General features: G+C 39.4%; 1 pseudogene; it reads left to right on the top strand.

Annotated features, from left to right (window-relative positions):
- Nucleotides 1-22,088: 22,088 nt before the first annotated feature.
- LOC103352054 (PR domain zinc finger protein 2-like) lies at nucleotides 22,089-46,763 on the top strand (annotated as a pseudogene).
- Nucleotides 46,764-72,089: the final 25,326 nt, after the last annotated feature.

The following is a 72,089-nucleotide window of genomic DNA, read 5'->3' as shown; positions in this document are numbered from 1 at the left end:
CTAACCTTCTTGAGAACTACCACGCAGACACACTGACATACACACACACACGCACATACATACAAACACCCCTTTGTCTTTAACTATCACTAAGCACTTACAGTAAGATTTTTATGAATAATCTACATTATTTAGTGTGTGTTATACCTAAACATATCTATTACACTACACTGATGGTATTTTTTGCCCATACACCAAATCTTGTTGAATATTCTTGGCACCAAGCTATATTGAGAAGTTTAATTCACAGCAAGCAATATTTAACATTTGTTCAGTAGCTGGTATATGAAGCTGGCAAGTTCCTCTTCTCCACTACACTGCCAAATTCCTTTTTTTGTGAGCCAAGATCATTTTCACACTTACTTTATTAATGCTGTTGCTTGTCCTCCTTTATTTATCATCTCAACCCTCCAACTCACTATGTCTCTGTAGAATCTGGGATTACACAGAAATCACCTATTGCCCCATCCCTATGCCAGTATGCCTCATGGCCTCCAAGACCTATTCATTACTAAGCTCATCTTGCCAGAGGCAAAGGCTCTTTCTCCACTGACCCCCACTATCAACACTCAAAAAACCCCTTCCCAATTAAACCTTAATTTCTCTTTGTCTTTGGATTTGTTTTAGAAAATGAGATACATTTCCAGCCTCAACGGGAAGCCTTTACCTTCCAATCAATGGAAAGACACTCACATGCACACACAAAATCTCCATAAGTCCATGGAGAAGCTCTTGGCTGGCCAGGTGTTCTCCATTTATGACTGAACCAAAAACAGAAATGGCTACAATCTCATAGTATCTTGAGGCTGGAGGAGAATTTAACTGTCCCCTACCCTCCCCACACCCAAACAAAGTTTGAATTCCCTTTGCTCTCAGTAGAGTGAGAACTACAGATAGAGTAGAGGGATTCCATGGCATTTTACATTTGGTCAATTGAATTTTTCATTTCCAGTTTTTCATTCTGGCTACTCTTTAGAATCTCTATTTCTTGGGTGTGCTTTTCATTCAGATCTTGAATCTGTTTCTGATTGCTTCTATGTAATCAATAAATTTAATATATCACATTAACAAACTGAAGAACAAAAACCATATGATTATTTCTATAGATGCAAGAAAACATTTGATAAAATACAACATCCTTTCATGATGAAAACCTTAAGCAAATTGGGTATAGAAGGAACATTCCTCAATAAAATTGAGGCAATTTATGACAAACCCAAGGCCAGAATCTTATTGAATGGGGAAAAGTTGGAAGCATTCCCCCTAAGGTCTGGAACCAGACAGGGATGCCACTCTCCCCATTGCTATTCAATATACTCCTGAAAGTTTTAGCCAGAGCCATTAGATAAGAAAAAGACATCAAAGGCATACAAATCATTAAGAAGGAAGTTAAACTATCACTATTTTCAGATGACATAATTCTATATATAGAAGAACCAAAGACTCCACAAATAGACTATTGGAACTCATAAAAGAGTTTGATAAAGTGTCAGTGTATAAAAGTAACATACAAAAATCAATACCTTTGTATACACAATGTCATGGCTGAGAAAGAAGTTCTAAGATCAATCCCATTCACAAAATATTAAATACCATGGAATAAATGTAACCAACAAAGTCAAAGATCTCCACAATGAGAATTACAAAACATTAAAAAAAGTAGAAGAGGACACAAAAAATGAAAAAAAAAAACTTCTATGTTCAGATTGAAGAGTCAATATGATCAAAATGTCCATACTGTCCAAAGCAATTTACAGATTCAATGCAATCCCCATCAAAATACCAATGATATTCTCCTGCAGTCTAGAAAAAATAATACTAAACTTAATATGGAAACACAAGAGATCAGTAATAGCTAAAGCAATCTTTTACAACAAAAACAAGGCCAGAGGCATCACAATATCTGATTTCAAGAAATGCTACAGGGCAGTTATAATCAAAACATCCTGGTACTGGCATAAAAACAGATAGATAGACCAATGGAATGGAATAGAGATACCAGAAAAAAAATCCATACATCTAAAACCAACTTGTCTTAGATAAAGGACCTAAAATCAATCTCTGGAGCAAGGACAGTCTCTTCTCAAATGGTTCTGAGAAAACTGGATCTCCACATGCAGAAGAATGAAATAATACCCTTCCCTTACACCTTATACAAAAATCTACTCAAAATCGATCAAGGGCCTAAATTTACTATGACCCAACACCACCAAATTACTAGATAACATTGGGGAAACTCTGAAAAACATTGGAATAGGCAAAGACTTCTTTAAAAAGACCCCAGAATCACAGGCAATCAACGACAAATTTTCAAATGGAATTACATCAAATTGAAAAGCTTCTTCACTGCAAAAGAAACACTCAGCAAAGTGTAGAGGCAACCAACAGAATGGGAGAAAATATTTGCAAACTATACAACTGATAAAGGATTAATATACAGAATCTATAAAGAGCTCAAGAAACTGAACAACAACAAAACAAACAATTCAGTTAAGAAATGGGGAAAGGACTTAAACAGGCATTTTTCAAGTAGGAAATCCAAATGGCCAACAGACACATGAAAAAATGTTCAGGATCACTAGCCATTAGGGAAATGCAATCAAAACAACAATGAGGCTTCACATTTCCCCATTAGAATGGCTTTCATATGCAAATCAACAAACAACGAATGCTGATGAGAATGTGAGGGAAAAGGGACTCTAATCCACTGTTGGTGGGAATGTAAACTGGTATAGCCACTGTGGAAGACAGTATGGGGATACCTCAGAAACCTGAATATATATTGCTTCTCAGACTTTTGGCTAATATCAAGTGCAGAAATCTGAATATATACCTATCATATGATCCAGCCATCCCACTCCTGGGAATTTACCCAAACAAAATGAATTCAGCGTATTTAAAAGTGATCTCTATCCCCATGTTCATTTCAGCTCAATTCACAATAGCTAAGAAATAAAATAAAACCAGATGTCCATCGACTGAAGACTGGATAAATAAATTATGGTATATATACACAATGGAATATTACACAGCAGTTAAAAGATGAAATCCTGTTTTTTTTGCCGCAAAATATATTTCAACTAAAAACTATTATACTTAGTGAAATAAGCCAGTTCCCTAAAGACAAATACCAAATAGTTTCCCTGATCTGTGGTAACTAACAGAGTACCTAAAAGGTAATCTATAGGATTGAAATTGACATTTTAAGATTCTATGATTGTTTACACCCCTTGTCCTGACTGTTGAGGAGCAGTGTTTTTTTCTTTATAGTACTTGTTGAACTCTTTACTTAGTGTAGGAGTAATCTTGTAAGTAAAAAGTTAACTGAAAACAGATCATTGTAAAAATTGAGAATGAGAACATGAAAGGGAAGAGGAAGGGTGGGTAGGAGGACTAGAGTGGGGAGTATCATTATGTTCCTGAACCATTATACAGGAAATATATGAAATTTGAATGCATTAACTGCTTTAAAAGTTAATTGATTATACTACCTAATTTACTTTTGAACATTTGTAGATTTTCTGTACTAAAAGTTTTTATTTTATTTTATTTTTTTTTTTATTTTTGACAGGCAGAGTGGACAGTGAGAGAGAGAGACATAGAGAGAAAGGTCTTCCTTTGCCGTTGGTTCACCCTCCAATGGCCGCCGCTGCAGCCGGCGCACCGCACTGATCCGATGGCAGGAGCCAGGATCCAGGTGCTTTTCCTGGTCTCCCATGGGGTGCAGGGCCCAAGCACCTGGGCCATCCTCCACTGCACTCCCTGGCCATAGCAGAGAGCTGGCCTGGAAGAGGGGCCACCGGGACAGAATCCGGCGCCCCAACAGGGACTAGAACCCGGTGTGCCGGCGCCGCAAGGTGGAGGATTAGCCTATTGAGCCACGGCGCCGGCCTTGTACTAAAAGTTTTAAAAACAACCATATTTTCCCTAATATTCTCAGCTATCAATTATGCAAAAAAAGAAGTGAAGGTCTACAAGAGATTATGGAGGACTCAGAAAGATGGTAAAGGATTAGGTTTGTCAGTGTTTCTCTCTTAGATTCCAAGATGTTGAGGTACTTTAAGATGGTGCTTGGCAAATGTTCAGAGACTACTAGCTCTCCATAACTTCACCAATAACACAATATCCAATTTGTAGCCAAATACATGTCAGTTCAAATAATAATTACATTTCTCAATATATTTTGAAGAGATTTAAGGTTCTATTATAAAATTGTGGCCAATTTGATGTGAACAGAAGTGATGTTTGCAACTTCCAGTTTCTACCCTTAAAGAAAAAAGCACCTCTTCTTCCACTATTGCCCAATCTCATTGGCAGGAATAGGAACAAAGCTGTGAGCATAATACATCCCTAGGAAATCTCAGAACACACACTAAAAAGTAGCCTGGTCCCAGGACAAAATCACAGAGCAAGACCACTAAAACAGTTCCTTCTTTATGTGTGAGACACCTGAACTTCACTCCTTTTAAAGCCGCTTTCATTTTGGATGTCTTGCTTTTAGCCAAACCAATACAATCCACTAAGTGAGGAATTAGATTGCAAAGTAACTAGAACATAGAAATTTTAATGCAAAATGTAAGTTTTTAGAGAAAAATTCCTCTGGATCAGAAAATTCCAGTGCAGATTAATTAGAATATCTCCTAAAGAAAAACAAAGAGCCTGCAAGTATGGTATCAAAAACAAAGCATCAAAATAGCAAATTCATTGAATGTGTCAACATACAGGCTTAATTTAATATATAACAATGTACATATTATAGGCAAATCACAGATTTGGGAAATATATCTGCAACAAACATGAAAAAGAAACTCATGACATCATTTATAAAGAGTTTTACAAATTTTTAATGAGGAAATAGCTCAATATAACATGGGTAAAAATACAAAGTCATTTTAGAGCAAAACAAATGTAATGGGAAAAGGCAAGATGGCAGAGTAAGCAGGGAGCTTGCTGCTCAAGTCTTAGAAGATAGGTTTAAAAAAGTGGAGGGAATGTAGTCTCAGGGAAGAGTTAGGGAGAAAACAGCAGAGGAAACTCTACACAAATTAGAGGAACACAGTGGACCTATGGGGAGGGTAAAGACATGCATAACTTAGGGCCCCACCAGCCAAGAGCCTCCTCACTGGCATTGGAGAGCAAACTCAGACCAGATTGCAGTAGTCCAAGCTACTGGCAAAAAAGCTGCAGGGAGAGCCTAGAGGGAACTCAGCTTGGAGCCCTGTGGGGAATAGTGTACCCACCAAACTAGAGGAGGAAAAACAAAGGGGGAGGACACGTTTTCACTCTCCCCAATCATCCTTCAAAGACAAAGTTGACAGAGAGCAGGTGCCATTTTGGATATACGTAACAACCCCACCAGCTTGTGTCCATGCCCAGTAACCAGCCAAGTGGAAACTTCTGAGTCTGGTGGGGAGAATATACAGGGGGCTTGGTGCTCATGACTGAAGTAGGCCTGTGGGCCAGGACTGTGAAAACACTGAGGCTGTGTGGGAATACTCAAGGTTGGAGGCTCCACACAATCAGGGCTCCCTGGTTACCTGAAAAGAGATAGCTGTGGAATCTGAGCATATACTGAGGACTGCACAGATCCTCTGTGTCATCCTTGTGGCAAAACAGATGAATAATATATTCACTGGGGCTAGTACCCAGGCACTGGACTCCCTCAAGAGAGGAGCTCAGCTGAGTTTATGCCAAAAGACAAGAAGAAACCTCCTGTTTGATTAAAATAAAAGGATGTATACCATACCAAACCTGGATGTGTCACCTTAGACATGCCCTTCACCTTGGAGCACTGAACAGAACTCCCTGGCTACTCCCACCACATGTTTCTAGGTATTCCCTGAAGGCAGACACTCCACTAATCCAATCAGACATCATCCAAAGATAGGAAGAAACCAACGAGGATCTCCATGAATGCCAAATAATGCACCAATTCAAGAAACAAGAATAAGGAAGACAACCTGACATCCCCCAAAGAACATAACACTTCAATACTAGATTGGAAAGATGATGAGATTGAAGAAATGCCAGAAATAGTACTCAAAAAATTTATCATAGGATTACTTGGAAGCAATCAGAAGCAAATGAAGGAACTAATGAAATCCATAACGACATGAATGAAAATTTCTCCCACAAAATTGAGATCTTAAAGAGAAATCAAAATGAAATGTTAAAATTAATGAAGAATTCAATAGAACAAATAATACACTGGAGAGCCTTAACAACAGAATCAGTGAAGCAGAAGAAATAATATCTGACTTAGAAGACAAAGCACAGTCTGACCAAACACAAGAAGAAGAAATTAGAAAAATAAAAAACACTGGGAATCTACAGGATACTATCAAACAACCCAACATAAGGGTTCAAGGAGTTCTTGAAGATGTAGAAAGAGGAAAAGGCCTTTTTAGTGAATTAATAAAAGAAAATTTCCCTAATTTTGAGAAAGAAATGGGCATCCAAGTACAGGAAACACACAGAACTCCTAATAGTCATGACCAGAAAAGATCTTCACCACAACACATGATAAAACAATATGGCAGTAGCTATAAAATTAAAAATATACATGCCCTTCTACTCAGCAATCCTAATTCTCAGGAAAGATGATATAGATATAAAAATACCAATACAATGTGATATACTATACAAGAATGTTTATTGCAACGCTTTTTGTGGAAAAATTTTTAACACATTGATGTCCATCAATATGTAAATGGTAGAATAAATATAGGTAGATATACCTTGATACTATGAAATAGTATGCATATGAGAGTAAGAGCATGAGCTCTAAACCAGTTGACATGTATAGATTTCTACATGATATTGAAGAGTAAGAAAGGCAATAAGTTATATGTATATAAGTCTACGTTTTAACCAGGAACTGCTCCCTCACATACAATTCTAAGAATATAATATATCCTTCCCCTCCCTCCCTTCCTTCCTGTCTTCCTTCCTTCTTTCCTTCCTTCCTGTCTTCCTTCCTTCTTTCCTTCCTTCCTTCCTTCCTTCCCTCCCTCCTTCTCTTGCTCCCTCCCTCCCTTCCCCCTTAGTTTTTGAGGTAATATATTCTTAAATAGTAAAGGGCTTAATGCTCTACCAAATAGAGAGCAGATAGGGAGCAGTTCCAAGATGGCAGAATAGGGAGGCAGCTTACTGATCTAGTCCAGGAGAAGATAATAAAAAAAGTGGAAGATAGTGTAGTCTCAGGGAAGAGTAAGGGAAAAACAGCAGAGGACACTCTTCTGAAATTAGAGGGACACGGTGGACATATGTGGAGGGCGTGGGTGTCAATGGCTCTGGAATCCAATAGCTGAGATCCTCCACAACAGCTGGAGAGTGAGGTGAGACAAAACCGCAGCAACCCAAGACACTGGCAAAGAAGCAACAGGAACAGCCTGGAGGGAATGAGGCTTGAAGACTCGTAGGGGAAAGTACACCAGCCAAACTAGATGAGAGAAAAAAGAAAGGATGGTACAGACATGTTTCTTTCTCTCCGATCACCTCACAAAGGTGTACAAACCAATAGAGTAGGCACCATTTTGGACATATGTTACGGCTGTGCCAGCTTGTGTCTGCACCCAGCAATCAGCCAAGCAAAGAGAATCCTTACTATGGTGTGGAGAAATAACAGGATAATAGAGCCTTGTGACTGTGTGAAGCTTCTGAACCGGGACTGTGAAAAAAAAAACTGTGGATGTGTGGGAGAACTTTCAGTGTGGCTGAAACTTTGAGTAGTCTCTGTAGGAGATGCCAAAAGCTTGGGTGGTCCTGGTTACTCGGTGAGAGATATTTCTGGGGAATCTGAACTTACACTGAGGACTGCACAGAGCCTTTGTGTGGTATTTGAGACAGAGCAGACGAAGACTACCCACTGGGACTAGCGCTCAGGCACTGGTCTCCATCCAGGAGAAGAGCTCAGCTGAACAGAATTACTTCCTTCAGATTAAAAAAGAGAGAGAAAATAAAAATTTTTATTTCTTTAACTTTTATTTAATAAATATAAATTTCCAAAGTACAACTTAGATTATAGCGACATTTTCCCCCCATAACCTCCCTCCCACCAGCAACCATCCCATCTTCCACTCCCTCTCCCATCCCATTCTTCATAAAGATTCATTTTCAATCATCTTTATATACAGAAGATCAATGTGGTCTATACTAAGATTTCACGAGTTTGCACCCACACAGAAACACAAAGTATAAAGTACTGTTTGAGTACTAGTTATACTGTTAATTTGCATACTACAACACATTAAGGACAGAGATCCTACATGGGGAGTAGGTGCACAGTGACTCCCACTGTTGATTTAAAAATTGACATTCTTATTCATGAAGTCAGTAGTCACCCGAGGCTCTTGTCATGAGCTACCAAGGCTATGGAAGACTCTTGAGTTCATGAACTCCAACCGTATTTAGACAAGGCCGTAAGGAATGTGGAAGTTCTCTCCTCCCTACAGAGAAAGGCACCTCCTTCTTTGATGGCCCATTCTTTCCACTGGGATCTCACTCACAGAGATCTTTCATTTAGGTCATTTTTTTGCCACAGGGTCTTGGCTTTCCATGCCTGAGAAAATATCATGGGCTTCTTAGCCAGATCAGAATGCTTTAAGAGCTGATTCTGAGGCCAAATTGCTATTTGGGGTATCTGCCATTCTACAAGCATGCTGTGTATCCAGCTTCCCATGTTGGATCGTTCTCTCCTTTTTAATTCTATCAGTTAGTATTAGCAGACAATAGTCTTGTTTATGTGATCCCTTTGACTCTTAGACCTATCAGTGTGATCAATTGTAACTGAAATTGATCACTTGGACTAGTGAGATGGTATCAGTACATGCCACCTTGATGGGATTGTATTGGAATACCCTGGCACATTTCTAACTCCACCATTTGGGGCAAGTCCAATTGAGCATGTCCCAAATTGTACATCTCCTCCCTCTCTAGTTCTAGTACCATTGGTTGAACTCTGTAGTTAACACAAAATTATTCTTAGGTGTTTATATTTTAACTGAAAAGTGATCACTGTTAAGAATTTGGAAAACATTATGCTGAGTGAAATAAGCCAATCCCAAAGGGACAAATACCATATGTTCTCCCTGATCAGTGACAACTAACTGAGCACCAAAAAGGAAACCTGTTAAAGTGAAATGAACACTAGGAGAAACGGTGATTTGATCAGCCCTTGCCCTGACTGTTGATGAGCAACTTAATATGTTATCCCTCTTAGTATTTTTGTTTGTTTGTTCAACTTAATACTTTTGGTTGAATACTGTAATCAATACCCAATTCTTCTTAAGTGCTGAAACTTAACTGAAAAGTGATTGCTATTAAATATAAGAGTGGTAATAAGAGAGGGAAGAGATGTGCAATTTCGGACATGCTCAAGCTGACTTACCTCAAATGGTAGAGTTAGAAACATACCAGGGGATTCCAATTCAATCCCATCAAGGTGGCATGTACCAATGCCATCTCACTAGTCCCAGTGATCAATTTCAGTTCACAATTGATCATAATGATAAGACTAAGAACCAAAGGGATCACATAAACAAGACTAGTGTCTGCAAATATAACCGATAGAATCAAAAAGGGAGAGAATGATCCAACATGGGAAGTGAGATACACAGCAGACTCATAGAATGGCAGATGTCCTAAACAGCACTCTGGCCTCATAGTCAGCCCTTAAGGCATGTGGATCCAGCTGAAAATACCCTGAGAGTATTTCAGGCATGGAAAGCCAAGACACTCTGGGGAAAAAAAAAAACTAAATGAAAGATCTCTGCGAGTGAGATCCCAGTGGAAAGAACGGGTCATCAAAGAAGGAGGTACCTTTCTCTGAAGGGAGGAGAGAACTTCCACTTTGACCATGGCCTTGTCTAAATATGATCAGAGTCAGTGAACTCAGGGGGCTTCCATAGCCTTGGCAGCTCATGACAAGAGCCTAGGATGATTACTGAGGCCATAAACAAGAGTGTCAATTTGTTAAGTCAACAACAGGAGTCACTGTGCACTTACTCCTCATGTAGGATCTCTGTCCTTAATGTGCTGTACATTGTGATTTAATGCTATAACTAGTACTCAAACAGTATTTTTCACTTTATGTTTCTGTGTGGGAGCAAACTGTTGAAATCTTTACTTAATGTATGCTAAACTGATCTGCTGTATATAAAGAGAATTGAAAATGAATCTTGATGTGAATGGAAGGGGAGAGGGAGTGGGAAAGGGGAGGGTTGCGGGTGGGAGGGACGTTATTGGGGGGAAGCCATTGTAATCCATAAGCTGTACTTTGGAAATTTATATTCACTAAATAAAAGTTAAAAAAATAAATTAAATTAAATGCCCATCAACAGTAGACTGGATAAAGAAATTATGGGATATGTACTCTATGGAATACTATACAGCACTCAAAAACAATGAAATCTGGTCATTTGCAACAAAATGGAGGAATCTGGAAAACATCATGCTGAGTGAAATAAGCCAGTCCCAAAGGGACAAATATCATATGTTCTCCCTGATTGGTGACAAGTAATGGGGCACCTAAAAGGAAACCTGTTGAAGTGAAATGGACACTATGAGAAACAATTACTTGATCAGCCCTTGTCCCTTCGAGGAACGGCTTACTATTTTATTCTTTTTAGTATTTTCTCTCTCCACTTAATACCATAGGTTGAATTCTTTAATTAACAATCTATTGGGAGTTCTGTATGCTTACTGTAGTTGGATGTCTTTCTTTCTCCAAACCTGGAAAGTTTTCTGCTAGTATTCACTAAAAAGACCTTCTTATCGTTTCTTTCTCTCCATGCCATCAGGAACTCCTAGAACCCGAATGTTGCATTTTTAATAGTATGCTCTAGATTCCCAAAAATATTCTTTAGATTTTAATTTCTTCTTCTTTTCTTTGGTTTGACTGTATACTTTCCTGTGCTCTGTCTCTTCTAAGTCCGATATTCTCTCTTCTGTATCACTGATTCTGTTTTTAAGGCTGTTAACCTCATTTTTTATTTGTTCTATTGAATTCTTTATTTCATTTTGATTCCTCCTTAAGATTTCATTTTCATCAGAGAGATTTTCTTTCATGTTCTGCATTGATTTCAGTAGTTTGTGCATTTGCTTTTGATTACTTTTAAGTATTCTTATCATCAATTTTTTTAGTTCCATTTCTTGCATTTCTTCCATCTCGTCATCTTCATAATCTTGTATTGAAGTGTCATGTTCTTTTGGGACTGTCATGTTGTCTTCCTTATTCTTGTTTCTTGTATTGTTGCGTTTTTTGTTCAGCATTTGTGGAGATACTCGTTGGTTTCTTCTTTTTTTTTCTGCTGTGGTCGCTTTTATCATTGTACCATGACTCTGTAGATAAGTGGAATGTCTGCTTTCAGTGAATCTCTAGAGGCTTGTTGTGGGTGTGACCAGAGAGCTCTGTTCAGTTCTTCAGGGTTAAGGGTGTGCCTAAGGTGACATACCCAGATTTGGCATGGTGAATCTTCCCTCTCTTTTTTTTAATCAGAAGGGAAGTAATTCTGCTGAGCTGAGCTCTTCTGGATGGCAGTCAGTGCCTCTGTGCAAGCCCCAATGGGTACAATATTCGTCTGCTCTGTCCCAAGGACCACACAAAGGATCTGTGCAGTCCTCAGTGTAAGTTCTGATTCCCCAGCACTGTCTCTCACCGGTTAGGCAGGACTGCCCGAGCTTGAAGCATCTCCCTCGAGACTACTCAAAATCTCAGCCACACCGTAAGGTCTCCCATACACCCTGAGTTTTTTTTTCACAGTCCCAGTTCAGAAGCTTCAAACAGTTACAAGTTTTTAGCCACCTGTTATCTCTCCCCAGCAGAGTCAGGAGTCTCCACTCAGCTGATTGCTGGGTGCAGCCTGGAGCTGGCACAGCTGTAACGTATGTCCAAAATGGTGCCTGTTCTATCAGATTGTATGGCTTTGTAAGGTGATTGGAAAGAGAGAAGCATTTCTGTACCATCCCTTTTATTTTTTCTCTCCTCTGGTGTACGTTCCCCCACAAGGCTTCAAGCCTTGTTCCCTCTAGGCTCTTCCTGCAGTTTTTTTTTCCAGTGTCTCAGGCTACTGCAGTCTTGTCTCACCTCACTTTCCAGTACTGGTGCATAGGTTCTCATCTATTCGAGTCCTGAGCTGTGGGTGCCCATGCCCTCTATGTAGATCCACCATGTCCCTCTAATTAAAGAAGAGTTTCCTCTGCCTTTTTCCCTAACTCTTCCTGAGACTACACTATCTCCACTTTTATTAAACTATCTTCTACTGGACTGGATCAGTAAGCTCCCTCCCTATTCTGCCATCATCTCCTTATTGGTATTAACTGAAGGCTGCACTTCATTTGGATTTCCTTGGATTTTAACTTAACTCCTTTTTCTAGTATAGGATCCCACAAAGAATACCTTATGTTTAGCTTTCATGTCTCCTTGGACCCCTGTTGGTTATAGCAATTTATCAAACTTTGCTTGTTTTTTAAGACCTTGACAGTTTTTAAGAATATTGGTCATATATTTTAAGAATATCTGTCTACTGGGATTAGTCTGATGTTTTTCCAATTATTAAACTGGGGTTATGGTTTTTTGGGGAAAAGACCACAGAGAAAAAGTGCCATTCCTATCACATCACATCAAGTGCATGTACCATCAACATCACTTAGCATGATCAATATTGACCTTGATTACCTGACTGAGGTAATATTTGTCAGGCTTCCTCACTTTAAAGCTACATTTTCTTCATTTTCCATAGCATTTGAAAAGAATCTACTATGTGTGGCACACACTTAAGAAGTAGAGAATTATGCTCTATCTCCTTGAGGCAGAAATTTTACATAAACTATTTGAAATTTTTCTGTGCAGGAGTTATATTTCTACTTTCAAATTTATTTCTTTACTCAATTGTATGTGAGTATGAATTCATAGACATTTACTTTATATTTTGGTTTATAATCTAATACTACATTATTTACTTTGCTGCTTAAATTGTTTTGAGTTTTAGCCAATAGAAATGCTTCTGGTTGGTTCCAGAGCCCCTTTGACACACTGTCATCATTGTGGGTCTATTTTTTTATTTTTAAGCAACTTACTTTCTGACACTACAAGATACTCCAGGATCTTCTTAGATACTTCTTGCTTCCATCCTAGAATCATCCATTTCTCTTAGGACCTCTAGTTCCTTTATAATAGAGTGGTATTAGAAACTAAGTACTAGGCACTAGTTGTGCTCATTGCTACTGGGATGTTGTTGCTTCTAGGCCTTCTCAGCTGACAGATCAAGGAAACATATCTGCATATCTCATACACACACACAAACACACACATACATACTTCAAAAAAGTCAGTTGGAGGATAGTGTTAATAATGTTATTGTGCAAAACTCTTTTGAAATATATGCATAGTTTTTTTCACAACATGCATTTTCCATGAACTTTATGAATATCCCTCATATATATAAATATGCCTACATGTGGCCATCTATATTAATGTAAATATGAGTTAATATTGGTTCCTCAATTTGTTTTAGGATTTATTTATCTATTTGGAAGTCAGAATTACAGAGAGAAAGAGGGAGAGACAGAGAGAAAGATATTCCATTCACTGGTTTACATTGCAGATGCCCACATTGGCTATGACTGTGCCGGGCTGAAGCCAGGAGATTCATCTGGGTCTCCCACGTTGTGCAGGGACCTAAGCACTAGGGCCAGACACATTAGCAGGGAGATGGATCAGAAGTGGAGTAGCCAGGACTTGAACCAGTGCCCATATGGGATGCTGGCACTGCAAATGGTGGCTTAACCTGCTGCACCCCAGCACTGACTTCTTCAATTCTAACCCTTACCGTATGGGTCACTTTAGCCTTATCTCCTCTATTATCTATATACTCCCATTCTTGTGATGAGAAATCTGGTTCCCACCATCTGATATTCATTGACTTAGTTGTTCAACTCCAGTATACATGTGTAGTAGTTTCAATTGCTAACCTGTACCTCCTTGGGAAACAAGTTTGCCAACTAGAATGTGCTTTAGTGTTTTATCTAAAGATACATTATCATCTATAAAGCCATCTATATTTTTTTGCTATAGTTTCTAAAATTGCTCTACTTTGAATTTTATACTTAGATATATGGTTTATTTTGAGTACATTTCTGTTAAAGTACAGTATCTGTCTAAGTTTATTTTTTACACATGGCTATTAAGTATTTCAGTATCACTTACTGAAAAAGCTATCTTTTCTTCATTAAATTTCCTTTGCTACTTTATAAAATATCAGTTCATTATATTTCCACAGGGTCACCTCCAAGCTTTCTGCTTTATTCGCTGAGTTTATTGTCTATTCTTTCACCAACACCAAGATGTCTTGATTACTGTAACTTTACAGTAATTCTTGAAATAAATCTTCTAAATTTGTTTTGTTCTTCAGTATTGTGTCGGCTATTTCCAAGTCTTCTGCATTTTCATATGAACTTTAAAATTAGTGTCTTCATGTATAAGATATTTTGCTGGGATTTTTCTTGGGATTCTGTTGTATCTATAGATCCATTGGTTAGAACTGGCACCTTGATTTCCGGCAAGATGGCAGAATAGGAAAGGAGCACACTGATATTCCAGGAAGAGACAGTTTAATAAAAGTGGAGATACTGCAGGTTCAAGGAAGAGTTGGGGAAGAAACAGCAGAGGAAACTCTTCCGGAACTAGTGATTCACGGTGGACCTGCGTGGAGGGAGTGGGAGCCCACGACTCAGGACAAGAGTGGTGGAATCTATGCACCAGTGCTGGAACGTGAGATGAGCCTAACCTCAATAGCCCAAGACACCGGCAGGAAAGCAGAAGGAGGAGCCTAGAGGGAATGAGGCTTGAAGCCCCATGGGGGTAAGTTCACCAGACTAACTAGAGGAGAGAGGAAAAAAAAAGGGACTAGTATGAACACGACTTTCTCTCTCTCCGCTCACCTATCAAAGGCGAGCAAGACAAAGAGGAGGCGCCATTTTGATCATATGTAAAAGCTGCATGACCTCAGGGCTGTGTCCGCCCACAGCCAAACAGAAAAACCTGACTCTGGGGCGGGGGTGGGGGTGAAATAACAGGAGATTAGGACCTAGTGAATGTGTGGAGCTAATGAACTGAGACTAAAAAAAGAGACGGTGGGCAAGAGAACTCATGGAGCTCAAGTGAGTACTCCTCAGAGATGCCACAATTGGGTAAACTTGGCAACACAATGAGAGACTGCAGGATAATTTGAGCCCACACTGAGGGCAGAACAGATTCCCTGTGTGGTCCTTGGAAAGGAGCAGGCGAATGTTATACCCACAAGAGCCAGAGATTGTAAGCTGACTAACTTCACTTCTGCTCAACTGTAAGGAATTACTTCCCTTCTGAATCGCAAAACAGAGAGAGAGAGAGAGAGAGAGAGAGAGAGAGATTTACCACACCTAACCTGGGAATGTCACCTTTGGCACACCCTTAACCCTGAGGAACCAAACAGAGCTCTCTGGCCACACCCATCTCAAGCCTCTAAGGCTCCATCAAAAGCAGACAGTCCACTTAATACAGTCAAAGTAGAAAGAGAAAAAAAAAAACAGCACAGCGAGGGAAGAAGAATCCAAAGCATATCTCCACAATGCCAAGCAACAAACGCAGAAACAGAGTAAACAAGACAAGGAAGACATTATGATGCCCCCAAATGAAAAAGACACCCCAAGCCAAGATTATGAAGATGATGAGATGGAAGAACTGCAAGATACAGATTTCAAAAAATTTATAAGAACATTTAGAAGTTTTCAAAAACAAATGCTTGATCTATATAAATCCTTATTGGACAGGATAGAAAATCTCTTTCATGAAAATGAAATCTTAAAGAGGAATCAAAATGAAATGCAGAAACTAGTAAAACAGGAAAGTGTGATAGAAAGAGAAGTCAAAATGAAATGAAGAACTCAACAGATCAAATGAAAAACACATTAGAGAGCCTTAAAAACAGGGTCAGTGAAGCAGAAGAGAGAATATTGGACTTAGAATACAGAGAACAGGAAAGGATACAGTCAAACCAAAGAAAAGAAGAAGAAATTAGAAATCTAAAGAATTTTGTTGGGAATCTACAGGATACTATTAAAAAAATCAACATTCGGGTTCTAGAAGTTCCTAAAGGTATGGAGAGGGGAAAGGATTAGAAGGCCTTTTTAGTGAGATATTAGCAGAAAATTTCCCAGGTTTGGAGAAGGACAGAGAAATCCTAGTACAGGAAGCTCATAGAACCCCTAATAAACGTGATCAAAAAAGATCCTCACCACGACACGTCGTAATCAAACTCACCACAGTGAAACACAAAGTAAAGATTCTAAAATGTGCAAGAGAGAAACGTCAGATTACTCTCAGAGGATCTCCAATTAGACTCACAGCTGACTTCTCATCAGAAACCCTATAGGCTAGGAGGGAATGGCGAGATATAGCCCAGGTACTAAGAGAGAAAAACTGCCAGCCCAGAATATTATATCCTGCAAAGCTATCATTTGTGAATGAAGGTGAAATAAAGACCTTTCATAGAAAACAGAAATTGAAAGAGTTTGTCGCCATTGTCCAGCCCTGCAAAAGATGCTTAAAGATGTGTTAGACACAGAAATATGGAAAGACAGTCATCAATATGAAATAAGGTAAAGGAAGGAAACCTCACAGCAAAAGATCACAGGAAGTTCAAAGCATATATTAGAAAATATCTTTGGCAAATGGCAGGGCAAAGTTACTACTTATCAATACTCACATTGAACGTTAATGGTCTCAACTGTTCAGTTAAAAGACACAGACTGGCTGAAGGGATTAAGGAACAAAACCCATCTATTTGCTGCTTACAAGAAACACATCTTTCCAACAAAGATCCATACAGACTGGAAAAAGATGTACTGAGCCAACAGAAATGAAAAAAGAGTGGGCGTAGCCATCTTAATATCAGACAACATAAATTTTACCACAAAAACTGTTAAGAGAGACAAAGAGGGGCTCTACATAATGATTAAGGGATCAATTCAACAGGAAGATATAACTTTTATCAATGTATATGCACCTATTTACAGGGCACTGGTTTATTTAAAAGATTTGTTAAGGTACATAAAAGGAGACTTATACTCCAACACAATAGTACTGGGGGACTTTAATACTTCACTCTCAGAAATAGACAGGTCAACTGTACAGAAGATTAACAAGGATAGAGTAGATTTAAACGACACTATAGCCCAAATGGATCTAACAGATATCTACAGAACTTTTCATCCTACACATAAAGAATTGACATTCTTCTCAGCAGTACATGGGACATACTCTAGGATTGACCACATACTAGGCCATAAAGCAAGTCTCAGCAAATTCAAAAGAATTAGAATCATACAATGCAGCTTCTCAGAATATAGGGAAATGAAGTTGGAAATTACCAACTCAGGTGTCCCTAGAGCATATGCAAACATGTGGAGATTGAACAACATGCTCCTGAATGATCAATGGGTAATAGAAGAAATCAAAAGAGAAATCAAAAACTTTCTGGAAGTAAATGAGGTAACAACACAACATACCAAAACTTATGGGATTCAGCAAAACAAGTGTTAAGAAGAAAGTTTATAGCAATGGATGGCTACATCAAGAAATTGGAAAGGCACCAAATAAATGAGCTTTCAATTCATCTCAAGGATCTAGAAATACTACAGCAAACCAGACTCAAATCTAGTAGGAGAAGAGAAATAATTAAAATCAGAGAAGAAATCAACAGGATTGAATCAAAAAAAAAAAAACCATTACAAAAAAATCAGCCAAACAAGGAGCTGGTTTTTTGAAAAAATAAACAGAATTGATACCCCATTGGTCCAACTAACTAAAAAAAAGAAGAGAAAAACCCAAATCAATAAAATCAGAGAAGAAAAGGAAATGTAACAGAACACCACAGAAATAAAAAGAATCATCAGAAATTATTACAAGGACTTGTATGCCAGCAAACAGGGAAATCTATCAGAAATGGATAGATTCCTGGACACAAGCAACCTACCTAAATTGAAACAGGAATTTGAAAACCTAAACAGACCCATAATTGAGACAGACATTGAAACAGTAATAAAGGCCCTCCCAACAAAGAAAAGCCCAGGACCAGATGGATTCACTGCTGAATTCTACCAGACATTTAAAGAAGAACTCACTCCAATTCTTCTCAAACTATTCAGAGCAATCAAAAAAGAGGGAATCCTCCCAAATTCTTTCTATGAAGCCAGCATCACCTTAATCCCTAAGCCAGAGAAAGATGCAGCATTGAAAGAAAATTACAGACCAATATCGCTGATGAACATAGACGCAAAAATCCTCAATAAAATTCTGGCCAATAGAATACAACAACACACCAGAAAAATCTTCCACCCAGACCAGGTGAGATTTATCCCTGGTATGCAGGGATGGTTCAGTGTTCACAAATCAATCAATGTGATACACCATATTAACAGATTGCAGAAGAAACCCATATGATTATCTCAATAGAGGCCGAGAAGGCATTTGATAAAGTACAACACACTTTCATGATGAAACTCTAAGCAAACTGGGTATGGAAGGAACATTCCTCAATACAATCAAAGCAATTAATGAAAAACCCATGGCCAGCATCCTATTGAATGGGGAAAATCTGGTACCAGACAGGGATGCCCACTCTCACCACTGCTATTCAATATAGTTCTGGAAGTCTTAGCCAGAGCCACCAGGCAAGAAAAAGAAATTAAAAGGATACAAATTGGGAAGGAAGAAGTCAAACTATCCCTCTTTGCAGATGACATGATTCTTTATTTAGGGGACCCAAAGAACTCTACTAAGAGACTATTGGAACTCATAGAAGAGTTCGGCAAAGTAGCAGGATATAAAATCAATGCACAAAAATCAACAGCCTTTGTATACACAGGCAATGCCATGGCTGAGGAAGAACTTCTAAGATCAATCCCATTCACAATAGCTACAAAAACAATCAAATACCTTGAAATAAACTTAACCAAGGGCGTTAAGGATCTCTACAATGAAAATTACAAAATCTTAAAGAAAGAAATAGAAGAGGATACCAAAAAATGGAAAAATCTTCCATGCTCATGATTTGCAAGAATCAACATAATCAAAATGTCCATTCACCCTAAAGCAATTTATAGATTCAATGCGATAACAATCAAGATACCAAAGACATTCTTCACAGATCTAGAAAAAATGATGCTGAAATTCCTATGGAGATGCAAGAGACCTCGAATAGCTAAAGCAATCTTGTACAACAAAAACAAAGCCAGAGGCATCACCATACCAGATTTCAGGACACACTACAGGGCAATTATAATCAAAATAGCATGGTACTGGTACAGAAACAGATGGATAGACCAATGGAACAGAACAGAAACACCAGAAATCAACCCAAACATCTACAGCCAACTTATATTTGATCAAGGATCTAAAACCAATTCCTGGAGCAAGGACAGTCTGTTCAATAAATGGTGCTGGGAAAACTGGATTTCCATTTGAAGGAGCATGGAGCAAGACCCGGCTTTACACCTTACAGAAAAATCCACTCAACATGGATTAAAGACCTAAATCTATGACCTGACAGCATCAAATTATTAGAGAACATTGGAGAAACACTGCAAGATATAGGAACCGGCAAAGACTTCTTGGAAAACACCCCAGAAGCACAGGCAGTCAAAGCCAAAATCAACTATTGGGATTGCCTCAAATTGAGAAGTTTCTGTACTGCAAAAGAAACAGCCAGGAAAGTGAAGAGGCAACCGACAGAATGGGAAAAAATATTTGCAAACTATGCAACAGATAAAGGATTAATAACCAGAATCTACAATGAGATCAAGAAACTCCACAACATCAAAACAAACAACCTGCTTTAGAGATGGGCCAAGGACCTCAGTAGACATTTTTCAAAAGAGAAAATCCAAATGGCTAACAGACACATGAAAAAATGTTCAAGATCACTAGCAATCAGGGAAATGCAAATCAAAACTACAATGAGGTTTTCCTTTCCCCGTTTAGAATGGCTCACATTCAGAAATCTACCAACAATAGATGCTGGCAAGGATGTGGGAAAAAGGGACACTAACCCACTGTTGGTGGGAATGCAAACTGGTAAAGCCACTATGGAACTCAGTTTGGAGATTCCTCAGAAACCTGAATATAACCCTACCATTCAACCCAGCCATCCCACTACTTGGAATTTACTCAAAGGAAATTAAATTGGCCAACATAAATGTGGTCTGCACCTTCATGTTTATTGCAGCTCTTTTCACAATTGCTAAGACCTGGAATCAACCCAAATGCCCGTCAACAGCAGACTGGATAAAGAAATTATGGGACATGTACTCCATAGAATACTATACAGCAGTAAAAAACAATGAAACCTGGTCATTTGCAACAAAATGGAGGAATCTGGAAAACATCATGCTGAGTGAACTAAACCAGTCCAAAAGGGACAAATATCATATGTTCTCCCTGATCAGTGACAACTAACTGAGCACCAAAAAGGAAACCTGTTGAAGTGAAAGGGACACCATGAGAAACAGTGACTTTATCAGCCCTTGTCCTGACTGTTGATGTACAATTTAAAACTTTATCCCTTTTAGTATTTTTTGTGGTAGTTAATACTATTGTTTGAACTCTGTAATTAACACACCTTTATTCTTAGGTGTTGAAATTAACTGAAAAGTGATCCCTGTTAAATATAAGAGTTAGAATAAGGGAGGAGATGTACAGTTTGGGACTTGCTCAATCGGACTTGCCCCAAATGGTGGATTTAGAAATGTCCAGGGGATTCCAATACAATCCCATCAAGGTGGCATGTACCAATGCCATCTCACTAGTCCAAATGATCAATTTCAGGTCAAAATTGATCACACTGCTAGGTCTAAGAGTCAAAGGGATCACACAAGCAAGACTAGTGTCTCCGAATACTAACTGATAGAATAAAAATGGGAGAGAACGATCCAACATGGGAAGTGCGATACACAGCAGACTCATAGAATGGCGGATGTCCTAAACAGCACTCTGGCCTCACAATCAGCCTTTAAGGCACTCGGATCTGGCTGAAGAGCCCATGAGAGTATTTGAGGCATGGAAATACAAGAGACTCTGGAAAAAAAAAGAGGACCTAAATGAAAGATCTCTGTGAGTGAGATTCCAGTAGAAAGAATGGGCCATCAAAGAAGGAGGTACCTTTCTCTGAAGGGAGGAGAGAACTTCCACTTTGACTTGTCTAAATAAGATTGAAGTCAGCGAACTCAAGAGGCTTCCATAGACTTGGAAACTCATGACTAGAGCCTAGGGAGATTCTGACGCCATAAACAAAAGTGTCAAATTGTTAAGTCAACAACAGGAGTTACTGTGTACTTACTCCTCATGTGGGATCTCTATACTTAATGTGTTTTTCAATGTGAATTAATGCTATAACTAGTACTCAAACAGTATTTTACACTTTATGTTCTGTGTGGGTGCAATCTGATGAAATCTTCACTTAATATATACTTATAGATCTTCTGTATATAAAGATAATTGAAAATTAATCTTGATGTGAATGGAATGGGAGAAGAAGCAGGAGATGGGAGGGGTGTGAGTGGAGGGAAATTATGGAGGGGGGAATCCATTGTAATCCATTAACTGTACTTTGGAAATTTATATTTACTAAATAAAAGTTTAAAAAAAGTTAAAAAAAGAACTGGCACCTTAATAGTTTTGATACATGAACACACTTCCATTATTTAAATATCTGTTTCTTTCATCACAAGTTCTAGTTTCCATATATAGATCCTATATATAATATATTAAATTTATACATTTTTACATTTCCTTGGGAGTTAATATTGTGAATGGTATTATACTTTTAAGATTAAATTTTAATTGTTTTTTCTAATATATTGGAAAGCAATTGGCTTTTATATGTTAAACTTCATTCTTGTGGCCTTGCTCTTATTGTTAATTGTTTTGAGATTTTATGTTATTCTATATAAACATTTTATCTGTGAAGAAAAATAGTTATGCTTATTCCTTTCCAATCTGTATACCTCTTATTTCTTGTTCTCATATCATTACATGAGTGAGGACTCATAACATGACAATGAATAGAAGTGGTGACAAAGAACATCATCGCCTTGCTTCTGATCTTAGAAAGAGTCCAACCATTAAGTATGATGTTGCCTGTAAGATCTTTGAAAATGCTCATTGTCAAGGGAAGGAAGTTCCTCTTCATCCCTTGTCTGTTGAGGACTTTTATATGAATGAGTTTTGGTACAATAACATCTCAAAATACATTGTTGGTGTACAATGAGAGCAGGACATATTAACACAGGTGAAAAGGAAAAATGTGGAAGGAAAATTATGTACACTGGGAAAGTACACAAAATGGTGTATTTTAAAATCTATATAAATATGATATTTATGGAAAATTATTGGGGATGACATTGTGGCACAGAGGTGATGCTGGCATACCAGATCAGAGGGCTTCTCTGCTTTTCATCCATCTTCCTACTAATGCACCTGTGAAGGCAGTGGAAGATAAAACAAGTACTTGGGCCCCAGTCACCCATGTGGGAGGCCTGCATGGAGTTTTTGGCTTCTGGCTTCAGCCTGGCTTAGCCCTGGATGTTGCAGCCATTTGGGGAATGAACTCTCTCTATGTCTCTCCCTCCCTCCCTCTCTCCCCTCTCCCCTTCTCCCTCTCCCTCTCTCTCCCTCCCTCTCTCTCCCTCTCTCTCTTTCCCTCTCTCTCCCTCTCCCTTCCTCCATATACCGCTCTCACTATGACATTCAAATAAATAAATTATTTTTAAAAAAACTATTGCAAGTATGCACACACATGCATGATTATAATATAGCCTGCTAGCCATTCACTAGAGTTTATTAACTCCTTCTTCCTAGATTCAGAGAGAGTGTTTTCCAGTCATCGTCACAGTTATGTGTGGCCATTTGACTTCATCCTGGCAAATTAAAGTAGGAAAAAAATGGCTCATAAAACTTCTATGTTCTTTCCCCCTCTGCTTGTTACAAGCAGACAATAACAAGGCTTAATATATGCATTGGAGACAGAAGGTATCACTCCCCCACTCACGGAGGAACGACACCGGACTCTGTGCTGTTCTCTTTGCCAAGCCCTTCCCGGGTTTGCTACTGCTCCCCCACTCACAGAGGAACGACACCGTCCCAGGTTTGCTGCCGGCCCCCCCGCCTCCACGGAGGGGCGGCACCCCCACCGCTTTCCCCACTTCCGCGGAGGAGCGGCACACTGCCGGCCGGCTCTCTCAGGGGTTGCTCAGATGTTCCTCAGATGTTCCTGGTGCATGTTGTCTCTCTCCTCCTTTATAGTCCTCTTCCACCAATCCCAACTCTGCTGCCCACACGCCGAGCACGCTGCTCTCCTCCAATCAGGAGCAGGATCAGCTTCTGCAGCTTATTAGTCGAATTGGTGAGGCAGCTGTGTAGAAGTTGTTTACTCTCTCTCAGCGCCATATGATGGGAGATCAGATGCATAGAATTAGTCTTAGTTCCAGTAATTTAGTCTAGTCTCGGTTGCTCCCCACAGAAGGAGACTGTATTCCTGTATGAGTTCATGGAGGATAGCCACACCACCAACCTAAATACTTTCCCAGCACGGTTTCTTGATCAAGACATAAGTTTCTTGGAGATTCCAAATGGCAGAATAGGGCAAGGAAGGACTGCTCTAGGCTAGAGGAAAATAGTAAAAAAAAAATAATACAGCAAGTGCATTCTCAGGGGAGAGTTGGAGAGAAAACTGCAGTGGAGATTCTGTGGAAGGAAGAGAGATGCCATGGATCTGTGAGGAATGTGGAGATGTGCAGCAACAAGCACAGACACAACCCCAGCATCCCAGAGCCAGAGAAAGCACCAGTTTTGGAGAGCAAGGTGAGATCAGAGTGCAGAGACATGTACCACTGGTGATTTTGCTAGAGGGAAAGCCTAGCAGACTACACTGTCTTTGAGTCTGGCCCAGCGCCCTGAGGAGAACAGGGTGCTCACTGACCACAGCAGGTAAAAAGGTCACATTTCACTCTCTGCATCCATCCATAATGGCATTTGTCAACCACCTGAGAGAGATGGGTGCCATTTTGTTTATAAATAGGTAAAGGCTATGGCGGTTCCTCTGTGTGTGCCCAGGAACTGGTGGGGACAGCTGTCATCTTGTCAGCAGACAGCTGCAGCAGATCCGGTATGCTCGCCCAGTGATGGGTGGGGAGAAAGAGCCATTAGGACATCAGTACCAGCTACAGATACTTATATGCACCCCGCTGAAACATGCGGCAGAGAAGGCATGACTATGAAACGAGTAGGGTTGTGGCTGATGGCTATTGTGCATGCATGTGATCCAAGCATTTTACCAGTGGGAAAAATACATGTTCCCCACCGAAATTGAATCTGGCTGGGAGGATTGACAAGGAGCTGTTCATCCATGTATGACTGTGAGGTGACTCCAGCCTCTCAACATATCACAGGTTCTGGGGTTCAAACTGCCTAGAAGGAGCACCCACAGGCTCTGGGAACGTCTCACCCTCTCATGGACAGGAAAGGCAAGCAGGGCAGAGTGGATCCTCTGCACCCTATTACTGTGGGAGCCCTGTGTTCTGAGACTGTGGAAACTCTGTGAATGCATGAGACAGTACAGGGTATAGCTGAGTCTCTGGGCAACCTCTGCCTGTGGCTTCACACACTCAGAGCTTCCTGATTGCCTGGAGTGGGTCACTGCAGCAGGATCTATGCTTGCCCTGAGGACTTCACAGACCCTTTGTGCAGTTCATGCAGAACATGGATGAGTTTTGCACCCACTGAGAGCTAACCCCTAGCATTAATTATCTTAGAAGAGAGGAGGTGAGGGTGTGATCCAACCAATAGAGGTGCCCATATGAGCCCATTCTGTTAACAAGGGATTTACCATACCCAACATGGGTGTCACCCTGGATACTTGTCCCACACTGGAGCACTGAACAGAGCCCCCAGGCCACAGCCAACACAAACAACTTGATCTTCACCAAAAAAGAAGACCTTTTACTAAGCCACAAAGGCATAGTTCAGAGATAAAAGCCATTGGAGGAAAAAAACAAAATCATCTTCACAAATCCCTAAATATAAATGCAGAAATTCAAGAAACAAGAATAACAAGGACAACATTACCTCCCCCAAGGAACAAAACACTTCAATATTAGATTGTGAAGACAGCAATTGATGAAATCACTGAAATAGAATCCAAAAGATTAACCATAGGATAATTCAGAAATAATGAAGAATAAATTCACAAATTAAAGAAATCCATATACAATATGAATGAAAAATTCTCCCATGAAGTTGACATTTTTAAGAGAAGTCAAAATGAAATATTAGAAAGGAAGAATTCTATATGACAAAGAAAAATAGAGTAGAAAGTCTTAAAAACAGACTTGGTAAGGCAGACAAAAAAGAATATTTGAGCAAGAAGACAAATTTTTGGAAATCTTTCAGTCAGATCAAAAAAAAGAAATTAGGAAAATTAAAAAACAGTGTTGTGTATTTTTGGGATACTATCAAACAACCCAATATATGGGTCTTGGGAATTCCTGAAGGTGTGGAAAATGAATGAACTAGAAGGCCTATATTGTGAAATAATCACAGAAAACTTCCCTAATTTGTAGTAAAAAAAGGGATGTCCGAATACAGGAGCCATGTAGAACTCCTAACAGAAATGACATGAAAAGATCTTTACCCCAACACATTTTAGTCAAACATTCAACTGTAAAACATAAAGAAAAGATTTTGAAATGTGCATGAGAGAAACACCAGGTCACTTTCAGATTTCCAATTAGATTCACAGTTGACTTCTCATCAGAAACTCTACAGGCTAGGAGAGAATTGTGAAACATAGTCTAATTCCCAGGAACAAAAAATTCTCAACCCAGAATACTGTACCCTGCAAAGTTCTCATTTAGAAATGAAAGTGAAATAAAGACCTCCCATAACAAACAGAAATTAAAAGAATTTGTCATTACTTTTTCAGCCTTACAAAAGATGTTTAAGAATATGTTACACATAGAAACACAGAAAGATAGTCATCATTATGAAAGAACGTGAAGGCTGAAAAACTACCAGCAAAAGAACAAAGGAAATCCAAAGCAAACAATGGGAATATTTATAGAAAAATGTCAGGGCCAAGTCATTACTTATCAATAGTCACTTTGAATGAAAATGGCCAAAATTTTCCAATTAAAAATACAGACTGGCTTACTGGATTAAATACGCCGCATACAAGAAACACATCTCACCGACAAAGATAGCCACAGACTGAAAGTGAAAGGATGGAAAAAGATATCCCATGCCAACAGAAACCAAAAAAGAGCCAGTGTAGTCATCCTAATTTCAGACAAATAGACTTTAACACAAAAACTGTTAAAACAAAGAAGGGCACCATACAATGATTAAGGGATCAATTCGACAGAAAGATGTGACTATAATAAACATATATGCACCCAGTTAAAGGGTGCCAGGCTATTTAAAAGAAATGTCAATAGATCTAAAGGGAAACATAGACTCCAACAAAATTTTAATGGGGGACTTCAACATCCCACTTTCAGCAATGGACAGATCAACCAGACAGAACATCAGCAAAGAAACAACAGAGTTAATCTATACTATAGACTAAATGGACCTAAATGATATCTACAAAACTTTTCATCCCACAGTTGCAGAGTACACATTCTTTTCAATGGTGCATGGAACTTTCTCTAGGATAAACCATATGCTGAGCCATAAAGCAAGTCTTAACAGATTCAAAGAATTGAAATCATACTATACCTCTTCTCTGACCACAATGCAATGAAGCTGAAATCAGCAACTTGGGAATCTCTAGAACATACACAAACATGTGGAGACTGAACAACATGCTCCTGAATGAACAGTGGGTCATTGCAGAAATCAAAAATGTCTGCAAACGAATGAAGACAATAATATAACATATCAGAACTTATGTGATATAGCAAAAGAGGAAAGTTTATAGCAATTGGTGCCTACATCAAGAAATTGCAAAGGCACAAAATAAATGTGCTATCGGTGCATCTCAAGGACCTAGAAAAACAACAAACCAAGCCCAAAACTAGTAGAAGGAAAGAAATAATTAAAAATAGAGAGAAGGGGCCCGTGATGTGGTGCAGTAGGTTAATCCTCCACCTGCGACACCAGCATCCCATAATGGGTGCCAGTTCTAGTCCCAGCTGCTCCTCTTTCAATCCAGCTCTCTGCCATGGCCTGGGAAAGCAGAAGATGGCTCAAGTACTTGGACCCTTGCACCCGTGTGGGAGACTGGAGAAGGCTCCTGGCTCCTGGCTTCAGATTGGCACATCTCCAACTGTTGCAGCCATTTGGGGAGTGAACCAGCAGACAGAAAACCTTTCCGCATATTCTGTGCTTTGGAAATTTATATTCATTAAATAAAAGTTAAAAAAAAGAAAAAAAAAGAAAACCTTTCTGTCTGTCTCTCCCTCTCACTGTCTGTAACTCTCTCAAATAAATAAATAAAATCTTTAAAAAAAATGGAGAAGAGAGGATGTAAGATGGCGGAATAAGGAAAAATGTACTGTGCTAGGCTAGGGATAAATAGTAAAAAAAAAAAAAGCATAGGAAGTGCACTCTCAGGGAAGAATTACAGAAAAAACACAGTAGAAATTCTATGGAAAGTAGGGGAATACCAAGGACCTGTGTGCAAGGTGCAGAGGAGAAGCACAAACATGGACACAACATATGACTGCAGCAGCCAAGAGTGGGTGGCAGCTTGAAGATGAAGGTAAGACCAGACTGCAACAACACATAGTGATATAGTCAAAAGAAGAGCATGGCGGGGCCGGCGCCGTGGCTCACTTGGTTAATCCTCCGCCTGTGGCGCTGGCATCCCATATAGGCACCAGGTTCTAGTCCCGGTTGCTCATCTTCCAGTCCAGCTCTCTGCTGTGGCCTGGGAAGGCAGTGGAGGACGGCCCAAGTGCTTGGGCCCCTGCACACACGTGGGAGACCAAGAGGAAGCACCCAGCTCCTGGCTTTGGATCAGTGCAGCGCTGGCTGTAGCGGCCATTTGGTGGCTGAACCAACGGAAGGAAGACCTTTCTCTCTGTGTCTCTCTCTCACTGTCTAACTCTACCTATCAAATAAGAAAAAGAAGAGCATGGCATAAATCTGGCCTGGAGCCCTAGGGGCTAGAGATTACCCACAGACACAGTGGAAGTAAATGGGGCATGTTTCTCTCACCCCATCTGCCACACAACGGTGTCTGCTGCCTGGTTAAGAAAGGGTGCCATTTTGGGCTTGGGCAACAACTGTGGAAGCCATTGTGCATGCTCACAGCAATTGGCTGAGATAGGATGCCATCTTCTCAGCAATATAGGCAGCAGTGTTGGGTAGAAGACAACATTCAGCCAGTGGCTCTTGTGTAAACGTGTGACCCAGAGATTATAGCAGGGGGAAAAAAAACGACAGTCCCCACTGACTTCGAGTCTGGCTGGGAGGATTGATAAGTAAATGGCCACCCACATAGGACTGTGAGGCACCCCCAGCCTCCCAACGTATCTCAGGCTCTGGGGCTCAAACTGTCTAGGCATAGCTGTCTTGGGAAACACCTGCCTCTTTGTGGATCAGACAGGGTGGTAGGAGAGAGTGGAACATCTGACCCAGAGACTGGGATCCTTATGTGCTAGGTCTGTGGGGACTCAGTGGCTGCATGAGAGGGTGCAGCATGCCAAAAAGACAAATACCATATGTTTTCCCTGATCTGTGGTAACTAATAGAGTACTTAAAAGGTAATTTATAGGAGTGAAACTGACATTTAGGGACACAATGATTTTTTACATCCTTTGTCTCGATTGTTGAGGAACAGTGTGTTTTCTTCACACTATTTGTTGAACTCTTAGTGTAGGGTTAATCTTATGAGTAAAAAGTAAACTGAAAGTAGATCATTGTAAACATCTAGGAGAAAGAGGAAGAACAAGGATAGGAGTATAGGTGGGAGGGAGGGCATGGTGGGAAATATCACTATTCTCCTGAATCCGTATATAGGAAATACATGGAATGGCTATGGCCTTCATAGCTCTTGTCCTTCAAAACATTCTTATAACTTAGTTCCAATTACTGCTTCCTCCTTTGCCCTTTCAGTGTTGTAAATGTTAACCACATCCCCTCTCCAGCCAACCAAGGTATCCCATCATCAAATATTTTGTTTATTTAAACTCTTGTTCACTCATTTGTAAAAAGTATCTTCATTAAACTCTTCTTAAATCATTCCTATTGAGCATGGTTTTAGTTTCTTGCCGTGACTCTAAGCGAAGCAATGATCAAATATGAAAAAAGCTATAATTTTTCTATTAAAAATAGACTTTTGCCAAAGCAACACATCATTAGGTGAAAAGCAGTAACATGAAATTGAAATCCCCTTGGGACTGGCTCTGTGGCATAGCAGGTGGAGCAGCTGCCTGTGGCACTGGCATCCCATCTGGACACCAATTCAAGCCCAGCTATTTCACTTCTGATCCAGATCTCTGCTATGACCTGGGAAAGCAGTAGAAGATGGCCCAAATTCCTGGGCCCCTAAACCCACATGGAAGACCCAGAAGAAGCTCCTGGTTCCTGGTTATTGGCTTCAGATCAATCCAGTTCCAACCATTGTAGCCATTTGGGGAATGAACCAGTGGATGGAAGATCTCTCTCTCTCACTATCTCTCTCTCCATCTTTTTTAAAAAAGGAATTGAAATTACCATATTTGAAAAGGAGATGGAAACACATTCTCAATCAGAATGAAATGTGATGTCCTAGGCTGCAGTCTTAGCTCAGTCACCTACCAACTGTGTCACCTTGGCTCTTGGCCTCTGTAAATTTCAAATTACTCATCTATAAAATGGGAATAAAAAGGTACCTCCTGCATAGGGTTACATTACAGATTAAATGAGGTAATCCAAGCAAAGCACCTGTCAGTGTGTCTAGCATATTTAGTAGACTATAGTTTCAAACTAGTTGAACTAGGACACATATTTTCTTCCATTTTTTAATAACAATCACACTAAATAGCAGTATGTAATATATAATTGTTTAATGTTTATACAGTGTTTTATATGTGTTCTATCATTTCAATTGTTGAAGAACTCGTAATAGTATCTTTATGAAAATATTATCAAATTATTCATTTTGAGCATTCCATTAAATTCTTGCCATGATTCTAACTGAAACAATTATCAAATAAGAAATACTACAATTTTTCAATGAAAAACTACTTTTGAGGCCAGCATTCTGATGCCCATATTCCCATATTGGAGAGTTGGTTTGGGTACTGGCTGTTCTTCTTCTCATCCAGGTTCCTGTTAATGTGCCTGGGAAGGCAATGGAAAGGGCCCCTGCCACCCATGTGGGAGACACATGGAGTTCCTGGCTCCTGGCTTTGGCTTGGCCCAGAACTGGACTCTGTAGCTATTTGGAGAGTGAACCAGCAAATGAAGGATCAATGTGTCTGTCTCCCTCCATCCATATTTCTCTCTCTCTCTCTCTCTCTCTCTCTCTCTCTCTCTCTCTTTCAAACAAATAAATAAACCTTTTAAAAAATGACTTTTCATCAAAGTATTATCATTGGGTGAAGAGCATTGTTATTCCATTTTGCACAAACAGGAGTTGAAATTCAGTGGTTACATTACTTTAACCAGTTCTGTTAGATAGTTATCACCAGAGCTGGGGTTCAAACCTAGGTCCCCTGAGGATAGACACACCGTTTTTTGAGCTTCTCCACTGCTATCACCCATCTGATAAGACTTGTTTGAATATTTTACATGATTTCTTTCAACTTTCTGTAAAAGATAACAGGTTGCTAGAGAATTTACTTTTTCTATTAATGTAAAACTGTTAAAAGTAAGTTTACAACTGTAATTAGGACATGTGTGAGGTAAAACCATAGAGACTAGGGTCTTGATTCTGGTAAACTGAATGATGTTATAGACATTGACCTCTGTATGTCTGCACTGCACCCTAGTGAGGGACCTTTGCTCACAGTTTGAGAAACTTTGAATTGGCATTTATATAGCCCATTTCATGTAGCCTCAATTTTGCTGCTTTTTTTTTTTGGTCAGAACTGGAATAAAAACATGTCATCAGATTTCAATAAGTTTTTGTTCCTTTGCTCAACTTCATTGCAATTGTGTGGCTTCCCAGTCCCCAGGTGTACATAAGTGTCGGTGTTTTACTGCATATAGGACTGGGGGGGGGGGAGTATACTTTTGTTTTGGAAAATGAAAAAATACACTCTCTATGGCCCTTGCTCCAATGAGGCCTCAGACACGTCAGCATAGGCCAAGTTTAAATGCCCCCCTGAGGTCCCTGCTATTGCGATTATTGAATCAGTTACTCCTATTATTAGATCCCATGGCAGAATATAGTCAAAAATGTTTCTTGGCCAAAGGAATATCTTACAAATGATGGCAATAGTCCTTAGATCTTGGATGTGCCTGAAGGAAAATACTGGGTCATTACCTAAAGGAAAATTAAATTATTACTAACTTGACTATCTCTTTCAGTTACATGAAAATGTAACTTTGAGAAAGAGAAAGGGAGAAAGCTCTTGAGAAAGAAATATTTGTGTTTAACTAAAAAACACAAGCAGTTCCAACATTACAAATGGGTATGTTCCAAAGTATCATTTATAAATCAGCTATTTCAGTATAGGTGATATTTGTCAACAAAGACAATAAACTCTGTAGTTGAGGGAGTCCTGTGTTACACCTGTGAAATCTGCCATCCTATGTTCAGATATTATATCCATGACCCCAAGGACGAGTATCAGAAAAATGTCCCCCAATCTGTTGGAGGGGACAGAGTAAAAACTGGGTGTGCAGTGGTTAGCAACCGGACTTTGAAGCTAGACAGATCTGGGTTCGCATCTAGACTGATCTGTCTATTATCAATGAGACCTTGAGCAAGTCATGGAAACTCTAATACCCTGGTTTTTCCCTCTGTGAAATGAGAATAATTATTCCTGGAGCCAATGCTGTGGCTCAGCAGGTTAACGCCCTGGCCTGAAGCGCCAGCATCCCATATGGGCACTGATTCGAGACCCGGCTGGTCCACATCCAATCTAGCTCTCTGCTGTGGCCTGGAAAAGCAGTAGAAGATGGCTCAAGTCCTTAGGCCCCTGCACCTGCATGGGAGACCTGGAAGAAGCTCCTGGTTCCTGGCTTCAGATTGGTGCAGCTCCAGCCATTGCAGCCAATTGGGGAGTGAACCAGCAGATGGAAGACCTCTCTCTCTCTCTCTCTCTCTCTCTCTCTCTCTCTGCCTCTCCTCTCTCTGTGTAACTCTGACTTTCAAATAAATAAACAAATCTTTTAAAAAAGAACTATTATTCCTATTCCAAAGAGTAGAGTTTAATTATGTAACTACATAAAGTGTCTGGTATTTGGCAGAGAATATAGCAAAATTACTATTGTTAGGAAAAGTAAGTCTCATGAAAAATTTCCAAAATCAATAGTGTTTACCTTTAACATCTTTCTGTCTCTATTCACCACAGATTTTCTCCCTAGTGTCTTATCTACCTGAGTACCATAACTTTCACGTCTGCTCTGAAAAACCCAACATGCTGTCAAACTGGCTTCCTGGAATTCCTCACACTGAGAAAAGCACAGGTTCTTTATGCAGAACATGTGCCAGTGTGGGTGGGGGTGGTACCCACTGTGGGTTAATCCCAGGAATTGAATACCTGGAAAGAGAAGAGGTGAGGGTGTTATGCCAATAGGTGAAGTCACACTCTACCACTACTGACAATAGAGCAACTTGGTGTGTCACCCTGAATGCCCAACTTAGTTGTCACCCTGGATTCTCATCCTACACTTGAGTACTGACCGTAACTCCCCGGCCCTACACAGTACATGCCTCTGGATATCTACTGAAGAAGCAGGCACTCAACTAAGCCACAGACCTATAGTTCAAAGGCAAAAGCTGTCATAGGAGAAAGCCAACACGTGTTGCCACAAATGCCTAAAAATAAATGCAGGGAAATAAAAAAAAATCCTGGAAACAAATGAAGATGATAATACAACATATCAAAACTTAGAGGATTCAGCAAAACAGTGTTAAGAGAGAAGTTTATAGTAAATAGCACATACATCAAGAAAATGGAAAGGCATCAAATAAACAAGCTATCAGTGCATCTTAAGGACCTAGAAAAACAACAGCAGGGAATGGCCCTGTGGCTCACTTGGTTAATCCTCTGCCAGCGGCACTGGCATCCCATACAGGCGCCAGGTTCTAGTCCTGGTTGCTCCTCTTCCAGTCCAGCTCTCTGCTGTGGCCCAGGAGGGCAGTGGAGGATGGCCCAAGTGCTTGGGCCCCTGCACCCTCATGGGAGACCAGGAGGAAGCACCCAGCTCCTGGCTTTGGATTGGTGTAGCTCTGGCTGTAGTGGCCATTTGGGGGGTGAACCAATGGAAGCAAGACCTTTCTCTCTGTGTCTCTCTCTCACTGTCTAACTCTATCTGTCAAATAAAAAAAGAGTTGTTAACTAAAAAAAAGAAAAACAACAATAACAAACCAAACCCAAAAATGGGAACAGGAAAGAAATAATTGAAATTAGAGAATAAACAAAACTGAAATAAAAAAAAGATAAGTGAAATAGAGTATTGGTTTTGAAAAAATAATTAAAATTGATACACTTTGGCCCAACTAACCAAAAAAAGAGGGAGAAAATCCAAATCAATAGAATCAGAGATGAAAAAAGAGCTGTAACAATGGAAACCACAGAAACAAAAAGGGTTACTACAAATAGTTATATGCCAACAAACTGGAGTATCTAGAAGAAATCGATCGATTCTTAGATATATACAATCTACCAAAATGAGTTATGAAGCCATAGAAAACCTTAACAGGCCAATAACCAAGTTGGAGATTGAATTAGCAATAGACACTGCCAACAAAGAAAAGCCCAGGACCAGATGGCTTCTCAGCCAAATTCTATCAGACTTTAAAGAAGAAATAATTCAATTGTTATTCACCTATCTAAAATAATTAAAAGCAAAAGAATCCTTCCAAACTCCTTCTGTGAGGCCATCATCACCCCAATTCCAAAACCAAAAAAAAGATACAACAAAGAAAGAAAGAAAGAGAACTGTAGACCAATATTACTGATGAACATAGACACAAAAATCCTCAAATTACCAGCTAATTGAATCCAACCACATATTAGAAAGATCATTCACCTAGACCAAGTGGCATTTATGACTGGTATGTAGGGATAATTCAACATATGCAAATCAATAAAGGTGATAAATCACATTACAAGTTGAAGAATAAACAATATATGATTAAATCAGCAGATGCAGAGAAAGCATTTGATAAAACACAACATCATTTCATGATGAAAACCTTAAGTAAATTGGGGATAGAAGGAACATTCCTCAACACAATCAAGACAATATATGGCACATCCACATACCGCATCATATATAATGGGTAAAAGCTGGAAGCATTTCCACTAAGATCCAGTACCAGACAAGAATGCCCACTATCATCCCTGCTAATCAATATAATTCTGCAAGTTTTAGCTAGAGCCATTATGCCAGAAAAAGAAATTAAAGGAAATCAAATTGGAAAGAAGAAAGCCAAATTATCCATTTGCAGATGACATGATTCTATATACGGGGAACCAAAAGACCCAATAAGATCTCATTGGAACTCCTAAGAGAGTTTGGTAAAGTTTTGGGATATAAAAATCAACACAAAAAAAATCAATAGCCTTTTTATACATAGACAATGCCATGACTGAAAAAGAACTTGTAAGATCAGTCCCACTCACAATAATTACAAAAAATATTTATATAACTTGTAATACATTTAATCAAGGAGGTGAAAGGTCTGTATATTGAAAAATCATAAAACATTAAAGAAAGAACTAGACGATACAAAAATACAAAAATTCTCCATGTTTGTGGATTTGCAGAATTGATATCATCAAAATGTGCATACTACCCAAGGCTATTTACAGATTCAACACGATCTCAATCAAAATACCAAGGACATTCTTCTGAGATCTAGACAAAATGAAGCTAAAATTCATATGGAATTACAAGAGACCTTGAATAGCTAAAGCAATCTTAAACAACAAAAACAAATCGGGAGGCATTACAATAATGGATTTTAAGACATACTTCAAGGCAGTTCTAATCAAAACAGCCTCATACTGGCAAAAACAGATATATAGATTAATGGAATAGAAATAGAGACCCCAGAAATGAATCCACATATCTACAACCAATTTATTTGACAAAGGAGCTAAAATTAATCCCTGGAGCAAGGACAGTCTCCTCAACAAATGGTGCTGGGTAATTGGATCTCTGGGTGGGGAAGTATGAAACAAACTCCTACCTTATACTTTACACAAAAATATACTCAAAATGGATCAAGGATCTATACCTATGACCTGATACCATCAAATTACTAAAGGAGAACTTTGGGCAAACTCTGAAAGACATTGGCATAGGCAAAGACTTCTTGGAAAAGATCCCAGAAATACAATCAAAGCAAAAATAGATAAATGGTTTTATGTAAAGCTAAGAAGCCTCTACACTGCAAAGGAAACACTCAGCAAAGTGAAGAGGTAACCAACAGAGTGAGAGAAAATATTTGCAAATTATGATACTGATAATGAATTAGTATCCAGAATCTATAAAGAGCTCAAGGAATTCAACAACATTGTCATTGGAGATCATGTATGAACCTAGAACTACCTCCATTCAACATCAATGAAAAATCTACTCCTTAAGTGTCAATGGATGCATGGGGAACAGGGACTGCTACCTCCATCTGGCAGTAATGAAGTAATACACTCACCTTTTGCTGCAAGAGAAGTCTCAGAAAACGTCAACAGGAAGTTTGAATCACATCCAGAGTACCATAATGCAAAATGACCAAGTTTCAGTTCTAAATTACTGGTTATAACAAGAATCAGGAAGATCTCAAAGTGAGTGAGATGATAATCAACACATGTCAACATCAAAATAACAGAGATGTTACAATTATCTGACAAATATGTTAAAGAAACCATCATCTAAAATGTTTCAAGGAACAATTAAAATCATTCTTGAAAGACTGATGCTTGGAAAAATGGTCAAAATAGTACTTGGGACACTTCCATTGCTTATTGGAGTTCCTGGATTTGAGTCCCAGCTTTCCACTTGTTTCCAGAATTCCTGCTAATGCCTACTCAGAGAGGCAGTAGTGACAGCTCAACTATTTGGATCCCTACTATCCAAATGGGAGATCTGGATTAAATTTCAGGCCCCTTGTTTCAGTCTGGCCCAGCCCTGGCTGTTGAGGTGATTCAGGTAGTGAACCAGTACATGGGAGATCTCTGTCTGTCTCTTTCTTCCTTTCAAATAAACAAAAATATAAAAAAGAAAAACACGGAAGAAGTGGTGTGTGGCACAGTAGTTCTGTTACTGCTGTGGATAGTTACATCCCATATCAAAGTGCCTAATTCAAGTCTTAGTTATTCAACTTTTGATCCAGCATACTGATAATGCACATTCTAGGAGACAGCAGATAATGGCTCAAGTATTTTGGTGCCTGCTATCCATATAGAAAATCTAGATTGAATTCCTGGCTCCTGGCTTCAGACTGGATCAGCACTGGTTGTTGCAGGCATTTATGGAGTGAACCACTGATGGAAGATTTCTCTCTCTCTCTCTCTTTCTCTTTCAAATAAAATGAAAATAAATATTTTTAAAACATTATAGAGGGGCCAGTGCTGTGGTGCAGCAGGTTAACGCCCTGGCCTGAAGCGCCAGCATCCCACATGGGCGCCGGTTTGAGACCCGGCTGCTCCACTTCCAATCCAGCTCTCCACTGTGGCCTGGGAAAGCAGTAAAAGATGGCTCACGTCCTTGGGCCCCTACACTATGGGAGACCCGGAAGAAGTTCCTGGCCCCTGGATTCTGGCTTCAGATTGGTGCAGCTCCAGCCAATTGGGGAGTGAACCAGTGGATAGAAGACTTCTCACTCTCTCTCTCTCTCTCTCTCTCTCTGCCTCTCCTCTATCTCTGACTGTCAAATAAAATAAATAAACCTAAAAAAAGTTATAGAGCAACATAAAAAATTGGAAAACTCAGAAAAGAATAACAAATCTTAGCAGAGATACAGAAAACATTACAAACAGCCAAATGGATATTTTGGAACTTAAAGTACAATAACTAAAATGGAAAATTCAATGCATAGGTTTGATAACTGTGGGAAGGATCAATGAGAATAGCAATTACTCAACTTCAAGAACAAATAAAAAATAAAATGATAAAAAGAACAGAATCTTAGTGACCTATGGGACCATAATGCAGTATTTAACATTCTTGTCATCAGAATCTTAGAAGGAAGAATGGAAAGGGTGCAAGGCTGAGCAAGTATTTAAAGAAATAATGGATGCAAGCTCCTCCAATTTTGGAAGAGTCAGAAATCTACAGATTAAAGAAGCAGCAAAGACCCCAGACAGAATAAACTTAAAAAATAAAACCATGTGAAGACAACACAATTGGACTTCTGAAAATGAAAGCCCAAGAAAAAAAATCTTAAAAATTGTCAGAGGAAAATTACACCTAATCTATAGGCTGAAATCATTCAGATGATAATAGATTTATCATCAGAAGCCACAGAGGCCAGAAAGAAGTAGTGTGACATTTTTCAAGCACAGAAAGAACTGTAGAAACATAATCCTGTAGTTGGTGTTGCCACACAGTGGGTAAAGCTGCCTCTTGCAGTACTGGCATGTCATGTGGGTGCCGGTGTGTATGCCAGCTTCCACTTCTGTTCCAGATCCCTGCTAATGGCCTGGGAAAAGTAGCAGAAGAAGGCCCAAGTGCTTGGGCCCCTGCCACTACATGGGATACATGAAAAAAGCTCCTGTATCCTGGCTTCAGACCAGCACAGCCCTGGCTGTTGCATCCACTTGGGGAATGAACCAGCCCATGGAATACCTCTCTCTCTCTCTCTCTCTCTCCTTTTCTCTCTCTCTATCTCTCTCTCTCTCTCACACACACTCACTCACCCTCCCCTTCTCTCTGCAATTCTTACTTTCAAGTAAAATAAATATTTAAAAAAAAAAACCATAATCTATACTCGGAGAAAATATTCTCTAGGAAACTAAGACATTTTTAGATGAAGGAAACCTAGCAGTATTTTTCACTAGCATACATATATTTCTAATTTTTCTTTTAACTAATTTTAAATAGATTCAATATGATTTGTAGATACAGTCTAAGAACATAATGTTGTCCCTCCCTCCCTCCCTCCCTCCCTCTCACCCTGCTTCCTTCTACCTTTTTTTAGTTTTTAAGATAACATATTTTAAATTTACATTAACATAAAAGGCTTAGTACTTGACTGAATAATAAGTTTAATAAGGGAAGAGTTAAGATGGTGGAATAGGAAGGGAGCTTACTGCTCTAGTCTAGAGGAAGATAGTTTTAAAAAAAAGTGGAGAAAGTGAAATCTCAAGGAACAGAAAGAAAACTGTAGTGGAAACTTCACGCAAGTTAGAGGAAGGCTGTGGATCTACATGGAAGTTGTGGATACACAGCATGAACACAGACACAACACAGGACCCCATCAGCGGAGAGCCTCAGTACCAGCTTTGGAGACTGAGGTGAGACCAGACTGCAGCAGCCCAAGCCACTGGTGATAAAGCTGAGAGGAAGGCCTGGCATTAGTATGGCTTGAAGACCTGTGGCAGACAGTTTATCTGCCAACCTAGAGGAAAAGGGAGGGGCATGTTTCTGTCTCCCCAATCACCCAACAACAGCATCCTGTAACTAGCAAGAGAGGGCAAGCACATTTTCAACATACATAACAGCTGTGCTAGCTTGTATCCATGCTCCCAGCAAACAGCTGAGAAGAAACATCTGTGTCTGATTGGTAGAACTAATAGGGGGCTGGATACCCTTTGTGTGTGGGACTATGAAAACACTGTAGCTACATGGGAGGGCACAGGGTGTGGCTAGGTCTCTGGAAAGTCACTGTGGGTAGCTCCACAGTACCAGGGCTCACTGACTGCCTGGGGAGGGTCCTTGCTGTGGGATCTGTGCTCCCACCATGGACTGCATGGATCCTTTGTGTGGTTCTAGATGAATACTGCACACACTGTGGTTAGTGCCCAAGCATTGGTCGCCTTGGAGGAGAGGAAGTGAGCATGAGACTATGCCAACAGAGTTAATCAATTCCTTCCCTCTGATAAAAAAGAGATTTACCATGCCCAAGTTGGATGTCACTTTGGATACCCCCTCACTGTAGCACACTAGCCACACCCAGCACACAAGCCTGGGTATCCACTGAAAGAACAGACACTACACTGAGCCAAGGAGGCATAGTCCAAAGATAGAAGCCATCAAAAAGAACAAGAAAAACAAACAAATATCTCCACAAATGCCTAAAAATGAATGCAGAAATTCAAAAAAAAAAACAAGAATAAAGAACACAACACTTCAATACTAGAATGATAAAATGAAGAGATTGAAGAAATTCTGGAAATGGGATTCAAAAAATTGATCGTAGCACTATTTAGAAGTAATTAGAGGCAAATACATGAATTAAAGAAATCCATACATGAAATAAATGAAAATTTTCCCATTAAATTGAGATTTTAAAGATAAATCAAAATGAAATATTAGAAATGAGGAATTCAATAGATCAAATAAAAAATGTGGTGAAAAGCTTCACATCAGACTTGGTGAGACAGATGAATGAATATCTGAATTGGAAGAAAAATCTCTGGAAATTTTAATCAAAACAAAGAAAGAGAAGAAATTAGAAAAGTTAAACAGTGCTGGAGATTTACAAGATACTGTCAAATGACCCAAAATTAAGGTCTTTGGAGTTCTTGAAGGTGTGGAAAGAGAGAATTGATTAGAAGGACTTTTTAGTGAAATAATTGCAGAAAACTCCCCCAATTTGGATAAAGAAAGGGACATCTAAGTAGAGGAAGCACATAGAACTCCTAATACACGTGACACATGACAGACTGTAGTCAAACTTTCCACAGTAAAACATAAAGATTTAAAAATATGCATGAGAGAAAAGCCAGATTACTTTCAGAGGATCTCCATTTAGAATCACAGCTGACTTGTTTTCAGAAACCATACAGGCTAGAAGAGAATGGAGAGATATAGCCCAAGTCTTAAGAGAAAAAAAAAACTGTCAACCCAGAATACTCTACCCTGCAAAGCTCTCATTTATGAATGAAGGTGAAATAAAGACCATCCATAACAGAAATTGAGAGAATTTGTCAGCACTCATCCAGCCTTACAAAAGATGCTTAAGGGCCTTTTGTAAGAAATACAGTCATCATTATGAAAGAATGTGAAGGCAGAAAATATCCCAATAAAAGCACAAATGAAATCCAAAGGAAACAATGGGAATATTTCTAGAAAATGGCAGGGCCAAATCATTACTTGTCAATAGTCACCTTGAATGTAAATGGCCTCAACTTTCCAGTTAAGAGATAGAGACTGGCTGAATGGTATAAAAACAAGACCCATCTATTTGCTGCCTAGAAGAAACACATCTCGCCCACAAAGATAGCCACAGACTGAAAGTGAAAGGATGAAAAAGATATTCCATGCCAACAGAAGCCAAAAAAGAGCTGTGGTAAACATCCTAATGTCAGACAAAAAGATTTTAACACAAAAACTGTTAAAAGAGGCAAAGAAGGGCACTATGCAATGATTAAGGGATCAATTCAACAGGAAGATGTGACTATCATAAATGTATAGGCGCCTAATTACCTGTCTATTTAAAAGAAGTGTTAATGGATATAAAGGGAGACATAGATTACAAGATAATAATATTGGGGGCTTAAAACAACCCACTTTCATCAATGATCAGATCAACCAGATAGAATATCAGCAAAAAAACAGCAGATCTAAATGACAATATAGACCAAATGGACCTAATATCTATAGAACTTTCCATCCCACAGTTGCAGAGTACACATTTTTCTCAACAGTGCATGGAACTTTCTCTAGGATAGACCATATACAAAGCTATAAAACAAGACTCAACAAATTCAAAAAAAATCAAAATCATACTATGTGTCTTCTCTGACCACAATGGAATGAAGCAGGAAATTAACAACTCAAGTATCCCTAGATCATATGCAAAAATATGGAGAATAAACAACATGCTCCTGAATGAACAGTGGGCCATAGAAGAAATCAAAAGAGAAATCAAAAAATTTCTGGAAGTAATGAAGATAACAACACATCATATCAAAACATATGGGACACAGCAAAAGCAGTGGTAAGAGGGAAGTTTATAGCAACTGGTGCTTACATCAAGAAATTGGAAAGGGACCAAATAAATGAGTTATCAGTGATTCTCAAGGGCCTATATAAACAACATCAAATCAAACCCAAAATTAGTAGGAAAAAAGAAATGATTAAAATTAGAGAAGAAGTAAACGAAGTTGAAACCAACAATAATACAAAAGATCAGCATAATAAAGAGCTAGTTTTTGAAAAAAAATAACAAAATTGATACACCATTGGCCCAACTAACCAAAAAATAATCATAAGGAACAGTGGTTATTTTTCTACTTGTTGAATTCTTTATTTAGTGGAGGATTAAGCTTGCAATTATAAAGTAAATTGAAAGTTCTTAAAACTGTATATATGAAATGCATGAAATCTGTTCCCTTTATATCACTATGTTTTTCATTAGAAAAAGAATAGAAAACTATTCTAAGACAGCACAATGCACATTCTTTCCAAATGCCCATGGAACAAATACCAAGATAGACCACATCTTAGGCCACAAAGCAAACCTCAACATATTTAAAATATTTGAACTCATGAACATTATGTTGTCCAACCACAAAGGAATCAAACTAGAAATCAGAGACTGAGTGATGACAGTAAAATTCACAAACACTTGGAATCTAAGAACTACATAACATAGTGAGTCGAAATCTCCTTGAGAATTTGATTAAATTTATATACTCCCCAGAAAAAGATCCTAATAAAAGTTGGTGTACAATTTAAGAGAGTTGGCCAGGCTACAACTTGTGTTTTTTTTTCTGAAAATATGAGTTCACTTAAAATCAATACCAAAGTGGATTAAAGGAGAATTCTAAACAGACATAAATTATTGTGTTGTGGGGTGCACCAATAAAAACACAGCGAAACTTTGAGATCAAATTAGGAGTCTTTATTAGCCAGCTGGCAACTTCCTTTCTCACAGAGCAAGTCCAGAGAAGACAGCAGTGAGTTAGAGTTGTGGGGGGTTTTAAAGGCAGAAACCACATCCTGTTATCAGCAATTAATGGAGCAAGCATGGTGAGCAAGTGGGAAGCAGTTAGCCAATCAGCAACGAACGTTTATTCCCACCTGATGTCAGTAGCTGGTGCCAGGTTTCCGGCATCTGATGCCCTCCAGTACCAGATGTTTCCTTAAAATTAAGCATATGAGTATATCTTGGTTTAACACACTAGCATGCAAGGTTACACACATCAATCAACACACCCACACACCTTTACTTTTACTGTCTTGAAGTTTTAAATTTTTAGATTTAGAACACCCCACCTTGTCACAATTGTGAATACTATCAGGTCTGTTAGTTTTCTGTAAACGAGGAACTCACTACTGAGCTAATAACAGGCAGTGTGGTATAGTGTTTGGGCACACCATCTCCAGAATCTGACAGACTTATGTTCTGAAACTTTCAGTTGGAATAAAAGTGAGCTCTCAGGGCCAGCGCTGTGGTATAGTGACATAAGCCTCTGCCTGCAGCACCAGCATCCCATGTGGGCACCAGTTCTAGTCCCAGCGATTCCACTTCCAATCCCGCTGCCTGCTGGTGGGCTAGAAAAGCAGTGGAAGATGGCCCAAGTGCTTGGGCCCCTGCACCCCTGTGGGAGACACAAAGGAGGCTCCTGGTTCCTGGATTTGGATCAGCTCAGCTTTGGCCATTGTGGCCATTAGGGGAGTGAACCAACAGATAAAAGACCTCTCTCTCTGTCTCTCCCTCTCTCATCTATAGCTCTGCCTCTCAAATAAATAAACCCTTTAAATTAAATAAATAAATAAATCTTTAAATTAAAAAAAAAACTGAGCTCTCTACTGAAATGCTCTCAATTTCCATGTCAGCAAAATGTTTTTTAAACATTTTTAAAAGATTTATTTATCTATTTGAAAGTCAGAGTTACACAGAGAGAAGGAGAGACAGAGAGAGAGGGGTCTTCCATCCACTGGTTCACTCCCCAGTTGGCCACAATGGCTGGATCTATGCCAACCCGAAGCCAGGAGCCAGGAGCTTCATCTGGGTCTCCCACGTGGGTGCAGGGGCCCAAGGACTTGGGCCATCTTGTACTACTTTCCCAGGGCATAGCAAAGAGCTGGCTCAGAAGTGGAGCAGCTGAGACTTGAACTGGCACCCAAATGGGATGCTGGCACTACAGGAGACATCTTTACCCGCTACGCCACAGCACTGGCTCTCATGTCAGTAAAACTGACATCAAAACAATCTTTTTCCTGGGGCGATTTTGAGGATTTTGTGTAATAAAGCATGGTGAGCATAGTGTATGTGCTGATTAACCACACTCCCCATTAAGGGGAGAAAAATTAACTTGCTTCCTGATTACATGTAAGGAGTCAAGGAAAACAGACATTCAAAAACTAAGGCATTATTAAGAACTACTCATGAAATAAACACCGCCATGCAAACCAGACTTAACATTTTTCCAATAAAGGTAAAATCTTTCCCAAACATGTCTGTTTTTTTGCAGGGTGGATCACCTTATACTTAACTGGTAAAAGCTTGCTCTGTGGCATATCACAAGTATTTCTATATGTTGGAGGTTTCAAATCCTGTTTTAAATGAAGCAAACAATTTCAGTTACTCTTGAGGTATTCAGTTATATATTTAATGACTAATCTTAACATCTTAGTGAAGGACTCTAGTTAATAGAATGGAATACTGTAGAATTTTCCCAGTGGAAAATATCTACTTATTAGCCTTGTTCTACATTCTAATACACCCATAAGGTTCAAACCACTGGGGATATCCTTTTTCAACTATGACATTTAAACCTTGAAATCTTGAGATTTATTCCTGTGGTACCATGCAGGACATTTTGCTTGTAATCTATATTTATTTCTCTGGAAGCCACAAAAGTGAGCTACTGGGATCTCCCTCAGGAAGGCTATCATTGATCCTGCAAGGAGAACATTTGGCAGATAGCCTCCAGCTGCAGTGCCTTTGGAATCTGTCACAGCATTTATGTGAATCCACAGCTCTTCCCAGGCTACCTTTGGCCAGTAACTGAGGACAATAGGGGTGCCAGGGCCTGGTCAGTTCTTCCCAATGTGGGCCTTATTTATAGGGAATTTTGGTGCCAGAGGTCCCTGATGAACTAAACGAGACTTTCTCCAAGCTGTACCAATGCCTGGGCCTCCTCATACCTAATCCCCTTTCCTTCCCCAGCCATAGGTGCCACACCAAAACTGGGGCCTGACGGTCTCCCTGCGTATTCCAGCTCCCTGCCCTTAAATTGTTCATTATCCTAAACAAATGTCTTGCCTTTTAAACCTCATTTTGGCTTTCCAGAATAGCCAAATCAACACACAAATCTAAACTGTGTTTCTAAGAATGAGAATCCCTGAGTACTCCTGGATATAACTGGGTATAGAATTTTACAAATTATGGGGATCCTGAGATAGTCAGTGGGATTAAGGCCTAACAATCACAGGATGCAGAAGTGCCAGACAATTGTGAAAGGGGGGTTTAAAATCCTGAAAAGAGGCCATTTCCAAGGAAGTTTTCACTGCCTTGGTCTTCCCCTTTCCTCTATAGATGTAGGTGCTAAAATGCTGCATTCTGGCTGATCCAGTGGTGTCAAACAGAAGAATGATGGGATGGACATGTCCCCAGTACCATGGGGATCTGTGTTAGACCTCAGTGTGCATAAAAAGCTTTGCAGTGACACCAAAGGCAAAGATTCCAATGAAAATCACATGGCACAGCCACGTGCAGTGCCGGAAGAAAGCAGCCCACCATCTGCTTACTGCAGAGGGTTCTTCTTAACCAGTACAGTGGCAGTGGTGCACTGGCAGAGAGTGCTGCCACTGCCACCTGGAACCTGGAGCCTAAGTCCCTGCAGATCTGTGAGCCCTGACTCTGGCTTCTCTGCCCCTCCTGTTGAGCCCCCACCTGATGTCTGTCATTGCCAGGTCTACTGATGCTCTCCCTTCCCTGAGGTCAGCTGCCACCTCTCCTGATGCCCACAATCCCCTCATCCCCTCCATCCTGCTCTGTATTAACCATCTCCACTCTGCCCATTCCCGCCTTCACATTGTTCCCCTTCCAGCCGCCCCTTCTGGTACATCTCATCCGTGTCCCTCTCTGTGGCCATACAACATCATGGACCCCAGCAAGGCCCATGCAGAACACATGCAGAAGGAGGAGGAGCTGAACAATTCCTCCAAAGAGCTTTACAGCACCATAAAAATCATGGCCTCTGGAATCAAGACAAAAGATCCAGATATGCTTTTGGGTCTCATCCAGCACCACCCTAGCTTTAAGCCGCCTCCCTTACAGTACCATCACCGCAACCGAATGGGCATAGGCTTGACGGCCACCAACTTCACTACGCACAACATCCCACAGATGTTTACCACTGCCACCCACTACACAAAATGTGGCAAACGCATCAACAACATGCTTGTGCCTCCATGAGTTACAGGAAGAGGTACAACATTAAGAACCCCATACCCTTGAAACATCCTGTGCAACCCAAAAATGGTGTGGTGGTGTTGGACTACCACAGGGAAAAATGCCTTCCAATACATAGGGTAGCCCAGGAGGCCAAACTTCAGCATGGAGCTCAGCAAAGTGTCCTCCAACAAGCTCAAGCTAAATGCACTGAAGAAGAATTAGCTGGCACAGAAAGCAATCCTGCAGAACACATCGGCCAGGCAGAAGGCTGATCTGGAGGGTGCCACCAAGCGGTCCTCCCACATCTGCCCCCACTGCAGCTGCGAGTTCACCTACATCGGAAGCCTGAGCAAGCACAATGCCTTCAGCTGCCACCAAAAACCCTCTCCCGCCAAAAAAAATTAAAAAAGCTTCCCATCCCTCCAAGAAAAGTGGCCACTAGTCCTCCGAAGGGGAACAGCAGCAGCAACCACCGCAGATGGATGGCAGATGCTGAGATTAAGATGCAAAGCATGCAGACTCCTTTGGGCAAGATATGACAGAAAACCCAGGGCTGTGGCCAAGAATCATTCTCCTCAGCTCTCCAGCAAGGCATTCTGCAGCCTGCACTTGAAGGCACAGACAAAGCAAGGTCTGTTTCAAAGTGAATCCACCCTGGCGAGTAGGAAAAGAACAGACTGCTTCACCATAAAATATAGAGAACTGAGCTGGTGGCCCATCACCAGGAGCTTTCAGCTGGCAGCTGCTGCTGACTCAGGTGAAGGCAGAAGAGAGGACAACAGCACCAGGCAGGAGCTGAAGGACTTCAGGAACTTCCTATTGAAAAGCCCCCAAAACAAAATAAACCTTAACCGGCTAAGAGCTATTGTATGCTTAACTTATGCTAAGAACTACGGCAAGGACACTAACTCTACCCAGCTTGCAAGACCAGTTGAAGCTGAATCAGAAGTCCTAATGCAGCCAATTGCCAGCAGACTTCTTGTAATCTCGTTGAATTCAGGCCTCTGCTTCTTTGGTGGTGCCCAGTCCATGTGCTGGACTCCCGTGTGATTGAGATCCAAAGAGAGGGTACTGGCCGATGACAGGCTAGCTGGCTGGTTCCTCTTCTCAGGACTGGTGACGCAGATCTGAATGTGGCCCTTGTTTTTGGCACATAGCAGAGAAAAGAGTGATTTGAGCTGAATATTGCAAAACAAGTTTTCTGTTTTATCTGTAGCTTGTTGTAGACTTCAGGGATGACAAATTCGGTTGCACTCATTTTAAAATGTTTTGGTCACACACCAGCTCTTGATGCCTTTCTTTTAAATAACTTATAGGTAGAGAGAAGCATTTAGCTGACCTCTGGGCTGGTTTTTGTTGCTGTTTGTTTTGTTTTGTTTTGTTTTTATCATGAGCAGATTGCCAACGTCATGGAGAGGAGACAAGGTGGAATATAGGTTTTTATGCTTCTTCTCCAAGCGTCATGTTTTATGTCCACATTGACCTTAGCCTCTCAGATGGTATCTAGCACTAATTTATAATGGTTTTAGTATCAGAGACTACCTGGCAATGTATCAATGCACAAGATGCATCCCAGGCTGTATGTTTACATAGGAATATAAATACGTTTACATACCAGGTTTTACACTTCACTCTCTAATAAGAGATGAAAACCACCCAACCATTGGCCTCTTGCTAAGGATCTGAATATTGTTCCTCCATGCACTTTTATGTCTCCCCCAGACTGATGACTGAGTTGGTGGAAAATGGCAAAGTTTTATTCATGCTGTTCTTTGTTCTTGACTACAAAAGTAATCTACCTCTTGAAATTTGTAGTTTAACATTTGTTTAGTGAGTTTGTGCCACTTTAACCCTTTCACTATCATTTCCATTTTGTTAACATTTCTATTACAGGGACCTTATGTTGAAATATTGTATAAAGCATTTGTAGCCATTTAAAAATATTTAAAATTATATATATTATATAATGCTGCATTACAATTGCCATTAGACACAGTTCACCAGAATGTATGAGTTAATCAACTTTACTGGGGGAGAATGAGTCCCTATTTCTATTAAATAGCCAATACAAGAAAGTTTAACTATTTAATAGTCATTTAAAAATCAGCAATAAAACTCCCGTGCATTTTTCTTATCAGACTGAATGTTGAGGGTGTTATAAATGAGAAAAAGATGAATGCAGCATTTGTAATTAGTGCATAAAGTAAGGATTTGTTTGTGTTTTAGTCCAAGAAGATGTCTGAGTGAAATTTTGAGTTTGATTTAAAAACCATTTCCACTGCTTACTAAGTTAGATTTCTTTCATGGCTAACCCCTGAGTTCATGTGTATTCATTAAAATCCAGTTCTAATTGCTCCCTAGTCAGCCATGAATCTTAAGAAGCTCAACTGTTAAGTGCTTAAATTGTGTTTGCTGACAGAAAATGGAATTTCTCTAAAAATTTGCTGTGAATGTCTACATATTGTTTTTATAGTGAATTTACTAATAGTAAATTTTGGAAACTGGAGGAAAAAAAAAGAGCATTCACATTAGGTCATTAGGTTTGCTTAATTGACAAATTAGGCGGGTTAAGCCATCTCTGAATCCTTCCTGAATAGGCCAGTTTACAGTATCAGCCAAGGAAGGACTCTAACTCCTTGGCTATGAGAGAATTACATTCTAACAAACACAGTATAGACACAACACTACTTCTTGGATCCAGGGTCTCACTTCTAAAGGTGATGGTGGGATTTGGGGAGAGTGTGCAGGGAGAGATGGGGAATTAAGGAAACCTCAGTTCCATCACTAAGCTTCTGGATCAGGTTAGGTGCACAGTTCATCTATTTCCCCTATCCTACCCCATACCATGGCCATCTTGGCACTGTTCATTTACCTGTATTCCCCTCCACTAGTTTATCAGGCCCAGGAGGGCAGGGGTACTATCTGTCTGTCTTCTTATGGTACGCCAAGCAACACTAAATCTGGCACAGTTACGATAGCCAGACTCCTGCACCCCTCACCCTGAAGCCACTCACACCTTGACTTTTTTTTGGAAGGCTCTCTCACCTGAAATCCCCACTTCTTTGCGGACAAATGCCCCTGTGCACATTCTTGAACTATTTCATACTGACCACCACCTCTATTGTTGTAAAACATAATTATACAAGCGTAGTGTCTAACATTCATTGACTTGGGCCAGTGCCTCAGCTCACTAGGCTAAACCTCTGCCTGCGGTGCCGGCACCCTGGGTTCTAGTCCCGGTTGGGGTGCCGGATTCTGTCCCAGTTGCTCCTCTTCCAATCCAGCTCTCTGCTGTGGCCCGGGAAGGCAGTGGAGGATGGCCCAAGTCCTTGGGCCCTGCACCCACATGGGAGACCAGGAGGAAGCATCTGGCTCCTGGCTTCGGATTGGCACAGAGCGCCAGCCGTAGCAGCCATTTGCAGGGTGAACCAATGGAAGGAAGACCTTTCTCTCTGTCTCTCTCTCTCACTGTCTAACTCTGCCTGTCAACAAAAAAAAAAGGAAGACCTCTCTCTCTCCCTTCCTCCATCCCTCCCTCCCTCTCCTCTCTCTGTGTAACTCTGACTTTCAAATAAATAAATAAATCTTTAAAAAATGATAACATTCATTGACTCATTTCATTCTGTATACCAGGAATTTTACATGCATTGTCTCCTTCAATGTTCAAAAATGTATGAAATCTATGACACAGTTGACATCTTTTCCAGATGAGAAAACATACACAGAATGGAGAGTGAAGAAATCAGAGGATAAAAATGGAGAAGTGGAGCTGGGAAGCAAAGAGTAGGTCCTTTATCCCTGTGTGAGGTCATCACAGCTCATTACAGCACTAATCACTCACTGCTTTCCAGGTCCTCCTTTCATGGCTGAAGAGGAGGGAAACCTCCCTATGTCATTTCTCCATCACCTTCTCCCTTCTTAAAGCACATGTCCTGTGGTTTCATGCCCATAATTCCATGGAAACTGTTCAGAAGTCCTAGGTAGCCTGTTTCTAAGGGTTCTTTCTACATTTTCCACTGTTGACAGTAAAACCACTTATCACTCACTTTCCTTAGTTCCCCTTAACCTGCCAATTGTGATGGCATCCTTCCTACTCCTTGGACCTTTTACTTTTACGTTCTCTGACTCCTAAAGTTTAACTTTTTCTGTGGCTATCTCATTCTAATAAACCCCTAAATAAAAATAATTAGTGGTTTTTCAGATAAATAAACTGAAATTCAGAGAGGCTAAGAACCTGCCCAAATTCACAGTGCCAAGTAGGTATGGGATTGGCACTCACACTTGGTTATTACTCTTAATTTTGGTAGGTCCAACAACCTCCCTCTCATCCCCAATCTTCTTTTCCCACTGCCACCCCTGATTTTCTTTTTTTAAAGACATGTTTTATTTATTTGAAAGTCAGAATTACAAAGAGAGGGAGAGAAAGATTTTCCATCTGCTGGGTCACCCCCCAAAATGGCCGCAACATCCATGGCTGGGCTAAGCCAAAACCAGGAGCTTCTTCAGGGTATCCCACATGGATACAGGGGCCCAAGCACTTGGACCATCTTCTATTGCTTTCCCAGGTGCAATATCAGTTATATTTACCAGAAGTGAAGCAGCCAGGACTCGAACCGGTGCCCCTATGGGATGCTGGAACTGCAGACAGTGGGCTAACCCACTATGCCACAGCACTGGCCCCCCACCACTGATTTTCAATGAGGGTAAATAAGATGTAGTGGATAGAAACAACTCCTAGATAGCCTGCCTATTTAATATTATTAAATTTGTCTGCCTGTTTAATATGATTCTGGAATTCCTAAATGTCTGTGAGGACAGAAGCTGCATTTCTTCATACTTTCTGTTTTCAGCCCTCCATATCTGGGACCATCATAGTTTGGAAAAACTGGAGCCAAATTTCCAATCCCTGTGAACAAAAGCACCAAAGAGTGTCCTATAAAATAATACCTTGATGGCGATGAAATGAACACAGCAATGTAAACTTTTGGAAAATACTAAGTTGGAGGTGCCAAGAGCTGACTGCCAGAATGTGCACTGTCTCCTTGGAGACCCCCAGAGTGAGTGACAGCACTAAGGAAGCAGCGTGGGCAATTGAGATGCACAGTGCACCTAGTGAGCATTACAGATTCTCTGACAGTATGCAGCTGATGTGGAAGAATAAGGCACTCCCAGCTCTTACTGCTTCTGTGCTCTTCTGGAAGCCCCCAGGGGGCATGAAAAGGTTCCAGAAAGGTCATGTCTTGTGTGAGAAAGTCACATACTAAAGGGCAGAAGACCTGTCTTCTAGTCCTATTTCCACTGTTTATTAGCTCTGGGAGGTATGACATGGGCAACATTTTAATCTATTTGGGCTTTAATATCTTCATCTTTCAGAAGAGATCCCAATCCCTGCCCTAAATGGTCATTGTTATTATGAACACTTAAATCTTCCAATAGCATATAATAAAATAATAAAATTTAATGTTGAATGTGCTTTCAACTCAGTGATAGATACTTATCCATCAGTAAACAATGCTTCAAAAACACATTAGCACAAATAGAATATTAAATTTAACCAAGTAGGTTGGGTAGACAAAAATTAACATTTGCTGAGTACATATTTGTACAAAACAGTGTGAAATCAGCCTGAACAAAGTCTGAGACCCTGTTTTTAAGAAGCTTGGTGGTAAACTGAAGAGCTAAACCATACACATCTGAAACAATTTGAGAATAATGACTATTAATGAAAATAGTCATAAATGCCATTTGCTTGGGATATACTCTGTACCAGATGGTCCTAAGCACCCCCACACACCTTTGACCTCTTTAGATCATCTCCATTACTCTTTGAGATACTTTGAATTATCACATTAATAATTAGGATATTGAGGCAGACGTTTGGCACAGGGGTTAAGACACTACCTGGGACGTCTGCATCTCACTTCAGAGTGCTTCGGTTCAAATCTCACCTTTGCTTTCAATTCCAGTTTCCGGATAATGTTCACCCTAGAAGTTATCAGGATGATGGCTCAACAAGTTGGGTACATCCTCTCCCTGCCCTTGCCACATGGGAGACCTTTATTGGGTTCTGGGCTCTTGACTTCAACCTCACACAGCGCCATCTGTTGCAGACATTTGGTGAGTGAACCAACAGATGGAAGATCTATCTCTCTGCCTTTAAAATAAATAAATGAAGAAATAATTTTTAAAATAATTAGGATATTATTAAAGAAGTTATTTAAGGTCAATCAACCTGAAAGAGCCACTTATAGGATGGGTATTAAAGTGCAAGTGCTGAACCCATATCCAAAAGTGATAAAATTAAACTGAGTAAGAGAATGTGAGAGGTGGTTGGAACTAATCAAGGAAAGTTTTCTGGATGAAAAAGGCAAAAGACAATGTTGTGAAGAAAGTGAAAAATAAGAAATGTCACAGAGTAGTGAAAAACATGAGAATCACTACTGAGTAGAAGAAATGCCTAGGTCAAGCCAAAGAAAACTAACCTTTCCTCTCTAATGACAGAAAAGCAATGGGTTTGCTGGAGCACTTGTCTATTGAACAGTTGGTTGTGGTGAAGACAGAAAAAGGAGCTTTCTGGGGTGATTTATGAAAAGCTTAAAATTCCCTGTAGTTCACAAGACAGCCATCATCTCTCACGAGAATATCTTCCCTTAACCTAAACTTACCTTAACTGGGTAAGAACACACTAAACCTCCGAGTCTCATTTCAGGCATCAATTCATTCCTGAAAGAACTTCCTAATGCATTCCTCCATGAAAGGCATTTGGGAAAACTTATCTGGCTTGTCACATTCCTTTGTACATGCCTCTAATTTACCACAACACAGTACCTTCGCTACTGAGTCTACATCATTTTACATTTGCATGCTCAGCATCCAGCTCCAGGTCTGGCATATACTAAATTCTCCATAAACATCTTACAACTAAATGTATTCTGAGTGCTAATTACAACCTTGATCTAGACATTCTTGGAACATTCAAAGTTACTCAGTGTGAATTTTGTTCTGAATATGCCTGGTAGTTATATGATGAAAGCATTCATAATATAAAAAGAAGGTAAATAGGCTTCAAGAAAAGGTGAGAGAGTACCTCAAAAGATAACAAATAATGGCAAGGATATGGAGAAACGGGAACGTTGTATACTGTTGGAGGGGATATAACCTAGTATAACCATTTTCTAAAAATGGATATACTAGGTTATATCCAACTAAAAATGGTTATACTAGGTTATATCCCCTCCAACAGTATCTTACTCCTCATGTAGGATCTTTGTCCTTAGTGTGCTGTACATTGAGATTTAATGCTATAACTAGTACTCAAACAGTATTTTTCACTTTATGTGTCTGTGTGGGAGCAAACTGTTGAAATCTTTACTTAATGTATGCTAAACTGATATTCTGTATATAAAGAGAATCGAAAATGAATCTTGATGTGAATGGAAGGGGAGAGGGAGTGGGAAAGGGGAGGGTTGCGGGTGGGAGGGACATTATTGGGGGGAAGCCATTGTAATCCATAAGCTGTACTTTGGAAATTTATATTCATTAAATAAAAGTTTTAAAAAAAGAAAAAAAAAGAATACTATACAGCAGTAAAAAAAATGAAATCTGTTCATTTGCAACAAAATGGAGGAATCTGGAATACATCATGCTGAGTGAAATAAGCCAATCCCAAAGGGACAAATATCACATGTTCTTGATCGGTGACAACTGACTGAGCACCAAAGAGGAAACCTGTTGAAGTAAAATGTACACTATGAGAAAAAATGACTTGATCAGCCCTTGTCCTGACTGTTGAAGAACAACTTACTATTTTGTTCCTTTTAGTATTTTTTGTTATACTTAATACCATTGGTTGAACTCGTTAATTAACATGCAATTATTCTTAGGTGTTTAAATTTAACTGAAAAGTGATCTCTGTTAAATATAAGAGTGGGAATAAGAGAGGGGGGAGATGTACAGTATGGCCCATGCTCATCAGACATACCCCTAGTGGTAGAGTTAGAAACATGCCAGGGGATTCCAATTCAATCCCATTAAGGTGGCATGTACCAATGCTAGCTCACTAGTAAAAGTGATCATTTTCAATTCATAACTGATCATAATGATAGGATTGAGAGTCAAAGGGATCACCTAAACAAGACTAGTATCTGCTAATACTAACTGATAGAATTAAAAAGGAGAGAACAACCCAAGATAGGAAGTGACTCATAGAATGGCAGATGTCCTAAATAGCACTCTGGCCTCAGAATCAGCCCTTAAGGTTTTAGAAATGGCTAAAAAGCCCATGAGAGTATTTCAGGCATGGAAAGCCAAGACACTCTGGCAAAAAAAGACCTAAATGAATGATCTCTGTGAGTGAGATCTCAGTGGAAAGAACGGGCCATCAAAGAAGGAGGTACCTTTCTCTGAAGGGAGGAGAGAACTTCCACTTTCACTATGTCCTTGTCTAAATAAGATCAGAGTCAGTGAACTCAAGAGGCTTCCATAGCCTTGACAGTTCATGACAAGAGCCTCGGGTGATTACTGACGTCATAAATTAGATTGTCAATTGTTAAGTCAACAACAGGAGTCACTGTGCACTTACTCCCCATGTAGGATCTCTGTCCTTAATGTATTGTACTATGTGAATTAATGGTAAAACTACTACTAAAACAGTACTCTATACTTTGTGTTTCCGTGTATGTGCAAACTGTTGAAATCTTTCCTTAGCATATACTAAATTGATCTTCTGTATATAAAAATAATTGAAAAAATGAATCTTGATGGGAATGGGATGGGAGAGGGAGTGGGAGATGGGATAGTTGCGGGTGGGAGGGAGGTTATGGGGGGAAGCAGCTATAATCCAAAAGTTGTACTTTGGACATTTATATTTATGAAATAAAAGTTAAAAAATAAATAAATAAACTTAAGTTTAATTAAGGGAAAAAAAGAAAGAAAAATTCTCCAAAAAAAAACTAAAATTATAATTACCATATAATTCAGCAGTCTCACTTCTAGGTATAAATCCAAAGAAATTGAAACCAGTATGTCAAAGATACATCAGCACACCCATGTTCATTTAAGCATTATTCCCAAAAGCCAAGATATGGAGGCAACCTAATTGTTCACCAATGGATAGAGAAGATAGAGTATGACACAATAAATTACTATTGTAGTATTGTGTACTGCTGTAGTATTGTGGTAAAAATGGATTTAAAATGCCTTTATTTTGGTGTAAAAGTTTTTGAAATCCATTCATAATATTCTCAAAATAAACATTTCCATGAACTTTTTTGAAGATGCTTCCCATGTATAGATTTTAGAAGTTTTGCTCCAAAAAAGCTTTTTAAATTCTGTTTTCTTCTTTATTAAGTATATACGAAGTTGACCTTCTGTATATAAAGATAATTAAAAATGAAACTTGATACAGAATGGGATGGGAGAGGGAGTATGAGATGGGATGGTTTGTGGGTGGGAGGGTGCTTATGGGAAGAAAAACTGCTATAATCCAAAATTTGTATTTTTGAAAATTTATATTTATTAAATAAAAGTTTTCTAAAAACATAAAATAAAATTTTGAAGTAGCTGTATTAAAAATTCTGTTTTCTACAAACTTCTTGAAGTATCTTTATATAGTTCAAAAATTTCTGAGTAGATTTTAAATTTTCTCTCACCACAAAGAAAATTATGTGAATGGATATATATGTTAATTAACATAATTTCATCATTCGACACTGAATATATTGAAACTACATTCTAAACAATAAATATATACAGTCATTTTTAATATATCAATTTTAACTTTAAAAATTTAAACTTAAACAAGAAAACTGAGGAAGGGAGGATGGGAGAATATAGGAAAGGAGGTAAATAGCATTATGTGGGTGTGAGAGAATGGGTAGGATCAGAACAAGTGAAGATAGAGGAGGAAGGAAACATGGGAAAGGGAAGAGAAAACAGCATGAGTTAAGACACAAAGTAACAGAAACACAGAGCTTGTACAGGGACAGCAAATTTTTGAGTACATGTAAAAGAAAATTTTAAATAATGTTTAACAACAAAAATCTGCTCAAATTATTAGAGAACATTGGAGAACCCTGCAAGATATAGGCACAGGCAAGGACTTCTTGGAAAAGACCCCAGAAGCACAGGCAGTCAAAGCCAAAATTAACAATTGGGATTGCATCAAATTGAGAAGTTTCTGCACTGCAAAAGAAACAGTCAGGAAAGTGAAGAGGCAAGCGACAGAATGGTAAAAAATATTTGCAAACTATGAAACAGATAAAGGATTAATAACCAGAATCTACAAAGAGATCAAGAAACTCCACAACAACAAATCAAACAACCCACTCAAGAGGTGTGCCAAGGACTTCAATAGACATTTTTCAAAAGAGGAATTCCAAATGGCCAACAGACACATGAAAAAATGTTCAGGATCACTAGCAATCAGGGAAATGCAAATCAAAACCACAATGAGGTTTCACCTCACCCCGGTTAGAATGGCTCACATACAGAAATCTACCAACAACAGATGCTGGAGAGGATGTGGGGAAAAAGGGACACTAACCCACTGTTGGTGGGAATGCAAACTGGTCAAGCCACTATGGAAGTCAATTTAGAGATACCTCAGAAACCTGAACATAACCCTACCATACAACCCAGCCATCCCACTCCTTGGAATTTACCAAAAGGAAATTAAATTGGAAAATAAAAGAGCTGTCTGAGGATTTTTGCATCTATGTTCATCAGGGAAATTGGTCTGTAATTTTCTTTCAATGCTGCATCTTTCTTAGGTTTAGGGTTTAAGGTTCAGTTCTGTTTAGGGATTAAGGTGATGTTGGCTTCGTAGAAAGAATTTGGGAGGATTCCTCTTTTTCGATTTTTCTGAATAGCTTGAGAAGAATTGGAGTTAGTTCTTCTTTAAATGTCTGGTAGAATTCAGCAGTGAATCCATCTGGTCCTGGGCTTTCCTCTGTTGGGAGGGCCTTTATTACTGATTCAATTTCTGTCTCAGATATGGGTCTGTTTAGGTTTTCTATGTCTTCCTGGTTCAATTTAGGTAGGTTGCATGAGTCCAGGAATCTATCCATTTCTGATAGGTTTCCCTGTTTGCTGGCTTACAGGTCCTTGCAGTAATTTCTGATGATTTTTTTTATTTCTGTCGTGTTTTCTGTTACATTTCCTTTTTCATCTCTGGTTTTCTGGATTTGGGTCTTTATGCACTCACCAATGGGTGTCATTTTTTTTTTTTTTCAAAAAACCAGCTCTTCCTTTAGCTAATTTCTTGTAATTTTTTTTTATTCAATCCTGTTGATTTCTTCTCTGATTTTAATTATTTCTCTTCTCCTACTAGATTTGAGTCTGGTTTACTGCAGTTTTTCTAGATCCTTGAGATGCATTGAAAGCTCATTTATTTGGTGCCTTTCCAATTTCTTGATGTAGGCATCTATTGCTATAAACTTTCCTCTTTTGTCTAGTTAGCCTGGTGAAGTTTCCCCCACAGGGCTTCAAGCCTCGTTCCCTCTAGGCTCCTCCTTCCACTTTCCTGCCTGTGTCTCAGGCTACTGAGGTTTTGCCTCACCTCCCTTTCCAGCACTGGTGCATAGATTCTGCAGCTGGCGTTCCAAGCCGTGGGCGCCCGTGCCCTTCATGTACATCCACCATGAACCAGAAGTTCCAAAAGAGTTTCCTCTGCTGTTTCTTCCCTAACTATTCTGTGAAACTACAGTATCTCCACTTTTATTAAACTGTCTTTTCCCGAACTGTCAATGTGCTCCCTTCCTATTCCACCTATTGCCCTCCCCTGTATATTAGATTTACCCTATTCACTCTTTTAACATCTAGTAATCACAGATGTTTCCACTGTCTCCATAGTTTTGTCCTTTTTTTTTTTTTTTTGGACAGGCAGAGTGGATAGTGAGAGAGAGAGAGACACAGAGAGAAAGGTCTTCCTTTACCCTTGGTTCACCCTCTAATGGTCACTGCGGCTGACGCACTGCGCTGATCTGAAGCCAGGAGCCAGGTGCTTCTCCTGGTCTCCCATGCGGGTGCAGGGCCCAAGGACTTGGGCCATCCTCCACTGCCTTCCCGGGCCACAGCAGAGAGCTGGACAGGAAGAGGAGCAACCGGGACAGAATCCGGCGCCCCGACTGTGACTATAACCTGGTGTGCCCGTGCCGCAGGTGGAGGATTAGCCTACTGAGCCGCGGTGCTGGCCAGTTTTGTCTTTTCTAGAATGTCATGTAGCCACACCACACACTATGTAAAATTTTCAGGCTGCATTCTTTCAGTTAGTAATTGCATTTAGATTTCTTCCATGTCTTTTCATGGCTTGATAGCTCATTTATTTTAAGCACAGAATAACATTTGATTTTCTGCATATAACATGGTTTATTTTTCTATCCACCAACTGAAGGAAATCTTGTTGCTTCCAAGTTTGGGAAAATATGGATAAAGCTGCTGTAAACATTGTATGGAGGCTTCTCTCTGCATATAAGCTTTCAATTCAATTGGATACGTACCAATCAGTGCAATTATTCAATCTTATGCTAAGAACAGGTTAAATTTTATAAGAAACTTTCAATTTTCCAAACTGGCTATACCACTTTACAATCCCACTAGCAGTGAATGAGAGTACCTGGTGATCCACACCCTCACCAGCATTTGGTATTATCAGTGTTTTGGATTTTGGCCATTCTAATTGAAGTAGTCTCCTTTTCTTGTTTTAATTTGTAATTCACAATGTCATATAATGTTCACCATCACCTCAGTTGTCATCTGTATGTCTTCTTTGATGAAGTATCTGCTCAGAGGTCTTTTGCCCATTTTTAATTTACTTGTTTCTCAGTTGTTGAGTTTACATAATTAGGATAACAGTCCTTTATGTGTCTTGTGGAAATATTTTTCTATCATTCTGTGGCATGTAATCACTTTCTTTTTATGTATCTCTCTATTCTCTCCTAGCCTGTAGGGTTTCTGATGAGAAGTCAGCTGTGAGTATAATTGGAGATCCTCAAAGTGATCTGGCATTTCCCTCATGCACATTTTAGAATCTTTTCTTTATGTTTTACTGTGGAAAGTTTGACTATAATGTAACATGGTGAGGATCTCTTCTGGTCATGTCTATTAGGAGTTCTATGTGCTTCCTGTACTTGGACATCTTTTTTTCCAAATTGGGGAAGTTTTCCCAAATTATTTCACTAAATAGATCTTCTAATCCATTCTCTCTTTCCATGCCTTCAGGAACTCCTAAGATTTGTATGTTGTTTCATTTGATAATTTCCCATAAATCTCCAACACTGTTTTTAATTTTTGTAATTTCTTCTTTGTTTTTGGTCTGACTGAAAAATTTCCAATAATTCATCTTCAGCTTATATATTCTTTCTTCTTCCTCACCAAGTCTGTTGTTAAGGCTTTCCACAGCATTTTTGTTTGATCTGTTGAATTGATTTCTAATATTTCATTTTATTTTCTCTTTAAAATCTCAATTTCACAGGAAAAATTTGCATTCATGGCATCTATAGATTTCTTTAATTCATGAATTGGCTTCTGAATAATCCTAAGATTAATCAGTTTCTTCATCTTCACATTCTAATATTGAAGTGCTGTTGTGTTCCTTTGGGGGTTTCATGTTGTCTTCCTTAATATTGTTTCTTGAGTTTCTGTGTTTATTTTTAGGCATTTGTGTATATACTTGTTAGCTTCTTCCTCTGATAGCTTTTATCTTTGAACTATGTCTCTGAGACATAGTGGAGTTCCTGCTTTTTCAGTGAATAGCCAGAGGTTTGTGCTGGGTGTGAACAGGGAGCTCTCATCAGTGCTCCAGGATGGGGTGAGTTTTGAGGATGACACCCAAGATAGGCATGGTAGATCTCTTGTTAACAGAAGAGGGTATATGGTGACTTTTGTTGGCTTGATCACACCCTCACCTCCTCCTTTCCCAGGTGATAAACACCCGGGTGTTAGCCTTAAGTTGGTATAATACTCAGATGAGTCCATGCTTCCACATGGACTGCAGAAGGGATCTGTGCAGTGCTCAGTGTTAGCCTAGATCCTTTGACATTCAGGGAGCTCTGAGCATGTGGAGCCCCTCACAGTGATTCCCCAGCAACCCACCTACACCCTGTACCCTCTCATGGTGTCACCGTGTTCTCAAAGTCTCAGCACTCAGAGCTCCCATGGTCATGGGGTGCAAGAGATTCTACTCCACTCCACTAGCCTGTCCCATCCACAGAGAGGCTGAAGGGTTCCCAGAGCCTGCTATCTGTGGGTGCTCTGCTTAGGTGGATTGATCCCTGGAGCCTGTAATTTGTTGAGAGGCTGGGGGCACCTCACAGTCAGATGTGGGTACCCAGTCCTGTCACTCCTCCCAGCCAGACTCAAAGACAGTAAGGAATGTGGGTTTTTCATCTGGCACAGTTCCTGGATCACATGCATGCACAGTACCCACTGGCCACAGTCCTGCTCATTTCACAATCATGCTGGTCACATACAAGATTCTCCATTGCTGGTATTTATGTCAGAATGAATCCCTCTCCTCACCAATTGCCAGGTGAGTGCAGCAGAGCTGCTGTGGTTGCTTCTACTGACAAGGTGGAGACTGTCCCCTCCAATGGCACCTGAACTGCTGTGGCTACCCTTGCCAATAAGATGGCGACTATCCCCACTAGATGCTGAGTGTGCACACAAAAGCTGCAACAGCTTCTACCCACTTATGTTCAAAATGGCGCTCACCCTCTCACAGTCAGTTGCAGGGTGCTATTGTGGGGGGGAGGTGAAGAGAGAGAGAGAGACATGCCACTTTTTTCTCTGGGTAAGTGTGTACCCTGTTCCCCTCAGGGCTCTCAGCCAGACTCAACAGTGTGGTCCACTTGGCTCTCCTTCCAGCTATATCAACAGTGGCACAGGCCTGTGCAGTCTGACCTTACCTTGCTTGCCAGAGCTGGTGCTTTCTCTGGCTCAGGGCTCCTGGGGTCATTTGTTGTGTCCATGCTCATTGATGCATATCTGTGCCTTCAATACAGCTCCAGAGCATCTTTCCTGCTTCCACAGAATTTCCACTCTAATTTTCGCTGAAACTTCCTCTGAGAATGCACTTTCTCCACTTTTTTTCTACTATTTTTTCTAGGCTACAGTAGACTGCCCTGTCACTATTCCACCATCTCGGAATCTCCCTCTCATTCTCTTATCATTTTCTTTTGCAGAGCAAACATTTATCATGTTATTGAAATACAGCTTATCAATTATTTACTTCATGGATCATGATTTGATGTCATATCTAAAAAGTCATCACTATGCACAAGATCAATCAGATTTTCTCATTTTTTATGAGTCTTACACTTTTGCCTTTTGGGTTTATGTCTGTGATACATTTTGAATTAATTTACTTTTCTGCATGTGGATGTCCAGTTATTCCAGCACCATATGTTGAGAACACTGTTTGCTCCTTTGTTAAAGTTGACTATATTTATGTGAGTCTATTTCTGGGCTCTCTTTGCTGTTCCTTTGATATATTTGTTTTCATCAATACCACACTGAATTGATTTCTGTAGCCTTATAGTAAGTCTTGAACCTGGGTAATATCAATGCTCTGATCTTGTCCCTCTTTAATATCAAGTTGAATGTCCTGTGTCTTCTGCTTCTCTATACAATTTTAGAATAAGTTTGTTGATATTCACAAAATAACTTCCTGAGATTTTGATTGTGATTACATTGAATCAACCAATAAATTTCAAGAGAACTGACATCTTGGCAATATTGTGTGTTCCTTTCCATGAATATGGACTATATAACCATTTATTTAGTTATTTAATATCCTCATCAGGGTGTTGTAGTTTCTTAATACAGAACTGGTACATATTTTGTTGTATTTATTAAATATTTCATTTTGGGACATGTTGACGTAAATGATAATGTGATTTTAATTTCAAATTACATTTGTTCATTGTGGACCTTTCCTATAATCATTTAGTGGTTCAAGGATATTTTTATCTGTTCTTTCAGATTTTCTACTTTGAAAATCATGTAATATTTGAGCAAATCTAATTTTTTCCTTCCAGTCAGAATATCTTATTTCCTTTTCTTGTCTTTACTATATTTTTAGGTCTTCTAGTGCAATGTTGAAAAGGAATCATGAGAAAGAACATCATTATGTTGCTTCTAATCTTAGTGGGAAATATCGAACAATACTCATGATTAACTATGATGATCATTGTAAGTTTTTTATAGATGTTATTTATCAAGCTGAAAAATTTTCTTCCTATTCCTACTTTGCTGAAAGTTTTTAGCATGACTGGTTATAGTATCTGTGCATTTATTGATACATTCTTTACAATATTGATGATGGATCACATTGATTTTCAAATGCTTAACCAGCCTTGCATAATTGGGATAAGTCCCATTTGGTTGTGGTATAGAAATGTTTTTATATGTTGTTCATTCAATTTGCTAATGCTTTATTGAGGATTTTTGTATTTATGTTCATGAGAAGTATTGGTCTGTGTTTTTCTTATAATATTTTTCAGGTTTTGGTCTTAGCATAATCCTAGTCCTATAGAATGAGTTAGGAAGTACTCTCTTGGCTTCTATATTTAGAAGAGATCATAGAGAATTGGAATAATTTCATCCTTAAAAGTTGGGAGTAGTTTACTAATGATCCCATATAGGCTCAATGATTTCTGTTTCTGGGAGAGTAATTAATGAATCCATTTTTAAATATATATTGGCATCTGGGGCGGAGCCAAGATGGCAGAATAGTGAGGGCGCGCACTGATAGTCTAGGAAAAGATAGTTTAACAAAAGTGGAATTACTGTAGCCTCAGGAAAACGCTCAGGAAAAAATTGCAGAGGAAACTCTTCCAGATCTAGTGGATGTGACACGGAGGACCTACGGGGAGAGCAAGGTCGACCACCACGTGGAAGCCGAGCCTCCGCGGGAGCTGAGCTGCCACAGAAGCCAAGCCACCAAGGGAGCCAAGCCGCTGCAGAAGCCGAGCTGCATGAGCCACAGAGTGTGCACGCCAGCACGGGAAGGCGAAGTGAGACAAAAAACCTCAGTAACCCGAGACATTGGTGGGCAAAGGCAGAAAGAGCCCACAGGGAACGAGGCCTGAAGCCCCACTGGGGAAAGTTCACCAGGCTGACTGGAGGAGAGAAAAAATGAACAAATAAGGGGAACCAGCACGGACATTAACCTCTCTCTCCACTCACCTTACAAAGCCAAGCAAGACAAAGATCAGGCACCATTCTACGTATGCAGAGAGGCGCCTGCCATTAGCCAAACAGAAAAACCTGACTCTGGAGGGGAGAAATAACAAGAGGTTAAGACTTAGTTAGTGAAACTGTGGAGCTAGGGATTTTCGGCAAGATGGCAGAATAGGAAGGGAGCACACTGATAGTCCGGGGAGAGACAGTTTAATAAAAGTGGAGATACTGTAGGTTCAAGGAAGAGTAGGGAAAGAAACAGCAGAGGAAACTCTTCCGGAACTAGTGATTCACAGTGGACCTGCGTGGAGAGCATGGGAGCCCACAGTTCGGGACACAAGCAGCAGACTCAACACATCAGTGCTGGAACGTAAGCTGTGCTGAATTACTTCCCTTTTGAATCAAAAAAAAGAAAGAGAGAGAGAGAGAGAGAGAGAGAGATTTACCATGCCTAACCTGGGAGTGTCACCTTTGGCACACCCTTGACCCTGAAGAACCAAACAGAGCACTCTGGCCACACCCATCTCAAGCCTCTAAGGCTCCATCAAAAACAGACAGTCCATTTAACCTAGAGTTATAGTATAACAAGAAAAAACATCACTGTGAAGAAACCAAAGAATATCTCCAACATGCCAAACAACAAATGCAGAAAGCGAGGTAACAACAAGAAGGAAGACACTATGATGCCCCCAAATCAAATAGACACCCCAATTCAAGATTATGAAGATGATGAGATAGAAGAAATGCAAGAAGCAGATCTCAAAAAATTGATAAGAACATTAAGAAGTTCTCAAAAACAAATTCTTGAACTACAGAAATCCTTAATGGACAAGATAGAAAATCTCTCTCGTGAAAATGTAATATTAAGGAGGAATCAAAATGAAATGAAACAACTAGTAGAACCTGAAACTGTGATAGTGATGAGAACTCATAATGAAATGAAGAATTCAATTGATCAAATGACAAACACATTAGAGAGCCATAAAAACAGAATGGGTGAAACAGAAGAGAGAATATCGGACTTAGAAGACAGAGAACAGGAAAGGATACAGTCAGACCAAAGAAAAGAAGAGGAAATTAGAAATCTAAAAAATATTGTGGGGAATCTACAGGATACTATTTAAAAACCCAACATTCGGGTTCTAGGAGTTCCTGAAGGCATGGAGAGGGAGAAAGGATTAGAATGCCTCTTTTGTGAGATAATAGCAGAAAATTTCCCAGGTTTGGAGAAGGACAGAGACATCCTAGTACAGGAAGCTCATAGACCCCCTAATAAAAATGACCAAGAGATCCACACCACGAAACATTGTAATTAAACTCACCACAGTGAAACAGAAAGAAAAGATCCTAAAATGTGCAAGAGAGAAACATCAGATTACCCTCACAGGATCTCCAATCAGACTCACAGCTGACTTATCATCAGAAACCCTACAAGCTAGAAGGGAATGGCGAGATATAGCCCAGGTACTAAGAGAGAAAAACTGCCAGCCCAGAATATTATACCTTGCAAAGCTCTCATTCATAAATGAAGGTGAAATAAACACCTTTCACAGCAAACAGAAATTGAAAGAATTTGTCGCCACTCATCCAGCCCTGCAAAAGATGCTTAAAGATGTGTTGCACACAGAAACACAGAAACACGGTCATCAATATGAAATAAGGTAAAGGAAGGAAACCTCACAGCAAAAAATCACAGGAAGTTCAAAGCATATATTAGAAAATATCTTTGGCAAATGGCAGGGCAACGTTACTACTTATCAATAGTCACATTGAACGTGAATGGCCTGAACTGTCCAGTTAAAAGACACCGATTGGCTGATTGGGTTAAGGAACAAAACCCATCTATTTGCTGCTTACAAGAAACACATCTTTCCAACAAAGATCCATACAGACTAAAAGTGAAAGGCTGGAAAAAGATATACCATGACAACAGAAATGAAAAAAGAGTGGGCGTAGCCATCTTAATATCGGACAACATAAACTTTACCACAAAAACTGCTAGGAAAGACAAAGAGGGGCACTATGTAATGATCAAGGGATCAATTCAACAGGAAGCTATAACGATTATCAATGTATATGCACCTAATTACAGGGCACCAGTTTATTTAAAAGATTTGTTAAGGGACTTAAAGGGAGACTTAGACCCCAATACAATAGTACTGGGGGACTTCAATACTCCACTCTCAGAAATAGACAGATCAACAGGACAGAAGATTAACAAGGAGACAGTAGATTTAAATGACACTATAGCCCAAATGGATCTAACAGATATATACAGAACTTTCAATCCCACAGCTAAAGATTTTACATTCTTCTCAGCAGTACATGGAACCTTCTCTAGGATTGACCACATACTAGGCCATAAAGCAAGTCTCAGCAAATTCAAAAGAATTAGAATCATACCATGCAGCTTCTCAGACCATAAAGGAATGAAGTTGGAAATTAGCAACTCAGGAATCCCTAGAGCATACGCAAACACATGGAGATTGAACAACATACTAGTGAATGAACAATGGGTCATAGAAGAAATTAAAAGAGAAATCAAAAATTTTCTGGAAGTAAATGAGGATACCAGCACAACATACCAAAACTTATGGGATGCAGCAAAAGCAGTGTTAAGAGGAAAGATTATATCAATAGGTGCCTACATCGAGGAATTGGAAATGCACCAAATAGATGAGCTTTCAATTCAACTCAAGGAGCTAGAAAATCTGCAGCAAACCAGATCCAAATCTAGTAGGAGAATAGAAATAATTAAAATCAGAGAAGAAATCAACAGGATTGAAACGAAAAAAAAAAAAACACTACAAAAAATCAGCCAAACGAGGAGCTGGTTTTTTGAAAAAATAAACAAAATTGACACCCCATTGGCCCAACTAAGTAAAAAAGAAAAGACCCAAATCAATAAAATCAGAGATAAAAAAGGAAAGGTAACAACAGACACAACAGAAATAAAAAGAATCATCAGAAATTACTACAAGGACCTTTATGCCAACAAACAGGGAAACCTATCAGAAATGGATAGATTTCAGTTAATTTTTTAACACTTAAGAATAACTGTGTATTAATTACAGAATTAAACCAGTCATATTAAGTAGAACAGACCAAAAAACTACTAAGAGGGATAATGTATTAAGTTGTTCATTAACAGTCAGGGCTAATTAACTGAAATGTGATCCCTGTTAAACATAAGAGTGGGAATAAGAGAGGGAAGAGATGTATAATTTGGGACATGCTCAAGCTGACTTGCCCCAAATGGTAGAGTTAGAAACATACCAGGGGATTCCAATTCAATCCCATCAAGGTGGCATGTACCATTGCCATCTCACTATTCCAAGTGATCAATTTCAGTTTACGATTGATCATAATGAAAGGACTAAGAGTCAAAGGGAGCACATAAACAAGTCTAGTACCTGCTAACACTAACCGATAGAATAAATAAAGGGGAGAGTGATCCAACATGGGAAGTGAGATACTCAGCAGACTCATAGAATGGCAGATGTCCTAAATAGCACTCTGGCCTCAGATTCAACCCTAAAGGCATTCGGATCTGGCTGAAAAGCCCATGAGAGTATTTCAGGCATGGAAAGCCAAGACACTCTGGCAAAAGATCTCTGCGAGTGAGATCCCAGTGGAAAGAACAGGTCTTCAAAGAAGGAGGTACCTTTCTCTGAAGGAAGGAGAGAACCTCCACTTTGACTATGACCTTGTCTAAACAAGATAAGAGTCGGAGAACTCAGAGGGCTTCCATAGCCTTGGAAACTCATGACTGGAGCATAGGGAGATTACTGATGCCATAGACAGGAGTGTCAGTTTGTAAAGTCAACAACAGGAGTCACTGTGCACTTACTCCTCATGTAGGATCTCTGTCCTTAATGTGCTGTGCATTGAGATTTAATGCTATAACAAGTACTCAAACAATATATTTCACTTTGTGTTTCTATGGGGGTGCAAACTGTTGAAATCTTTACTTAATGTATACTAAACTGATCCTCTGTAAAAAAAAAAAAAAAGAAATTATCAACTCCCAACTTGACTCTCACTGGGATTAAACATGACAATAGGTCTGATCTGATTTCACCATCATTTAAAAAAATCATCTATTATTTTTCATTTTATGTTTCTGTGTGGGAGCAAACTGTTGAAATCCTCACTTAATGTATACTAAGCTGATCTTCTGTACATTAAGATAATCGAAAATGAATCTTGATGTGAATGGAAGGGGAGAGGGAGTGGGAAAGGGGAGGGTAGTGGGTGGTAGGGACGGTATGGGGGGGGAAGCCATTGTAATCCATAAATCGTACTTTGGAAATTTATATTCATTAAATAAAAGTTTAAAAAAAAGAAATGGATAGATTCCTGGACTCATGCAACCTACCTAAATTGAACCAGGAAGACATAGAAAACCTAAACAGACCCATATCTGAGACTGAAATTGAAACAGTATTAAAAGCCCTCCCAACAAAGAAAAGCCCAGGCCAGATGGATTCAATGCTGAATTCTACCAGACATTTAAAGAAGAACTGACTCCAATTCTTCTCAAACTATTCAGAACAATCGAAGAAGAGGGAATCCTCCCAAATTCTTTCTACGAAGCCAACATCACCTTAATTCCTAAACCGGAAAAAGATGCAGCATTGAAAGAGAATTACAGATCAATTTCCCTGATGAACATTGATGCAAAAATCCTCAATAAAATTCTGGCCAATAGAATGCAACAACACATCAGAAAGATCATCCACCCAGACTAAATGGGATTTATCCCTGGCATGCAGGAATGGTTTAATGTGTGCAAAACCATCAACGTGATACACCACATTAACAGACTGCAGAAGAAAAACCATATGATTATCTCAAAAGATGCAGAGAAGGCATTTGATAAAATATAACACCCTTTCATGATGAAAATTCGAAGCAAACTGGGTTTGGAAGGAACATTCCTCCATACAATCAAAGCAATCTATGAAAAACCCACCGCCAACATCCTATTGAATGGGGAAAAGTTGGAAGCATTTCCACTGAGATCTGGTACCAGACAGGGATGCCCACTCTCACCACTGGTATTCAATATAGTTCTGGAAGTCTTAGCCAGAGCCACCAGGCAAGAAAAAGAAATTAAAGAGATACAAATTGGGAAGGAAGAAGTCAAACTATCCCTCTTTGCAGATGATACGATTCTTTACTTAGGGGACCCAAAGAACTTTACTAGGAGACTATTGGAACTAATAGAAGAGTTTGGCAAAGTAGCAGGGTATAAAATCAGTGCACAAAAATCAACAGCCTTTGTATACACTGGCAATGCCACGGCTGAGGAAGAACTTCTAAGATCAATCCCATTCACAATAGCTACAAAAACAAATACCTTGTAATAAACTTAACCAAGGGCGTTAAGGATCTCTACGATGAAATTACAAAACCTTAAAGAAAGAAATAGAAAAGAATACCAAAAAATGGAAAAATCTTCCCTGCTCGTGGATTGGAAGAATCAATACCATCAAAATGTCCATTCTCTCAAAAGCAATTTATAGATTCAATGCAATACCAATCAAGATACCGAAGACCTTCTTCTCAGATCTGGAAAAAATGATGCTGAAATTCATATGGAGACACAGGAGAGCTCAAATAGCTAAAGCAATCTTGTACAACAAAAACAAAGCCAGAGGCATCACCATACCAGATTTCAGGACACACTACAGGGCAATTATAATCAGAATAGCATGGTACTGGTACAGAAACAGATGGATAGACCAATGGAACAGAATAGAAATGCCAGAAATCAATCTAAACATCTACAGCTAACTTATATTTGATCAAGGATCCAAAACCAATCCTGGAGTAAGGACAGTCTATTCAATAAATGGTGCAGGGAAAATTGGATTTCCACGTGCAGAACCATGAAACAAGGCCTCTACCTTTCACCTTACACAAAAATTCACTCAACATGGATTAAAGACTTAAATCTATGACCCAACGCCATCAAATTATTATTAGACAGCATTCGAGAAACTCTAAAAAAGATATAGGTACTGGCAAAGACTTCTTGGAAAATACCCCAGAAGTACAGGCAGTCAAAGCCAAAATTAACATTTGGGATTACATCAAATTGAGAAGTTTCTGTACTTCAAAATAAACAGTCAGGAGAGTGAAGAGGCAACCTACAGAATGGGAAAAAATATTTGCAAACTATGCAACAGATAAAGGGTTGGTAACCAGACTCTACAAAGAAATCAAGAAACTCCACAACATCAAAACCAAAAACCCCATTAAGAGATGGGCCAAGGACCTCAATAGACATTTTTCAAAAGAGGAAATCCAAATGGCCAACAGGCACATGAAAAAATGTTCAAGATCACTAGCAATCAGGGAAATGCAGATCAAAACCACAATGAGGTTTCACCTCACCCCAGTTAGAATGGCCCACATTCAGAAATCTACCAACAACAGATGCTGGAGAGGCTGTAGGGAAAAAGGGACACTAACCGACTGTTGGTGGGAATGCAAATTGGTTAAGCCACTATGGAAGTCAGTCTGGAGATTCCTCAGAAACCTGAATATAACCCTACCATGCAACCCAGCCATCCCACTCCTTGGAATTTACCCAAAGGAAATGAAATTGGCAAACAAGCAAGCTGTCTGCACATTAATGTTTATTGCAGCTCAATTCACAATAGCTAAGATCTGGAACCAACCCAAATGCCCATCAACAGTAGACTGGATAAAGAAATTATGGGACATGTACTCTACAGAATACTATACAGCAATCAAAAACAATGAAACCCAGTCATTTGCAACAAGATGGAGGAATCTGGAAAATATCATGCTGAGTGAATTAAGCCAGTCCCAAAGGGACAAATACCATATGTTCTCCCTGATCGGTGACAACTAACTGAGCACCAAAGGGGAAACCTGTTGAAGTGAAATGGACACTATGAGAAACAGTGACTTGATCAGCTCTTTTCCTGACTGTTGATGTACAATGTAATACTTTATCTATTTTAGTATTTTGTCTTTGTTTTGTTCTAGTACTATTGGTTGAACTCTGTGATTAACACACAATTATTCTTAGGTGTTTAAATTTTAACTAAAAAGTGATCCCCGTTAAATGTAAGAGTGGGAATAAGAGAGGGAAGAGATGTACAATTTGGGACATGCTCAACGGACTTGTCCCAAATGGTGGAGTTAGATTTGTGCCAGGCGATTCCAATACAATCCCATCAAGGTGGCATGTACCAATGCCATCTCACTAGTCCAAGTGATCAATTTCTGTTCACAGTTGATCACACTGATAGGTCTAAGAGTCAAAGGGATCACACAAACAAGTCTAGTGTCTGCTAATCCTAGCTGATAGAATCAAAAATTGAGAGAACGATCCATCATGGGAAGCGGGATACACAGTAGACTCATAGAATGGCAGATGTCCTAAATAGCACTCTGGCCTCAGAATCAGCCCCTAAGTCATTCAGATATGGATGAAGAGCCCATGAGAGTATTTTAGGCATGGAAAGCCAAGGCACTCTGGCAAAAAAAAAAAGAAGACCTAAATGTAAGATCTCTGCGAGTGAGATCTCAGTGGAAAGAACAGGGCCATCAAAGAAGGAGGTACCTTTCTCCGAAGGGAGGAGAGAACTTCCACTTTGACTATGACCCTGTCAGAATAAGATCGAAGTCGGCAAACTCAAAAGGCTTCCATAGCTTTGGCAACTCATGACTAGAGCCTAGGGAGATTACTGACACCATAAACAGAGTGTCAAATTGTTAAGTCAACAACAGGAGTCACTGTGTACTTACTTCTCATGTGGGATCTGTCCTTAGTGTGTTGTCCAATGTGAAGCAATGCTATAACTAGTACTGAAACAGTATTTTACACTTTGTGTTTCTGTGTGGGTGCAAACTGATGAAATCTTTACTTAATATATACTGAATTGATCTTCTGTATATAAAGAGAATTGAAAATGAATCTTGATGTGAATGGAATGGGAGAAGAAGTGGAAGATGGGAGGGGTGTGAGTGGGTGGGAAATTATGGAGGGGGGAAGCCATTGTAATCCATTAACTGTACTTTGAAAATTTATATTTACTAAATAAAAAAGAAAAAAATATATATTGGCCTATTCAGATTGTTTACTTTTATTGTGTCAGTTTTGGCAAATGTTTCAAAGAATTGCTCATTTAATGTATCATCAAATTTGTATGCATAGGATTGTTCATAATATTACTTAAGTATCCCTTAATGCCCATGGTATAGTGTAATTATGTTTCCCTTTCCTTTTTTTGTGATTTTTGACATGTTAATATGAAACAGTTAATACATTTATATACTCTTTTCTTTCATTTCTGATACCAATAACTGTGTCTTCTCTCCCTTTTGTTATTTAAGCAGGTTAGAAATTTATCAGTTTCACTTGTCTTTTCAATGAACCAGTTTTGGATCTTATTTTCTCTATTGACTTCATATTTTCAGTTTCATTGATTTCTACTCTTTATCATTTCTTTTCTTATGGTTATTTTTTATACAATTTGTGCTTTTTCTCATTTCCTAAAATGAGAGCTTATTGATTTTAGATATTTATTTTCAAACATAAGCATTCAAAACAACTTTCCCTCTAAGGACTGCCTTTGCTATATTCCACAAACGTTGCTAGTTATATTTTCATTGTAATTTAATTCAAATTATTTTTAAAATTTCCCCTTTAACCCACCTGTTATCTAAATTTGTGTTTTTTCAATCTCCAGGTATTTGGAGGTTTTCAGTTATCTTTCTGTTACTGATTTCAAGTTTATTCCATTATAATCTAAGAATAGCCACTGCATGATTTATTGTTTTAAATTTGTTAAGATGTGTTTTATGGTTTGAAATACAGCCTATCTTGGTATATGGTCAAAACGATCTTGAGAAGAAGGTATGAAGTAATCTATGGACAGCAATTATGTCCAGTTGGCTGATGCTGCTAATGAGTTCGACACTGTCCTTGCTGATTTTCTGCCTGCTGGATTTGTCCACCTCTATCTTGATCTGAGATTCTGGTCATATCATTTTCTTTGGAGAATTTATTTTAGCATTTTTTACAAGGCAGTTCTACTGACAACAAATCACTTCAATTTTTGGTCATCTGAAAAAATTTTCGTCTTTCCTTCATCTCTGAAGTTTAATTTTGCAGAGTACAGGATTCTACATTGGTGGGTTTTTCCCCCTAATCAT

This window comes from Oryctolagus cuniculus, chromosome X, assembly GCF_964237555.1.
Source record: "Oryctolagus cuniculus chromosome X, mOryCun1.1, whole genome shotgun sequence".
Classification (NCBI taxonomy): Eukaryota; Metazoa; Chordata; class Mammalia; order Lagomorpha; family Leporidae; genus Oryctolagus; species Oryctolagus cuniculus.
The sequence above is the reverse complement of the archived record's forward strand: the minus strand, read 5'-3'. Positions and strand labels throughout refer to the sequence as shown.